We start from the raw sequence: 72,089 nt of genomic DNA on the forward strand, positions 1-72,089 counted from the left end.
TTGCATGTGAGATTTGGTTAATCAACATTTATCTGTTATATAACGTTTTTAATCAGTCAATTTCAAAGGCAGTAAGTGTCTCCATTTTATAGATGGGGATACTAAGGCATAGAGAGATGCAGAGACTTGCCTAAAGTTATCCAGGAGGGAAGTGGCAGAGAAGGCAATACAGCCCAGGTCTCCCAAGTCCCAAGCCAACATTCTATTAATTTGCCATACTGCTTCTTCTATAGAGAGTGAAGAAAGTTTTATATAAGGCCTTTAATAGAAGTGCACTCATGTAAGACCACGATACAAATATAATCCTTTTAGCAACTTGCATTTGCATGAACAGTGCTATACAAAATAAAGCTATATGCATTATACTTACCAAATTAATGGCTCTTGCACAGTCATATTTAAAAGCCAGAAATGAGCAGATCTGTATTTCTGCAATAGGATGAAAAATTATTTATGTTAACTAGAGATGGTTCAACAATGAGAAAATAATAAGCATTTACAAATCTGTTCAGGAATAAGAGGTCCACATTTGGTTCACTCTTATTTCAAGGGGTCATAATTTGTTATTGAAAGATATTACCGACCATTAGATAATCACAAAACTTTTTAAAATTGTTTTTTTTAAAGTGCAGCATTAAGTAGCACTTTCCTGTAAACAGCATACAAAAGTAAAAAGAGAAGTCAGGGAATCAGCAGAGATCACCATCTTTGAGAACTCCCATAATTTCCACTGCAACTTTAATATGAAATACTCAGAAGGCATAATTGAGATTTGACTAGGCCATTGACAAACAAACCCATTCTCAAGATGCAAACCTCCTTGAAAAAACATGATCAAAGGTCGCATTGTTGTGTTCAGGGAATCTCTTCAAAATATCCATTTGTTATTGATTGTTCTCCTGCTAAAGAGTTTCGTTCATCCAGTTAGGGACCAGAAATAAAGCCATATGGCTTTGGTAACCATTTATTAGAATGTCACCACTGGATACTTTCCCAAACTACCCATAGATTAATTTGACATTTGCTTGCTGTGGCAAGGTTCTGGCTGTGCCCCATGGGTCCTGCGCTTCTTAACCAGTTAGATGCCTCAGAGGCTTGCTGTGATCCTTCATGCTGCCTCTTATGTTTTTCTAGAGGTCAGGGTTGCAGCTTACGGAGCCATTTTCATCACTGGCAAAGTCAATGCTTTGGGAGAGGGAGATCCCTGCATAACCCTGGATCTCCTTTTCCAGAATCTGGTCTTTCTGTGTTGCGGGGAGGTTGAGGGGAACCTGGACCAGCCCACTACTCTGGGCTCCAGCCCAGAGACTCTAGGCAGTGGTCACTGCTTGGGTTTTTCCCTCTAACCCCAAGACTGTAGCCTTTTCCCTACGCCACTTCCCAAATGCTCTCCTAGGACCGTCTCTCTGCAAACATACTTCTTCTTCTTGGTCTGTCCCTCTTCTCCTTCCCCCTTCCTTACCTGATCCGGCCTAGCGACAGGGCTGCCCCACCCCTGCTGTCAGTTGGGCTGCCACGACCCCAGCTGTGCTGCCTGGTGGCATACAGACCCAGTCCTGCCGCCTGCAGCACGTGGCCCTAATCAGATTGCTGGGCTGCCTCTGGCAGGCTGCTGTGGCCCCATCTGCACTTCCTTTTCTGAGCTGCCATGGTACCAGCCCCACTACCAGCAAGCTGGCAGCTCTGGCTGGGCTGCCCTGGCTGGGTTGCCCCACCAACGTTGCTGCGGTTCCACCGTGTCCCAGGCTGCCATGGCCCCCCTGCCATCAGCCTTGTTGGACTGTGCCAGGATCCCAGCTGCTGGCCCTCCTGCACCAGGGCTCTCATCCAGGGACACCTGTGGTCATGTCAGACCACAGATGATGACGGACCAGAGAGTCCCGGTTGAGGGAGGTGCAACATATGTTAATTAAAATACAAAGTTCACACTATCTATGCAACACTGAGAGCTGTCTGGGGGAGGCTAGCCCCTTCTCTGCCCCTTCTGCCTGAGGCCCTGGCTCTTTCAGGGGCTTGGAGCTGCCTCCTCCTCCTTGCCCAAGGGCCCAGCAAGGCTATTGACCCCACTGCATTCTCATTAACCTTTGAGGATAGGACAAGCAGCCATGGGGCTTAAATTGCAACATCAATGGTTAGCTATGCTCTTGCTAATCTTTCTCGCAGATATTTTCCATCCATGTGTGGAACACATTTTTTTATGTGCATTAAGGCATGTGCAAATGTGCCCACCTCTAGAAACAAAAAACCTAGCTGTGGACATTCTGTTAATGGGCGGTACTGAATCTCTCCCGAGTGGTGGTACAAGTGCACAGCTTACAGGGAATGCTGGTGGTTAGGTTGAATATTAGGAAAAACTTCCTAATTTTTAGAGCCATTAAGCACTGGAATAAATTACATAGGGAAGTTGCGGAATCTCAGGCTGTTGAAGGTCTATCCCTGAAGGTTTTTAAGAGGGGGCTAAACAAACAGCTGTCAGGGATGAGCTAAATAATACTTTCATGATTGCAGGGGGCTGGACTAGATGATCTCCAAAAGGAACCTCAAGTCCTGTGATTTTATGATATCCATAAGATGAAGAGGTGTGACGTAGTGGGGGTACCTGGCTGGTTTCTATGCTGCTGGCTCTGGGGTAACCCCCACTGGCTGCCGTGGGTACCACGACCCAGCAAAACAGGATGAGTCACTATGCAAACCAGTGGCCAGACACCCCCCATGGAGAGGAACAAAGGAAGGTGGAATGCTGCCCTGGCTGGGGGGCAGGGCTGGAAGAGAGTTGGTTAGTTCCTGTCTGGAAAGCAGGGGAGAAGGAGCTGGGGAGGGAGGCTGGGACTCCCCTATCTCAAGGGGAGCACTGAGGCCTCTTAGCCCCAGTTCCTGTAACCAGATTACATCTGTGCTGTGCTGTATCCTGGAGGAGCAATAAACCACCCTCAATTCCACTGGCTGGTGGAGTCTGTTTGTGCCATTTCGGGGTGCAGGAGACGGGGGACCCCCAACGCGTCATCACAAGAGGCATCTAAGGACTACCTATGAAGGCACTGAGCCAACAAAGAATGACACAGCCAGTTTGAATCTAAGCAAGTCAGAAAGATACGTGTTTCCTATAACTTCATGGAAATAGTCAGGATAAAGGTATAAAAAAATCAAGTGAGCACCCTGCTATTCTACCTTGACAGAAAGCATACAACAATTCATCCATCTCTAGAATGAAGATGCCATAGACAGATAAGAAAAATAGAAAAAAGTCAAGAAATCAGCGTAAGAGACATCTCCACCTCCAATAAAAAAAAATTCAACACAAATCATTGAGAAAAGGCCAGAGGAGTGGATTTAAACAGTTGAAAAGGTTTTATTGGGTATGAACATGCTTATAACTTAAATGAACAGTTCTGCTGCTATCCATCAGATAATTAGCCCATATATTTCAGGAGAGGAGTCAGAGGCTAAACATTAATTAACAGAAACAGTGGGATTTAATTGGATTTAAGTGTTTTAACATTTACAACTGGCCTGTCTTAAGACAGCTCCTTAAATGACTTCTTCTAAGTAACTAATTTTCTTTGATTTAATAGGATTTGATTAGGATTAATTTGCCCAGTTAAACTCTTCAAGGGTATTATTAATAATTTGATAATGTCACAGGCTGATCTGCTCACCACTGGAGAGACTTCTGGCCACATCTGGGGATTAGCTCTGCCAGGCTGATTCCTGCAGTTGCACTTAGTCACTCTCTCTTGCTCTCTCAGGACTCAACTGCTCCCGTGTCATCGCTTGGCCCTTTGGCTGGATCACTATAGTCATCCTCTTCTGGGGTTTCAAAATCCGTCAGGGTCCATTGTCCCTAGGAATTAATGTGGATGTCTCTTCCCCACTGGCTGAGAACTTAGGCTCAACTTCTGCACTGAGATCAAGCCCAGGGATCTACAATAAGCAGGCAAGGTCTGCAGACCTACTGCTTACTGCCATTTATCAGGGCTACTGCTTACCTTGTCTTCTCTCACCTTAACAGTGACTACAGCCTCTGCCTCTCTCTGCAGCTTTTCTTCTATGCTCATGTCATGAACTGGAGAAGCACTGACTAGCACCCCGTGACTAAGGGGTTAACTCAGGTACGTAGCAAAGTATTGGCCAGGAGGCTGGGAGAATCAATTGAGATTGAGGGTTGACATTTGAATTGGATATAGGTGTACTGCCTGCTTGTGTGTGTGTGGGGGGGAGAGAGTTAAACCAGGAATTGAGAGACACAGAATGATTTAAACACAGGCAGGACTACCATGCCCTCCCATGGAATTCAAGGCATGGAAAAGGACTGAACAAAATGAAAACTAGAAGTGAGTACCAGGGAAATGTGAGTCCAGTCATGTTCAGAGTAATTATTCTTTAATTTGTAATTTGATTTGAACTGCTCTGTGTGAATCTATGCCTTCCCTCCCCATTTACTACCATCTAAACATTGTGATAAGACTTTTCTGTTTTTTAATTTGTTTTCCTTAGTTGCTCTGTACATCTAGCAACCAAGTATGCTTTATCAAGTTTCTTTTGTTTTGTAATAAAAATAATTTATTTTAAGGTGATGATTTGAATCTTGTGTCCTAGAAGGTCTGTCTGAGTGTATCAGTATGGTTCTGACTGAGGGGCCAGCTACCAGAGACTGCAGCTTTTTTTTCCTCTTTGCTTTATCAAGCTCTTTTGAGGCAAAAGAGCTTGGGGGTACCCCTGGGGGTGATTTCAAGTGTTCACCCCTGGGTTTTTTGTAGGGGATCAAAGCACTTGATGGTGGCTGCAAATTCCCCAAAATCTGTGTATTGGGATTCTGTGGGGAAGTTTTTGTAATCAGTGCCTGTAGAGGCAAGATTTTGAAGCTCTCGTGCAGGCTACTACCTTCTGCATTAGGAGCACCACAGTGGGGAACAGCCTTGACAGTTCATCTACTGCGATTTATACAAGCCCCTTCTGTTCCTGAGCCTCATCTCTAATTAGTCCTTGCTCCCTGGCTTTTCCTCCAGGAGCAGCTTAAGTAGCTAATTGGTCCACCTGGCCACCTTAGCTCCTTAAGATCTTGAGTAGGGTGGACACTCCATCACAAAGGGTCTTCACATGGCCTTAAATTATTCATGAAGCTGTGTCTACACTGGTGCGATCTTGCGCAAAAACTTGCTGCCTGTCTACATTGGCCATGTGTTCTTGCACAAGTAAACTGATGTTCTAATGTATGAAATCAGGCCTTCTTGTGCCAGAACTCTGACGCTCCCGCTCAGGAATAAGCCCTTTTACGCAACTGTTCTTGCACAAGAGGCCAGTGTAGACAGGCAACATTAATTTCTTGTGCAAAAAAGACCTATGGTTAAAATGGCCATCAGAGCTTTCTTGCACAAGAGAGCATCTACACTGGCAAGGATGCTCTTGCACAAAAGCATATGCTAGTGTAGATGCTGTCTTGTGCAACTACTTTAATGCAAGAACTCTTGCGCTAAAGAGTTTTTGCGCAAGATCACGCCAGTGTAGACATAGCCAAACAGTTATAAGTTTCTCAAAAGTTACTAAAATGGAATTTACAATAATTTTGGGAACTAATATAGTTTGGTCTTAAGACAAAAGTATCCCTAGGCTACGTCTACATTGGCATGAATTTCCGAAAATGCTTTTAAAGGAAAAGTTTTCTGTTAAAAGCATTTTCGGAAAAGCGTGTCTAGATTGGCAGGATGCTTTTCCGCAAAAGCACTTTTTGTGGAAAAGCATCCGTGGCCAATCTAGACGTGGTTTTCCGCAAAAAAGCCCCAATTGCCATTTTCGCGATCAGGTCTTTTTTGCGGAAAACAGTACTATGCTGTCTACACTGGCCCTTTTGGGCAAAAGACTTTTGCTCGAACGGGAGCAGCATAGTTTTTCCAGAAAAGCACTGATGATTTTACATGAGATCGTCAGTGCTTTTCCGGAAATTCAAGTGGCCAGTGTAGACAGCTGGCAAGTTTTTCCAGAAAAGCTGCTGATTTTCCGGAAAAACTTGCCAGTCTAGTCACAGCCCTAGTGTTCATTCACTCTCAAGAGTGCAATATTGGTTAAAAAGCTCTCTACAGAGAAACATCCAAAAGAAACTTTAATGGAAGCTACCAGTTTATTGTTTCTATTTGGCCACTTGTGTTTCATTTTCATATTTTCTTTTCCCTTCCTTAATAGTAAAAACCATGGTTAATAATTGTGATTATTTTGCTTGGTCTTGATCATGATGGCTCTCTAAAGTAGGTTCTCCTGTTCCTCATAAGGAGTAAGGGAAGCCAACAGGAGAGTTTGTTCCTGTTGACCTCCCGCTGTGTGGACAGCCGGCAATGATGTAATTTACATAGCTTGAGTTTCGTATCTTACTTCAGCCTTACCATCTAGTGTAGATCAGGCCTATAAGAACACCTTTAACTAAATACTGTCAAATCAGGGGTGTGAGTTCCACTAAGAGAAACAGTTAGTAGAGCTGGCCTCCATTTCTTGTTTCTCCGAACTAAATATTTTTAGCCTTTTTAAAAATAAAATTACTTGGCATCCAACAATTTAAAACTATCCCTTTCGGTACAATATTTTCATGTAATGATGTTGTTGAATCTGATCTGGATCTTGGCTGGACACTGAGTTCTGCCTGTATGTGCTGAACTTGGTACTTCTGATTTTATAGGTGAGTTTTACAGAAATTTTACTGCAAAAATGGAGGTACCAAGTGAGTTTTAAGAACCTACTACAGGATTAAGTAGCAGTGGTGTGAGGTTTTTTTTGGATCACACTGAGGCCTAAAAACAAGATTTAGATGTCTACATTTGGGGCTAGCAGTTTAAGTACTATTGTGGATCCAGGCCAAAATTTTCTTTTTTCCTCTCCCTGATAATTTATTTCTCCCTCTGCTTAGCTTTCCCCACAGTTTTTTATACTTAGGAACATTATTGGTTTTCAATAATGACACCCCTTTCCTACTCCTCAGTTTGATTAATTTCTGCAACATATACATTACCATGCCAGTTAAGGCCAACTGTCCTTCTGTTCTGCTGTTTCACATGTGAGTGGCCTGGTGTAGGATAAAGAGCTCATAATGGTCAATGCAATAGCAGGCTTATGGGTAAGTTCTTTATAACTTTGGGCAGTTGGTTCACATAATTGTTCCTGGAACTCCTGGCTGTCTTAAGGCATGTTCAGTTTATGTGCTGAAGATTAGTCACTGATGCCTCTTTTGATCAAAAATCAGTTAGTATCATCATCTGTTAAAAATGTCAACTTTTCGGTTTTAAAAAAATCAAACCCCATCTCCAGTCTAAAACAAACAAACAAAAATTGATTTGGAACAGCTACCATGGGGCTGCATGGGAATTGTAGTTCAGGTTTCTTATACTGCATTCCTTGTCTATGGGCTGGGCTTCCTGTCTGGTTATATTTCCCATGAGGCACATGCTCTCATCTCTTGCTCAACCACTGTGGTGCCCCAAGGGAAAGCCTTACCTAATTTCAATTTCCATGAGGCAGTCTACAACTCTCTTGAGGTGCTATAGAAATATTTCCAAATTGAAATTCTTGGGCATTTTTTTTGGACAAAAAAGTCTGCTTTCCCCCAAAAAATGAAACTTCTTATGAAAAATGCTGCCTTATCAAATACCCAATTTTCCAGTGAAAAATATTTTTGACAGAATTGTTCAATTATCTATAGTCTCTAATATATTTTGATGACAGATAATGTAACTGTGGACAATATTCTGATTTTATATAAAAGCATAATTCTTTTTTTCAGTGTTATTAAGGTCCATCAAAATGTGGCTATGAGTTTCATAAATTAATAATATATCATGTAAAGTAGTATTTTCCTTCATCAATTTTAAATTAATTACTTTTTTAATTTGTGTGCCTACAGTTAATCTTTCTAAATTAATCTTTTTTAACCTTTCCAGGCTTTTAGTCATTTTTGTTTTTCACTGAAATCACTGTTTCTGCTATAACTTTGTGAGTGAGTACCTGAATTTCACCAGTTATTATGTAAACTTCAAAGAAATGTGCGAACAGATGCAGCAGCAGAATTCCCATTAAGTAAAATCTGTGAGTACGTTTCATTTATGCTATTATTAATCATCATGTCAAATATGAATAATATTAAGTCATATTTTCAGTCATGCAAATGGGCATTCTTATATTGTCTCTTTGTTGACAACTTGTTTTGAATTTTGATGTAGTTTGACTCTGGTTTGAAAAGGTTGTTGACTCCTGATCTATCTTATGTGGCCCCCTCACCTGGTCATCTAGGATGGACACACTCAGGAAATGTACAATACAGACGGTCCCCAACTTACAGCCACCTCAACTTATGATCATCCTCACTTACGACCAAAGCGGTCATAAATGCAGGCTCCGGGTTACGAAAGTGATCCGCGCTTACGAACAGCACAGTCGCAATGTAACTCAATGGGTTCTGAGTTACGACCATTCCGAGTTACGGCCAAGTGTTTGGTCTGTAACGCGTTTGTAACTCAGGGACCGGCTGTATAGCTTATTCACAGTAGCAACTTAGATAATACTAAGTAGACTGTTTATGAAGACTTTTAGACACTATATATTATACAAGCCATTTCTTTGGCATTAATGTGATTTCTCCCCTCTATTTTTAATACATCTGGTACTACTCATAAAATGCCTATAGTCCTGGAATGCTTGAAAATTTCATGCAGGATGTTCTAGTGAGGTGGAAAGGCCCTTAAGGGAAGGTAGTTGAAGGAAGTATGTCTGGAATCCTCTCTGCTTCAAAGTCTTGGACAAGAGTTCCTTTGCTTTAAAATGCATTGCTGTAAGGGCAATGTTCCCTTGAATGAATGAATTTTGCTGTGTGCACCGAGGCTTGTGTGGATGTGAACCATTGGGTCTGGACCTTCAGATGCACAGGAAATGCTTAATGACCACATATGAGACCCAGAGATATAAGCTAAGAGTTTCGTAATGTTAGACAATTATGAGAGCAATCAGTTGTTGCATTTCAGGATATTATCCAATCAGTGAAAAGCAAGTACAATGTAGGGAAACCATCGTAGATTAAAAGCAATAAGCAGTTCACCTGTCTGTGAACCTCACAGGAATGTAAAGAAACATTGTAATGAGCAAACTAATTAACTTGTAAAATATAATTGGATTGTTAAATTTGGCTATATCCTGTTGCTTATTTCCTATTCTTCATGCTCTATAGTAAATCAGAAGAAATACTAATGTTATTGTATCCATTTGTCCCATGAACTAGTTGGTTTCTAATTTTATTGTATCAGCTTGTTAGATCAGAACAAAGGGAGATGTTGACATAGTAAGGTTTATATTTGCACTACAATTACCTGCTATTGCTGTCTGTATATTTAAATAATCCGAGAAGAATGAAGTGTGTTAGTGTTTAGTTGTGAATTCATTTGATGTGTAAAACTGCATGTAAATAAAATGGTTTTGGCTATTACATTGCTCCCATTTATCTGCACCCATTTGTATAAGGCCTGATCTACACTGGGAGTTTAGGTCAAACTTAGCTGTATTAGGTTAAATTTCTAAACAATGAGTCCACATCACCAAGCCCATGCCATTGATTTTAAAGGCAATTAAAGTCAATTTTGTTACTCCTGTTTTTCACAAGGAGTAACCACTACATTTGATCTTGTATGGTTGACTTTTTTCTCTGAGGTCTAACCTAGTCAGTAGACTGTGAAACCTTCTCTTTAAATGCCCAGAAGCACATTTTGCCACCATTTTTGACTTGCTCAGCCTGTAGCCGAACTGTTCAGACTGCCCATGTATGGTTTCATAAGCCATGGGAGCAAGGGGTGGGTTGGATCTCCAAAGATCACTATTGGCATTTCAATGCCTCTCATGGTAATTTTCTGGTTTGGAAAGAAAGTTCCAGGTTGCAGCTTTCTAAACAGGCAGTAATTTCTAAAAATGTGCACACTATGCATACTTCCCAACCATCCCATATGATGTGGGCAAAAGAGCGCCCTTGTGATCCACCAGTGCCTATGGCACCTACTTCTCAATGGTGCTGTAGATGTTGATGGATCTCAAGGGCTATTTTCCCTTGTTGTTTATGTACTCTCCGGCAAAGTGGTCAGATGCCAAGACAGGGTTGTGCATTCCATCTATTGTCCTACCACAGTTAGGGAATCCCATCACGGCAAAGCCCTTCACTATGTCCTCCACATTTGCCAGAGTCACTACCCTGTGTAGCAGAAGGTGCTTTGGTTACTTGCATCGCTGTAGATTTCCCCACTCTAAGTTGATTACAAAGTGACTGGTAGCTGTTTGGAGTTGCAAGCTTCAATAGAGCAATTGCCACTCACTTCTCCCCTGTCAGAGTCGGTCTCGTTCTGGTATTCTTGCACTTCATGGCGGGGTGTGCATGTGTGTGTAAACCAGTTCGCAAACTTCCATGAAATGGCTATATGCATACAAAAGATTTGGTGATCATCTCATTCCTGCATCATTAAATCACTGCTTTTATTTTAAACCTATAAACTAACTCACCAGTAATGTATTTTATTTGCTTTATCCTTGCTGTAACTCTGTATTTTTTTCATTTACTAAAGGATTGGTTACGGCATTGTCTTTGGTGGGACCTGGAGCATATTTTGACTTGGGTTAAGTGACTGGCCTTATGTGACTGGCAGTAACATAATGTGTGGCAAATATTGGTTTTAGTCATAAAGTCCAGTCTGTCTGGTTAGTAAGGATGGGGCTGGAGAGACTGAAGGTCTGTTGTACCTAAAACTAATATAGGGATGCAGGAGGGTGCTTCCATTACTGGCCTGTGAAAGCTAATGATAAAATATGCCTCTGACCAGTCTGGGGTGACTGCCCTGATTTCTCACAGCTTGACCTGAGTTTGGTGCTCTGAGCTATGAGCCATTCTAGTACTGTCACCGAGGAATGAGTTTTTCCATCACACATAACACTGCTTAGATGTTTCATGCCTAATCCAACTTCCATGGACTTCAGCAGCAGTTGGATCGAGCTGATGAGAGGTTCATACCATAAATAGAGCAACAGTATGTTGTTTGGAGGCTCACTCTTTTGAAAACTTTCAACAGTTCTTTTTTGTCTTTTTTCCCATGTAACTCTTGTGTTTATACTGGAAAAATAGGTGCATTTTTGACACTGTACCCAAGTACAGTAAATTTAACTTCTTTGTGCTCAGCACATCAAAAACCTAAAAAAGGACAGTGTCAGCTGAAGACATAACAGTGTCTAATTCTTATGAAAATAACACATTGTACCCAGCCTATTTTGGGACAATTTTTTAAACGGATTTCTGTCGACACACTGGCATGTTTCTGAATCAGTAAATAATTATATGATTAGTGACAGCATTAATGGATTCTCTATAGTCACTGAGTTTGTCTACACTAGCCACCCTAGTTCAAACTAGGGTGGCTAATATAGTCATTCAAACTTGCAAATGAAGCCAGGGATTAAAATATCCCAGGCTTTTTTTGCATGTCCCCGGGCGCCGCCATTTTTAAATGCCCAGTAGTTCGAACTCCGTGCAGGCGGCTCTATGCAGCATGGGCTAGGTAGTTTGAACTAAATCCCCTAATTCAGACTACCGTTACTCCTCCTGCAATGAGCAATAATCGTAGTCCAAATTAGGGGCTTTAGTTCGAACTACCTAGCCTGTGATGTGTGTAGCCATAGGCACGGAGTTCGAACTACCGGGCATTTAAAAATGGCGGCGCCCGGGGACATGCAAATAAAGCCCGGGATATTTTAATCCCAGGCTTCATTTGCAAGATTGAATGACTACATTAGCCACCCTAGTTTGAACTAGGGTGGCTAGTGTAGACATACCCTGAGTTACTTAAAGGTATCCTAAAAATGGCTCATGTAAATAATAAACAATAAATCTGTATTGTCATACGGAAATTGATAGCAATTTGTTCTTTGAGCCACTTTTGACCCTCTTTGTGGTATTTTGTAATCCATGCACTCTATTATTGTGTTACAAAATACTGTCAAGTCATATTCAGCAGAAATAAGTCTTTGACAGCTAGCCCATGGGAACCTGTCAGATCCTCTATTTAGCTGTAAGGACAAAGACATCTTCCTGACAAACAGCTACCTATTTTGAGGGATTATCTTCATTAGCTGCTATGCTTTGCCAATTTTGGCATGATCATATTATCACTCAAATGTAGGGCTGGAAGAGATCTCAAGAAGTCATCATGTCTAGTCCCCTGTAATGTGCAGGACCAAGTGAACTACACCATGACAGGTGTTTTTCCAACCTGTTTTTAAAAAACTGCAAAAATGGGGACTTTAAAATCTCCCTTGGAAGCCTATGCCAGAGCTTAATCCCCTTATAGCTAGAAAAGTTTTCCTGATATTTAATCTAAATCTTCCTCGCTATATATTAGGCCCATTACTTTTTAACTTATATTCAGTGAATATGGAGACCAATTGATCACCATCCTCTTTACAACAGCCTTTAATGTATTTGAAGACTTATCCAATAAGTTCCTCCTCAGTCTCTCAAGACTAACTATGCCAAGTTTTTTTTAACCTTTCTTCATTGGTTAGATTTCTAACCCCCCCCCCCTTAAAAATATTTTTATTGTTCTCCTCTGGATTCTTTCCAGTTTGTTGACATCTTTCTCCTAAAGAGAGGTACCCAGAACTGAGGCCTCACCAGTGCTGAATACAGCAGAACAGTTAACTCCTGTGTCTTTCAAATTAGCTTTTCACAGCTATGTCACATTGTTGACTCATTCAATTTGTGATCCACAATAATCCCCACATCCTTTTAGCAGTACTGTACTATCATCCAGCCAGTTTTCCCATTTTACAGTTTTTTCCTTTAATATTTCCTTCCTAAGTGAAGTATCCTTTTCACTCTTTACTGAATTATATCTTGTTGAATTCAGACAAATTATTCAATTTGTCAAAGTAAGTTTGAATTCTAATTCTGTCCTCCTAAGTGCTTAGAAACCCTCCCAGTTGGTGTCATATGCAAATTTTATAAGCATGCTTTCCACTTCATTATCCAAATAATTTCTGAAAATCTTGAATAGTATTGGATCTAGGACTGATCCCTGAGGTGCCCCACTAGACATGCCCTTCCAGATGGACAGCGAACCATTGATATCAATTCTTTGAATAAGGGCTTTCAACTAGTTGTGCACACACCTTATAGTAATTCCATCAAGGACACATTGGTTTAATTTGTGTATGAGAACGTCACATGGGACTGTGTTAAAAGCCTTATTAAAATCATGATATATCACATCTACTGCTTTCCCTCTATCCTGTAGGTAAGCAACACTGTCAAAGAAAAAAATTGTTCTTGAAAAATCCACGGTATTTAGCCCTTATATCCAGTTACTTACAAATTGATTGTTGAATAATTTGTTCCAGTATCTTTCCAGGTATTGAAGTTAGGCTGACTGGTCTATAATTCCCTGGGACATCTTTGCCCTCTTTTAAAATATATATACTAGTATTGCCTTTCTCCAGTCATCTGGAACCTCACCGATCTTCCTAGAATTTTGAAAGAGCATTGGTAATGGTTACTCCAGCTAATGATTACTTCAGCCTGATGCTTAAGTACCTTACAGTGAATTTCATCAAACCTTGCTGATTTGAGTACATCTAAATATTGTTTAACTAAGCTCTTTACCTATCTTAATTTACATTCTTTCTCCCTTACTATTATTTGTGTTGAGTAATTGGTCAACATTGACCTTTTTATGTGATGGTTTGAAGGCTAGCACAATTGCCAAATATGGAAATTTGATTAGATGGGCTGGCATTAGGGAATACTCCGAGCATGGTCATTTGAGTTCCATAATTCTGCCCTTACATGGAGAATACTTTCTCAGTTGACATTCAGTTAGTCAGAAAAGCATATAGTTTGAAAATGACTATTTGGCAAACATTAATCAGGGAGATCATTCTTAGAGGAAGAAAGTCCCATTTAACTGAAGACTAAGGATTTTCATTTCCCAATTCAGGATTCCCCATAAATTAAATTGTGTGTTTGGGGGTTACTTGCTGTGTACTGAGCTTGTGTTTGTCTGTTTGTTTTGTTTGTTTGAAGGAGCGTATGCTGTGGCTGGCAGTTGGAAGTTGTGAGCTTCTAAAGGTTTGAAATCTAGAAGTCTCTGTTAATTGGCTGAGCCTCAGTCAGGGGGTGGGGCTATCAGGAAGGCCAGGGTTTTATAAAGCAGTGAGTCAGAGACCAGGGAGCTTTGTGAACAGGGAGTTGGGAAGGGGAGTGGGAAGGGACCAAGGTACACTTGCCATTCTTTATAGTTTAGTTTAAAGGTTTTAATCAAAACTTGCTGATTTAACTAAAAACCCTATCAATAACCTAGGTAGCTGTAGGAGAGAATGCAGGCAGAAGCCCAGCAGCAAAGTGGGAGCTATCCTGTTTATTGAACTCAGTGTAGCATATATGCTACCTGCCCTATGGGTGCGTGGCATATGTGTGCATTCGGTGCAAGAAGCTCCTGGCCCTCAGAGACCGTGTCCGGGCTTTGGAGGCCAGGGTAGTTGAACTGGAGGAGCTGAGGTAGGCAGAGAGGTACGTAGATGAGGCTTTCCAGGATACTGTAGAATTGTCCCACCTCTGGTCAGATAGGCCCTGCACTGTTAAGGAAGATGAAAGGCTCAGGGACGGGGAGCAGTCAACGGGAGCAGAGGGAAACCTTCCCACAGTTGGGACCCTCCTTCCAGATGTTGGGGTATCCTCTTTCATTGAGGTTACCTCTCCGGGGAGGGAATTCCAGTCAGTAGGAAAAGGCAGGTGTTAGTAATGGGAGATTCGATCATTAGAACTGTAGATAGCTGGGTTTGCGATGAATGGGAGAACCGTATGGTGACTTTCCTGCCTGGTGTGAAGGTTGTGGATCTCTCAAGGCATCTAGATAGACTTATGTGTAGTGCTGGGGAGAAGCTGGTGGTCGTGGTACATGTAGGTACCAATGACATAGGAAAGGATAGCAGAGATGTCCTGGAGGCCCAATTTAGGCTGCTAGGAAAGAGACTGAAATCCAGGACCTCTATGGTAGCATTCTCAGAAATGATTCCAGTTCCATGCGCAGGCCAGGTAGGCAGGCAGAGCTTCAGAGTCTCAATGCGTGGATGAGATGATTGTGTAGGGAGGAGGGATTTAGCTTTATAAGGAGCTGCGGAAACTTTTTGGATAGGGAGAGCCTGTACAGGAAGGATGGGCTCCACCTGAACCAAAGTGGATCCAGACTTCTGGCACTTAACGTTAAAAACATCGCAGAGCAGTTTTTAAACTAAGAGATGGGGGAAAGCTGATGGGTGCAGAGGAGCACGTGGATCGGACAGAGATGTCTTTTAGAGGAGAGTCTATTGATAGAGATTCTCTAGGTTTTAGTCAGGAGGAGAGGATGGAAGAGGATAAAGTATGGGCCAGATTAGATGAAAAACATTAACATGAAAAAGAATCTGACACATCAGAAAAGGGCAGACACATAAACCGTGACAAGTTTTTAAAGTGCTTGTACACAAATGCTAGAAGTCTAAAAAATAAGGTGGGTGAACTAGAATGCTTCGTGTTAAAGGAGGATACTGATATAATAGGCAACACAGAAACTTGGTGGAGTGAGGACAATCAATGGGACACAATCATTGTGGGGTTCAAAATATATCGGAAGGACAGAACAGGTCATGTGGGTGGGGGAGTGGCACTATATGTTAAAGAGAATTTAGAATCAAATTAAGAAAAATCTTAAATGAATCAACATGTTCCATAGAGTCGCTATGGATAATAATTCCCTGTTCTAATAAGAATATAACAGTAGGGATCTATTATCGACCACCTGACCAGAACCGTAATAGTGACTATGAAATGCTAAGGGAGATTAGCGAGGCTATCAAAATAAAGAACTCAATAATAGTGGGGGATTTCAACTATCCCCATATTGACTGGGTATATGTCACTTCAGGACGAGATGCAGAGACAATTTCTTGATACCTTAAATGACTGCTTCTTGGAGCAGCTGGTACAGGAACCCATAAGGGGAGAGGCAATTCTTGATTTAGTCCTGAGAGGTGCGCTGGATCTGGTCCAAGAGGTAATACAACAGGACCGCTTGGAAATAGTGACCATAATATAATAACATTTAACATTCCTGTGGTGGGAAGAACACTTCAGTAGCCCAACACTGTGGCATTTAATTAAAAAAGGGGAACTATGCAAAAGTGAGGAGCTTAATTAAACAAAAATTAAAAGATACAGTGACTAAAGTAAAATCCCAGCAAGCTTCATGGACACTTTTCAAAGACACCATCATAGAGGCCCAACTTAAACGTATACCCCAAATTAAAAAAAACATAGTAGAAGAACAAAAAAAGAGCTACCATGGCTTAACAACCATGTAAAAGAAGCAATAAGAGATAAAAAGACATCTTTTAAAAATGGAAGTCAAATTCTAGTGAGGTAAATTGAAAGGAGCATAAACACTGCCAAATTAAGTGTAAAAATGTAATAAGAAAAGCCAAAAAGGAGTTTGAAGAACAGCTAGCGAAAAACTCAAAAGGAAGCCAGTTAAACAACCAGGGTGTGTCTAGACTACAGAGGTTTGTCGACAAAAGTGGACTTTTGTCGACAAAACTATACCTGCGTCTACACTACCGCTGAGTTCTGTCGACATAACGTCAACAGAACTCAGCAGTTTTGTCGACGCTGGTAAACCTCATTTTACGAGGCATAACGCCTTCTGTCGACAGAGTTTCTGTCGACAGAAGGTGTTATTGCATGTAAACTGTCCTTTGCGTCTACACTACCATGTCGACAAAGCAGCTTGCTTTGTCGACAGAACTGAATGTAGTGTAGACGCTCTTTGTCAACAGAAGTTTTGTCGACAGTATCTGTCGACAAAACTTCTGTCGACAAAAGCCTGTAGTCTAGACGTACCCCCAGTGGAGCCCCTGGATAATCGAGATACAAAAGGAGCACTTAAAGACAATAAAGTCATCAGGGCTTGACAGACCCCGGCAAGAGCCACTCGCCAGCCCCGCACTGCGCATGTGCCTGATTGGTACTGGGCATGCGCGAAGCGCTGGTGAATGGGATGCATGGAGCGACTGGCTGATTCAGGAGTTTGTCGAGCCCTGAAAGTCATTGTGGAGAAACTAAATGAATTATTTGCTCCAGTCTTCACGGCTGAGGATTGTAGGGAGATTCCCAAACCTGACCCGTCCTTTGTAGGTGACAAATCTGAGGACTTGTCACAGATTGAAGTGTCATTAGAAGAGGTTTTGGAATTAATTGATAAACTTAACAGTAACAAGTCACCGGACCAGATGGCATTCACCCAAGAGTTCTGAAAGAACTCAAATGTGAAATTGTGAAACTATTAACTATGGTTTGTAACCTATCCTTTAAATCTGCTTCTGTACTCAATGACTAGAAGATAGCTACATAACACCAATATTTAAAAACGGCTCTACAGTGATCCCAGCAATTACAGACCTGTAAGTCTAATGTCAGTACGGGCAAATTAGTTGAAACAATAGTAAAGAATAAAATTGTCAGACACATAGAAGAACGTAATTTGTTGGGCAAAAGTCAACATGGTTTCTGTAAAGGGAAATCATGTCTTACTAATCTATTTGAGTTCTTTGAAGAGGTCAACAAACATGTGGACAAGGGGGAACCAGTAGATATAGTGTACCTAGATTTCCAGAAAGCCTTTGACAAGGTCCCTCACCAAAGGCTCTTATGTAAATTAAGTTGTCATGGGATAAAAGGGAAGATCCTTTCATGGACTGAGAACTGGTTAAAAGACAGGAAACAAAAGGTAGGACTAAATGGTAAATTTTCAGAATGGAGAGGGGTAACTAGTGGTGTTTTCCAAGGGTAGGTCCAAGGACCAATCCTATTTCACTTATTCATAAATGATCTGGAGAAAGGGGTAAACAGTGAGGTGGTAAAGTTTGCAGACGATACTAAACTGCTCAAGGTAGGTAAGACCAAAGCAGACTGTGAAGAACTTAAAAAAGATCTCACAAAACTAAGTGATTGGGCAACAAAATGGCAAATGAAATTTAATGTGGATAAATGTAAAGTAATGCATATTGGGAAAAACAACCCTAACTATACATATAATATGATGGGAGCTAATTTAGCTACAACTAATCAGGAAAAAGATCTTGGCGTCATCATGGATAATTCTCTGAAGACGTCCACGCAGTGTGCAGCAGCAGTCTAAAAAGCAAACAGGATGTTACGAATCATTAGAAAAGGGATAGAGAATATCTTATTGCCCTTATATAAATCCATGGTATGCCCACATCTTGAATACTGCATACAGATGTGGTCTCCTCATCTCAAAAAAGATATACTGGCATTAGAAAAGGTTCAGAGAAATAAAATGATTAGGGGTTTGGAATGGGTCCCATATGAGGAGAGATTAAAGAGACTGGGACTTTTCAGCTTGGAAAAGAGGAGACTAAGTGGGGATATGATAGAGGTATTTAAAATCATGAGTGGTGTGGAGAAAGTGAATAAGGAAAAGTTATTTACTTGTTCTCATAATACAAGAACTAGGGGCCACCAAATGAAACTAATGGGCCACAGGTTTAAAAGAAATAAAAGGAAGAAGTTCTTCACACAGCGCATAGTCAATCTGTGGAACTCCTTGCCTGAGGAGGTTGTGAAGGTTAGGACTATAACAGGGTTTAAAAGAGAACTAGATACATTCATGGGGGTTAAGTATATTAATGACTATTAGCCAGTATGGGTAAGGAATGGTGTCCCTAGCCTCTGTTTGTCAGAGGGTGGAGATGGATGGGAGGAGAGAGATTACTTGATTATTACCTGTTCGATTCACTCCCTCTGGGATACCTGGCATTGGCCACTGTCGGCAGACAGGGTACTGGGCTGGATGAACTTTTGATGTGACCCAGTATGGCCATTTTTAAGTTCTTATATTCTTAAATACTAATCAAGGGGCAATACTTTTCAATGATCATAGAGATGTAAGTTCCCTATAAGTAGTGCAACTGTGCTGCCATGCAGTAAACTATTAAGCACCATGCTTGTGCTCAGGGAATGCACCTCACCTGGGCTTGCCGTGGGCAGGTGATGACTTATCTTACTCAAGCCCAAGCCCAGGCCAAGCATGGACTGTGGGATGAGAGAGCTGGGGAGTCTTCTCTGCCGTTCATAGCCCCAAGGTAGCCTGCACTCCAAACTCCTCATCTCTGGCCCTACCTCAGAATATGCATCCCCAGATAGAGTCCTCACAACTCTGCACCCTAAATCTCAATCCCAGTGTGAACCCCTTTTCACACTCTGTACTCCTTAGCCTCACCCCACCACATGAATTTTCTTTGTACATAGGGTTCAGAAAAGGGCAACAAAAATGATTAGGGGTTTGGAATGGATGCCATATGAAGAAAGCTTAAAAATACTGGGACTTTTCAGATGAGAAAAGAGGAGACTAAAGGGGGTATGGTAGAGGTCTATAAAATCATGACAGGTATTGAGAAAGTGAATAGGGAAAAGTTATTTGCATGTTCCCCTAACAACTAGAGGTCACCAAATGAAATTAATAGGTAGCAGGTTTAAAACACACAAAAGGAAATTTTTCTTCACACAGTACATAGTCTGCCTGTGGAACTCCTTGCCAGAGGCTATTGTGACGATCAGGACTTTAACAGGGTTCGAAAAAGAACTAGATAAATTCATGGAGATTAGGTCCATCAATACTTATTAGCCAATATGGGTAGGAATGGTGTCCCTAGCCTCTGTTTGCCAAAGGCTGGAAATGGATGACAGGAGAGGGATCACTTGATGATTACCAAGTTCTGTTCACTCCCCCTGGGGCATCTAGTATTGGCTACTGTTAGAAGACAGGATACTGGAGTAGATGGACCTTTGGTCTGACCCAGTATAGCCTTTCTTATGTTCTTATGGAAGCGATGTGTCACATAACCTCCATATTGGTGCACATAACAAAACTCATTCTGCGCATGTGTGGGGAAAATGAGGGAACATTGCAAGAGACCCCTTCTACAACTATGGTGCCACTCAGGAGATTCATATATTGCCCGCATCTCTCTCACCTCCTGTCTGTTTTATAGATTATCCAAAGGTAATTGTTAATATTCTCCAAACTAGTATGTACCCCAGAGTTGTGGGTTTTGATACTTCACAAGGTGGAAGAGGGATCTGTTCACCATAAAGACTTCCAAGGCAGAGTGCGTGTGAAGTATTCCATCTTCCCATCATGCCTGGTTTAGGGCACATCCACATAGCAGGGCTAAAGCCTAAGTAAGCTATGCAATTTGAGTTACGTCAATTGAGTAACTTAAGTTGAAATAGCTTATTTCATCTTTTGGCGCTGTCTATGCAGCAGAAAGTCCGAGGAATAGTACTCTTTGAGTGCGTCTACACTGCAGGACTCAACTTGAAGGAAGTTACACAAATTGAGCTATGTCAATGGCATATCTTATTTTGAAATAGAGCATTCTGCCTCCGACTTCCCTTATTCTTCGTACAATGAAGGTTACAAGAGTCGGCGTAAGAAGTTTTCCAGTTTGACAGTATTTTGACACTGTTTTGAAATAACTGCCTGCTGCATAGACACAGACTAAGGGTATGTCTACACTACAACGTTAATTCGAACTAACTTAGTTCGAATTAGTTAATTCGAACTAAGCTAATTTGAACTAACGCATCTAGAACTAAAAACTAGTTAGAATTAGCATTTTGCTAATTCGAACTAGCGCGTCCACATTAAGTGGACCCTGAACAGGGCTTAAGGATGGCCGGAAGCAGTGCCGGCAGGGCAGCAGAGGAGGACTTAGAGCGTGGAGATGCTGTCTCAGGCAAGCCGAGGGCTGTGCTTAAAGGGTCCCGACCCCACCCTGGACAGACAGTTCTCAGGGGTACCCCGCTTGCAAAGCAGTCCTGGCTTGGATTGCCGGGACTACCCACACTGGGCACATCACAGCACTCAGCCATCAACCCAGCTGCACTTGCTGCAGGCTGCCATCTGGGGAAAGGGGGCAATTGGGGGGCTGCAGGAGAGCTTCCACCCCCAGAAGCCCGCAGAGCCAGCCCAGTCCTCCCCATCGGGGGCTCGTGCCCCATTCCTCCCTCACCTCCTTCCACTTACACTTCCCTAGCCCCTCTCTTGATGTACAAAATAAAGGACAATTGTGTTCCAAAATGGAATCTGTCTTTATTGAACAAAACTGGGGGAGACTGGGAAAAGGAGGTAGGAGAGGGGAAGAGAGAGGCTGGGAGAGGAGAGGCAACTAAAATGATCAGGGGTTGGGAACAGGTCCCATATGAAGAGAGGCTAAAGAGACTGGGACTTTTCAGCTTAGAAAAGAGGAGACGGAGGGGGGACAGGATAGAGGTCTCTAAAAGCAGGAGTGGGGTGGAGAGGGTGCATACAGAAAAGTTCTTCATTAGTTCCCATAAAGAAGGACTAGAGGACACCAAAGGAAAGGAATGGGTAGCAGGCTTCAAAGTAGTAACAGAAAGTTGTTCTTCACAAAGCAAAGAGTCAACCTGTGGAACTCCTTGCTGCAGGAGGCTGTGAAGGCTACAACTAGAACAGAGTTTAAAGGGAAGTGAGATCAAGTCATGGAGGTTGGGTCCATGGAGTGGTATTAGCCAGGGGGTAGGAGTGGTGTCCCTGCCCACGGTTTGTGGAAGGCTGGAGAGGGATGGCACGAGACAAATGGCTTGGTCACTGTCTTCGGTCCATCCCCTCCAGGGTCCCTAGTGTTGGCCGCTGTCGGCAGACAGGCTACTGGGCTAGATGGACCTTTGGTCTGACCCAGGACGGCCATTGTAAGCTCAGGGTCGGGGGTCTCACTGGACCCCCTTGATTCTCTTGCACACCTACTCCTGGGTGGCCAGGCTGGCAGCTCTCCTGCCCTAGCCAGCCACTTTCCTGTGCCTAGTGCGGAGATCATGGACGAGGTCCACTATGTCTGCACTAGCCCAGGTGGGTGCCCGCCTCTCGTGGTCCCGGGCAAGCTCCCGGGAGCCGCCAGCCTGGTCCCGGGAAGAGGGGCAGGGCTGGGGGGCATCGGGTGGGTGGCTCGATTTGTGCCAGGTGCAGGGTCTGCCTGCTGGGTGCTGGCAGGCTTGCACCTGGCACGGGCACCATAGCCAGCCCGTGCCCCTTTAAGAGGTCCGGGGCCGGGAGGGGGGCAGAAGAGTTTCCCTGGTGTTGGCCAGAGTGGCCACCAGGGAAACCTGGGGAGGGCTAGCCTCCCACTAGTTCGAATTAAGGGGCTACACACCCCTTACTTAGAACTAGCTAGTTCGAACTAGTCTTAATCCTCGTAAAATGAGGTTTTCCTAGTTCGAACTAAGCGCTCCGTTAGTTCGAATTTAATTCGAACTAATGGAGTGCTAGTGTAGTGCCTATGAAAGTTAGTGTAGACATACCCTAAGTTATTTTGGAATAGGGCTAGTTATTTCGAAATAGTGTTGCAGCGTAGACGTACCCTATCTCTGACTTCTCTTATTCCTCATAAAATGAGGGTTATAAGAGTCGGAATAGGAAGTCCTCCAGTTTGACGTTATTTTGATATTATGCCAAAATAATGGCTTGCTGTGTAGATGGTGGACTATGTTATTTCAGAGTAACTTCAGTTATTCTGAAATAACTCTGTTGTATAGACATATCCTTAGAGGGGCTTTGCCTATTGTATGGAAGGCTGGCTGTTCTGAAAAGGTCCACTTGATGTAGAGATGATATCCGTGCTTTTCCTGCCATTCTATGTCACAAAAGTTTGAGGATATTGCTTGATGGGTTGATATGTTCATGTGAAATTTGCAAACTTTTTAATAAAGTGCTAATCAGCTCCCTTCCCTTTCAAATCTAAAACATAATGTATATTTGTTTGCTCAAAATATTTGTAGTCTTTTCATTTAAAAATGCAGCCATTCAAGTGCTCATATATCTTTAATTACATTTACTCTAAGAGATGACAACTTGACAATAATTATTTAATGTTCTTGTTATGAAATCACAAACAAGTAAGTAATCTTCATGTCTGATCCATTTCAAAATTTTATTTCATTCACGAAGTTCTGGCATTTTGCTTTAAATGAATGAATCATGGAAGATTAGGGTTGCAAGAGACTTAAGGAGGTCATCTAGTTTAACTCTCTGCTCAAAGCAGGACCAACCCCAACTAAATCATCTTAGCCAAGGCTTTGTTAATCCTGGCTCTAAAAAAGAAAGAGCCAAAGATGGCTGAAAGCCAGCTTGATTCATAGCAAGTGTGTGGCTCTGAGGAAGTTGTTCTTAACCTGCAAATCACAAACTGCTTGCGGCCCAGTCAGCACACATCTGCAGCGCACATAACATTCTCAGGGCCATATGGGTTTTTGTGTGTGTGTGTGTGTGTGTGTGTGTCCCACATAACACATAAAAAGCTGTGTATGTGGCTCACAATGGTACATAGGTTGAGAACCACTGCTCTTCTGCAATGTTGTTGTATCTATTCAACAGGATCATCACTCAGGTACTATGAATTCAAGTGTTACTGTAAGTAGAAATCTGAATTAAAAAGGTATGTTCTTGCAGTCCTCTGCTAAGGGGTTTTGTATTTTGGGGAAATGTAATCTAAGTACTGCAGAATATTCAGAAAGCCCTAAAACATTTTTTTAAAAGAAATTACCCATGTAAACACTTGGTAGTCCCCTTACTAAAGGTGCCTCTGCTTATTCTCTGGGAAGATCCTGTGTACTTCAATCTAGCCCCAGAGACTACAATTCCCATGAGCCCTGGAGTAAACCAGGAAGGAAGTGACTTTTGTGTGGGAGATCTGGGTCTCTCCGTGTGTATGGAGGAAGACTCAGCAGTCTGTGGACTCTTCCCTCTGTTTTTGGAGTAGAAAGGGAGCCAGGCTGCTGTGGAGGAGTTTGATCCAATTCAGGAGCTGCTACGTTGCAGTAACAGACTGGGATAGCCAGCCTTTGGAACTGGGATCTAGCAGGCTGCTTCTGATTGATTGCCCTAGAAGGGAGGCCCTTTGGCTATACTTGTGGCTAGCAGCTACTCTGCATCCAGCACACAGACTGAGTAAATGGGCATCTTTGGGAAATGCTGCCTGGGACAAACCTCAGTGATATAGACTAACTCTGGGTTCAAAAAGAGGCAGAGAGGCCAACCCGGTGACCCAGAGCTCCTTCATAGCTTGGACCCACATACACCCTTCCTACAGAGAATCTCCATTACAGCTGCAGTTCTTCAAGCGCACCCATGCAAGCAAGAGTCTGGGACTTTGAGTCCAGGGCCGTGCACACTGGGGTGGGATAAATATTGGCAGATAGATAAGTTCCTGTTACTTCTGTGTACTTCGTTAATTGATGTTATTCACTGTTAATGTGTTAAATCCTGTTTCTTTAAGTTAAGTAAAGGTTGTTATTCTAATGCAATCTATTAGATGTATATTATTTATAATTTGTAATTGTTGTTTTGGAGTTAGATCCAGTTTATTGCTGGAATAAGTTTATTCCTGGAGGCTCCCAAGGCACAACAGTGTGTACAGGGCCAGCCAGGTGGAGGTACTGCCATTGTACATTCTTTATGAGCAAGGGACTGCAGCAAGGGGGTGGATAGGTTTTCCCCAACCAAACAACATCACCACTGGGGCACTCAGGATCTCCTTTTATGTCAAGACCATCAGGTGCCCAGGAAAACCTGTGAGTGTGACCTGCTCCTGAGTAACACAGGGAGGAAAAAGGGAGTTACACTAGGATGGGAGAGGAAGTTTATAAGTGTACAGGCAGTCCCCGAGTTTTCGCACTTACGAACGGGGCTTTTCTCGCCCCGGAACTCGCAGGCGGCGGGACCATCCAGACGTGCAGTGGTCCCGCCACTGCATCCTCCAGGGTGAGAAAAGCTGCTCCGGGTGTCCCTGGTCTGCTGGGGGGATCCCCGGCAGACCAGGGACACCCCGAGCAAAGCCTTGGAGGCGGCGGGGTCCCACCGCCTCTGCGGCTTTGCTCCGGATCTCCCTGGTCTGCTGGCGGGGGGCGCAGCTAGTGCGTCCCCCCCCCCCCAGCAGACCAGGCTTTTGTTGTGGATGCCTGGGGTAGAGCAGCTGGGGTGCTGCCGGGTTGGTCCTGGGGGGACCTACCCGGCAGCGCTCCAGCTGTTCTGTCCCAGGCTCCAGATTCAGCCGCTGTTGAAACTGATCAGTGGCTGATTCCAGGAAGCTGGGGGCAGAGCAACTCTGCCTCGGGCTTCCTGTAGTCAGCCCCTGGTCAGTTTCAGCAGCAGCGGCTGAATCTGGAGCCAGTTCCGAGTTACGTACAAATTCAACTTAAGAACAAACCTATAGTCCCTATCTTGTACGTAACCCGGGGACTGCCTGTACTCTGTATGGGTATGTCGACACTACCCCGCTAGTTCGAACTAGCGGGGTAATGTAGGCATACCGCACTTGCAAATGAAGCCCGGGATTTGAATTTCCCGGGCTTCATTTGCATAAGCTGGGTGCCGCCATTTTTAAATCCTGGCTAGTTCGAACCCCGTGCCGCGTGTAGCTACACGCGGCACGGGGTTCGAACTAGCCGGGATTTAAAAATGGCGGCACCCAGCTTATGCAAATGAAGCCCGGGAAATTCAAATCCCGGGCTTCATTTGCAAGTGCGGTATGCCTACATTACCCTCCTAGTTCGAATTAGGAGGGTAGTGTAGACATACCCTAAGCTATTATCTAAATTATTGATGAAGATATTGTACGGAGCTGGTCTCAGAATTGATCCCAGCATAATCCCACTCATTATGCCCTTTCAGCATGACTGTGAACTCTTAATAACTATTGTGTTGGAACAGTTATTCCACCAATTATGCACCCACCTTTTAGTAGGTCCAGTCACATTGTTAATGAGAAGGTCTAGATATATCACATCTACTGCTTGTCCCCTATCCATAAGGCTTATTATGCTGTGAAAGAAAAGCATGAGAGTAGCTTGACATGATTTGTTCTTGACAAATCCATGCTGACTGTTACTTATCACCTTATTATCTTCTAGAGGTTTGAAAATGGATTCCTTAATTATTTATTCCATTATTTTTCCTGGCACAGAAGCTAAGCTGACTGGTTTATGATTCCCTGGGTTGTCCTTATTTCCCTTTTTATAGATGGGTACTGCATTTGCCCTTTTCCAGTCTTCCAGAATCTCTCCCAAATTCCATGACTTTTCAAAGATAACAGCTAGTGTCTTAGATATCTCTTCAGACAGTTCTTTGAATATTCTAGGATGGATTTAATCAGGTGGTTTGAAGACATCTAACTTATCTAAGTAATTTTTAACTTGTTCTTTCTCTGTTCATTGCCATATACTGTGTTAGGTATCGAATCACCACTACCCTTCTTGATGAAAATGGAAACAAAAGTCATTAAGTACCTCAGCCATTTCTACATTTTCTACTATTGTTTTTTATTAATATTCAAATGAAATCTTCAGAGAGGACCCTGAAGCATTATCACATGGAAAAGACTGCATTGAGATGATGAGAAATTGAGATATACCACTCATTCCCGTAGCATCTGAGAGCCTCTCATTTTAATTAAAATGACAAAACCAGATCCTTAACAGACTCGGTGACATCTTCTATTCTTCTCCCTCTGCTTGTTAGAGTTCTTTGAGTATTTTCTTTGCCTTTGTTTTTTCAAGTTTTTTTTCTTTTCTTTTCGTAACTATGACAGCTGATTAAACTAATTAAAACATGATTTAACATGAATGCTAAAGCTGAGATGTTAAAAACTGAACAAAGGAGTGATTGATTAGCTGTTTCATGTAGAAGTATCACTTTTTGGTAAAGTATTACTTTTTCACAAAGTTTTTGACGTCTAGGTAGGGTACACTCTCTAGTCAGCCCACACACAACTGTTGTATAGGCTTGGACTATCTCAAATTAATCAATACCATAGAATAAAAAGATGCCAGTTATATCTGTTCACATGCGTATCCTGGCTTCTACAATTAATGCATGTGGATGAAATATCCTAAAGTAGATAAAACCACCTTAGCAAACTGTTTGTGACATTAGCAAGGCCCCCATAGACAGTCAGTGGCAGCTTCACACCCCACCTTGCTGCTAAGATAATGGTCATTTAGATGGGCCCTTAGAAAACCGAACTGAGTGCAATAATTTAAAGGAGCCATACATTGAATGAGGTTATTTGCTGCAACTTCTGCATTGTAATTTGCATAGCTGAGAGAGTGGGACTGGAACTGCACATACCTATCCCACTATAATCCAATCACAATGCAGGTGATTCAGCAATGAAATTCTGAATAGCATTTATTGAATCCTCACACATCAATATCAAGGTTAGGTTCTATCATTATCGTGTATGGTGTCCTGTGTTGTGGTGACACATGGGACAATTGCTTTGAATTGCTTAGCTGTTTTAAATAGAATTAGGCACATTATATTTTTCAATATAAAATTTCTAACTATTAATTACCATAAGAGACTAAGAAGAAACCCATTTTATAAAAATGATGGCAGAAAGGATGTCTCATATTAGCAATGTATGCAGACACCGTAAAAGACTGTTATATATGGCACAAGAGAGTAAATGTAACTTGTGTCCTCTGGAAATGCTAAGTGCTCTGTGCAAAGAACACTGTTTTTGTGAAATATGCCAGACTAGATTAAAAAAATATCCATTAGATCAGCCCGAGGACATGTTACTAAGGAAAACATTTGCCTAATCATCCTGCAAATGATTTTTTTCTGGTTCCAACAGGGCCATAGGAAGTAATAAAAGTTAATTAAGACTAATATGCAAGGGACATAGAAATCCAAGTTTTATCAGTTTGGGTGACAAATAAACCAGAATATTAGTAGGCTAGAGCTCTATTAAGCCACTCCGTTGCTATGCTTATGGTTTAATTTTTTTGTTGCCTAAGTGATCATTAGTTTTGGGTTGCTAATGTCCATAATATTTATCTATGACGATAATTTAATCATGTGCTTTCAACTACTATAGGGAAAGACTTTTTTCATGTCACTGTCGCAAGTTTCTGTCTCTTTGCACATTTTATATCTTGTATCTCTACTGCCTCTAGAATGATATATTTGGGATACTACATATTGGGATACTACATATTACTGTAAGCATAGAAAAGAAAATCACACATGGAAAAAGAATCGTGATAGAGATGCAGCCGTGTTAGTCTGGTGTAGCTGAAACAAAAGACAGGACTATGTAGCACTTTAAAGACTAACAAGATGGTTTATTAGGTGATAAGCTTTCGTGGGCCAGACCCACTTACAAAAAAATCAAGGCCACTTGATGTGAAAAATTGTATGTTAACTGGACAAGTGTCAAAATTATGACTATACAAGAGTCTGACAGCAAAATACTTGAACAGGAGCTGGCTATTTAGTTAGGCTGCTTAAAACGTGGACCTGATTCTATATTGTCATGTGCCTTGTGCAGTTATTTACACTAGTTCAAAAGTAAATGTAACACATTCTCAGTTCCAAATGATAGCATTTTATATCCATAGATTCCAACTCTTACAATGTTATCATGGGTCATTTTTGGTATTTGTCTTAAAGTCTCAGCTTCTGGAGTCATGTGAGACTCTTAACTCTAATTTTTTTTTTTTTAAAGTTGAAATGTCTAATTGTTGTGATTGTAGATGAGAGCTTCAGAAAGTCATCTTCAGAAAGTCATCTAACTGTGCCATAAGGGTTAAACAGGTACATTTAAAAATTAAATATATTTATATATTTTCTATATATTTTAGACTGTGTGTCTATCTGTGAGTCCATGCATCCATCCGTGAGTCTGTTTGTTCAAGAACTCCTCCTAAATGGTAAGAGGTAGGACCACAAAGTTTAGTATGTCAGTTCCTTTTATCCTAACTTAGAGCAAAGTCAGGGTTTTTTTGTGTCAGGAAAATGCCTGGAATGGGACTGTTTTTTCCATAACATGGAAAGGAAGGGGGCTGATTGGAGGATAGCTATACTGCAGAGTGACCCCTGGGGGAAGCTGCCCCAGCAGGAGAATGGCCAGCTGGGGACAAGGATCCACATATCTGGCCACCAGATTGGATAAATGGCCCCTCTGCGCCCAATAGTGCTGGAAAGGTTGGGGGGGGAAACTCCCCCGGGCCCTATCAGGGCCCCCTCCCAGGACCACCCTGAGAATTGAGCAGTGTAGCCTGCTCCCCACCCAGGAAAGGCTCCCCCAAAGAGAATCTAGAGCTAAGAACTGTGACCCAAGCCCCACCCCCAAGGAGAGTCCCCCTCTGAGGAGAGGCCTCCCCTAAGGAGACACTGAAGCTGAGTATTGCACCCTGGCTCTGAACCAGCTGGCCAGGGGAGGGCAGCTGCAGGCCAGGCCCAGGCCCAGAGTGTGGCCTCACTCCAGATAAGCAGGAGGCCTGGGGGCAGCTGAAGGCTGGGTCTGGCTCAGAGTCTCAATCCCCTGCACAGATTGGAGGCCGGGGCGGGGAGGAGGGGGAGGGAGAGGCAGATGGAGGCTTAAGCGCGCTCCTGCAGTCCATCCCCTGAGAGGAGCTATTGCCAGAGCAGCACCACCCTTGCTGCCATGGGTTGCCCCAGTAAGCTCCCCTCGGCCTCCCAGTCCCCTGCCCTGAGTCCTGCACCTTCCACTCCCTGCCTTGACTGCTGTACCTCATCTTCTGTCCTGAGCCTTTTCACTTCCCTCCCCATACCCTGAACCTCCAACTCCTGCCCTGAGAACCCCACATTGAATCCTGAACCTCTACCCCCAGCCCTCATTCCAGGACCCTACACCCTTTGCACTGAGCCCCCAACCTGCTACCCTCACTCCTTCACCCCCTTACTCGGAGTCCCCACCCTCTGCCCTGACTCCAGCCCCTGCCATACCCAAACCCCTGAGCCCTCACCCCTTGCCCTTCCTGCAATACCCTCCACCCCTGCCCTGAGCCCCCCTCACAACCAAACCCCTGCCCAGACTTCACATAGTGCACAGTCAACCTCTGGAACTCCTTGCCAGAGGATGTTGTGAAGACCAGGACTTTAACAGGGTTCAAAAAAGAACCAGATAAATTCATGGAGGTTAGGTCCATCAATGACTATAGTCAAGATGAGTAGGAATGGTGGCCCTAGCCCATATCAGAGGCTGGAAATGGATGTCAGGAGATTACCTGTTCTGTTCACTTCTTCTAGGGCATCTGGTATTGGCCACTGTTGAAGGACCTTTGGTCTGACCCAGTATGGCTGTTTTTATGTACCTCTTACGTACTATGAGTCCTGTTTTTTGGAAATGGGAGGTTGAAGGGAGTGTATTGCTTCTGATTTCAGAAGACTTGAGCTTGGCAATACTGTATTTACTGTAAGTCTGGGAGAATCTGCAAGATTAATTGACTCAAGTTTGGGTAGAAAGTGTTCAAAAATCAGAAGAAAGGTAAAAGACAATATTCATTTATTTAGTTAAATCATATTTTTTTGGCCCAACTCATGATTTTTTTGGATCCTGATTCATGATTTTTAACTATGGGGTAGGCAGTACTGGTCACATTTTATAAATGACCACACCAGAGGCAACACAACAGAGAATTAAGCCTTTTTTATTGTTGCTTGAATATGTTTACACCTTTTTAATTTCATTGCCAAAGAATACTTGGGAAAAGCTGGCTTCATGCCTTTATTCCGTCAATAAAATCATTAAGAATCACATTACACATCTCTGAGACCACAAAAGAATCCTTCAGCAACACAAGGAAAGAACAAATATGGCACCCCTGGTATTTCTAAAGTTTAAAAACCAAAATCAGCAAAGCTAGTCAAGAATGGTTGTAACCTTAAATCATATTTTTTTAAAGAGAATCATTTTAACATTTTAAGAAATGTTAAGATATTAATTTCTTCATCTAACTCACTTCATTATTTTTACATTCTCTGCCTCCTTATGGATCTGTATATGCTGTCCCTTGCCTTTTAGGTAACTTTGACCTAAGTCCTTAATCATGCAAAACTGACATTGACTTTAAAAATTCATTGGATTTGTCCACTAACACATGCTTAAAATTTGATAAAAGGTGGTGTTGGACTAAGGCTAAAATATGGCCGAGTTCCACCAAAATTCTAGGACCTGACAAATAAAACTCTTCAACCCTGCCTTCTTTCTCCATATTCTTCCTCTGAGTCCTCACAGCGGATTGTCCTTCCATGCAGGAGACCTTAAATCTTCTTCCTAAAGCAGGGTGGGAAATTTCAGGCCCAGGGGCCAGATGCGGACCCCAGCTCGCCTGGATCGGCCCCTGAGGCTCAGCATTGGGTAGCCCATGTTCCTGCTCCAGTCCCCTGCCACCTACTCGCAGGGCTGGAGCATACAATATCTACTAGCCTGCCCCCAGCCTCCTGTGCTCTGATGTGCAAGGAGAATGTGTGGAGTGTCTTCCTCCTTCTCAGTAAGGGGCTTCTCATTTTGCTTCTCACTTGTGAGTGGCCCCTGACTGATTTTTCTGTGGGTCAGTGACCCCTGACCCAAAAAAGTTTCTCCACCCCTGTCCTAAAGGAAAGAATTCATCCAACCCCATCCCATTCCAGAAGTACAGGTGACCTTAACATCCAGCTCCCAGGAAAAAAAAATCTGGCATCAGATTTTAAGTTCCTAATTTTCAGCAAAAAATATTAGGAAAAAGGAAGTGATAACATACAATTTTTCAAGGTGATTTTCCAGCTTAAACAAAATACAGGTCTATGTAGCACTTTAAAGACTAACAAGATGGTTTATTAGATGATGAGCTTTCGTGGGCCAGACCCACTTCCTCAGATCAAATAATGGAAGAAAATAGTCACAACCATATATACCAAAGGATACCATTTAAAAAAAATGAACACACATGAAAAGGACAAATCACATAAGGACAAGGACATATGTGATTTGTCCTTTTCATGTGTGTTCATTTTTTTAAATGGTATCCTTTGGTATATATGGTTGTGACTATTTTCTTCCATTATTTGATCTGAGGAAGTGGGTCTGGCCCACGAAAGCTCATCATCTAATAAACCATCTTGTTAGTCTTTAAAGTGCTACATAGACCTGTATTTTGTTTCAGCTACACCAGACTAACACGGCTACATTTCTACCACTAATTTCCAGCTTAGTGATAGTTGATGCCAGATGCTCCCTCTGAGCAAGTGGTTGGTTTTCTAATGGCAGAGAGGTTGCATTTTCCTTTTTTTTTCTTCTGTGGAAGAACTCTTTAATCTTACCTCCTTGTTGCCTAGTATCCAATTGTGCTTTGTACAACAAAGGGACCTAGCTGCTGAATTGCATCTGGACTGAATTGCTTGCCTAATGCATCGTTTAGCATTAATAGATTCAGGTTTGTTGGGTTTTTTTTTTAGAGAAATTTGTTATATTAAATATAGAACATGCTGTTGATAAAGTCACCATGAAGATGTTTGTTAGGGATAGCTGATTCTCTAAAAAAGAGCTTAACTAGAGTTTCTCAATATTTTTCAGTAGAGTTCACCACTTATTCAGAATCTCTGTCATATCATACAAAGACCATAATAGACATATTCTTTCACTTTCAAATCCATATTTCACTAGGATCTTTCTCAGAGATTGTTTTAGATTCTCTTCAGAAGTGTCAATCTCATAATTCATTAGAAATCAACAAAATAAATAAATGTGTGTTTACTTGTCCACATCTCATAAGAATGACCATGAAAAACATCTGGCTCCCTCTGGGACTGACTCTTTATCTTGAGGAAAGGGCACTGTTTATATAAATCCCAGTGTTTGACATCATGCCTTGCTGGAAACGAAGAGTTTTAATATGGTTGTTGTCATGGGTGGATGTTTGCCATGCTTTTCTGGTTGTCACAAAGAAAATAACTGCAACCATCACATCTTGAAAAGAAAGGGCAATTCTAGGTTACCTGCTTATGGAACTCTGTCCTAAAGCAAGAGTCTGTTCATAAATGTCCAAGTGTTTGTGCACCCACAAATATCTCAAAAGCAACCCTACTGTTCTCTGAACAAATTACAGTCTCTAGCAGTGGTGGGCAACATGCGGCCCACTGGGGCTCTACCTGCAGCACACAGACACCTTGTATGACTCCCAGAAACCTCTTGCTCACTGGGAAACTGGACCCCTGCACTTCCTGCGCCTCCACATCCCTCCCTCAACTTTTGGAGTGTGCGAATTGCCTGATTCGTGCTCCATTCCTGCTCCTCCCTCTCCCTCCCACAGCTTGAATCAGCTGATTTGCGTGCTTTGAAAGTTCTGGGAGGGAGAGCAGTAGGGATCTGTTGCCCCAGGGATCTGTTGCCCCAGGGCACAAGAGGTTGCGGGGGGGCACACAGGAGGGCCACAGACCGCTGTGGAACCCCACTTGTTATGCCCTTCCAGCATGATTGTGAACCATTAATAACTACTTTCTGAGACTGGTTATCCAGCAAGTTATGCACCCGCCTTATAGTAGCCCCATCTAGATTGTATTTCCCTAGTTTACTGATAAAGTCAATTGTGACAATATCAAATACTTTACTAAAGTCTAAGTATACCACAGCCACCGCTTCTTCCTTATCCACAGGGCTTGATATCCTATCAAAAAAAGATATCAGATTGGTTTGACATGATTTGTTCTTTACAAATCCATGCTGGCTGATACCTATTACCTTACTATCTTCCAGATATTTGCAGATTATTTCCTTAATTATTTGTTCCATTATCTTTCCTGGCACAGAAGTTAAACTGACTGGTCTGTAGTTTCCTGGGTTGTTCTTATTTCCCTTTTTATAGATGGGCATTATATTTGCCCTTTTCCAGTCTCTGGAATCTTTCCCATCTTCCATGATTTTTCAAAGGTGATGGCTAAAGGTTCAGATACCTCCTCTATCAGTTCCTTGAGTATTCTAGGATGCATTTCATCAGGCCCTGGTGACTTGAGGACATCTAGCTTTTTCATGTAAGTTTTGAGTTGTTCTTTTTTAAATTTTAACTTATTTTAAACCTACCCCATTTCCACTAGTATTCACTATCTTAGGCATCCTGTCACCATCAAACTTCTTGGTGAAAACTGAAACAAAGAAGTCATTAAGCACCTCTGCCATTTCCAAGTTTCTTGGTATTGTTTCTTCTTCTTCACTGAACAATGGGCCTAACATGTCCTTGGCTTCCTCTTGCTTCTGTGACAGGGCAGGTTAAAGGGCTTGATAGAAGGGGAGAAAGGTACCGCTGGGAAAAAGGAAACCCAGCAATGGCCCTTGTTAATTAGGAGCAGTTGAGGCAGGGCAGCTAGACATCAATTATGGGCCAGATCTGACCTCAGGCTGCCACGGGACCTCTTTAAAAAGGTTCCCAGTGGGGGAGGGCGAGAGAGAATGGAGAAGGAGTTTGGAGAGTGGAGGTGGAGAGGACCTAACTATTGATAAGGAGAATCAGGAGCTGAGCAGAACAACATCAGCACTGCCAAAGGCTGCAGGGGGAGTTGAAGGGCTCCAACAGGGAGTGTTTTGGAGACTCCTTTCCCCACAGGTGGCCAGAAACTTCAGCTGGTGTCTGAGGAAGACTGTTTACGCAGCCTCAACAGGACAGGGGGCATCGGCCCTCACACTCCTTTGTTTTGGCAAGAAACAGAAGGCCAAATGCCAAGAAAAGGCAAGTGGACTTGTACTGTAGCCCCTAAACTGCGGGATAGTGGGAGGAACAGGGGTCTGAGATCCAGGAGTGGGACTGACCGTGCCACATTTCTAATATATTTGAAGAATGTCTCCTTGTTTCCCTTTATGTCTCTAGCTCAGGGGTGTCCAAACTTTTTTCAAAGAGGGCCAGATTTGATGAAGTGAACATGCGTGAGGGCCGACCATTTTGCCTGACATTCTTTGAACCATTAAAATTAAATGCAAATTAACTATTTTATGCAAAGTTTATTGCAAACGGCATACTTTTCATTTCGTCACATGGATGACAAATCTAAACAGGTGTTAAATCACTCTGCCTTTCATATCTGAAGGCCAGATGAAAAAAAAATCCAGGAAGCTGAAATATGTCAGGAACATTGTAAAGTACATTACATATTATTGGTAATAAAGGTTGTCTGTCAATTTTTAAGTTCAAAAAATATGAACAGGAACATAACACCAAGTATACATGTTGTGTCCAAATATATTTATAACTGATTTAGACCAACTGACATTAACTGAGATTTTACAATGTATTCATCTCAATACATATGGATTCGTTGGTAGATATTGCCAAATTACCTGTGGGGCCGTATTAAACCGGAACACGGGCCGCAATTGGCCCGCGGGCCGGACTTTGGACATGCCTGCTCTAGCTAGATTGAGTTCATTTTGTGCCTTTGCCTTTCTAATCTTGCTCCGCATACTTGAGTGGTTTGCTTATATTCATCCTTTGTAATTTGACCTAGTTTCCACTCTTTATACAATTCCTTTTTGATTTTTAGATCATGTAAGATCTCCTGGTTAAGCCAAAGTGGTTTCTTACCATACTTTCTATCTTTCCTATGCAATGGCATAGTTTGCTTTTGGATCCTTAATAATGTGCCTTTGAAAAAACTGCCAACTCTCTTCAGTTGTTTTTCCTCTTAGTCTTGCTTTCCATGGGACCTTACCTACCAGCTCTCTGAGTTTTCTTAAAATCTGCCTTCCTGAAATCCATTGTCTCTAATTTTGCTGTTCTCCCTTCTACCATTCTATGATTCCATGGTCACTTTCACCCAAACTGCTTTCCGTTCTCAGATTTTCAACCTGTTCCCCCAATTTGTTAAAATCAAATCTAGAACAGCTTCCCCCTCTAGTAGCTTTCTCAGTCTTCTGAAATAAAAAATTGTCTCCAATGTAGTCCAATAATTTATTGGATAATCTGTGTCCTTCTGTATTAATTTCTCAACATATGTCTGGATAGTTGAAGTTCCATCCCTGCCAAATCCTGTGCTTTGGATGATTGTGTTAGGGGTTTTTTTTTTTTTTTTTTAAAGCCTTTTCTGCCTGGGTAGGTGGTCTGCCCTAGCATGGCATCACCCTTATTTTTTACCTCTTTAACTTAGCCCAGAGACTTTCAGCAAGTCTGTCTCTTAGGTCCATCTCCACTTGAGTACATGTATAAACATTTTTAATATATAAGGCAACACCTCTAGTATTCACTCTTTTTCCCTGTCTATCCTTCTTGTTTAAGCAGTACCCTTCTATACCAGTATTACAGTTGTGTGTATTACACCACCAGGTCTCTGTGATACCAACTATGTCATAGTTGTGTTTGTTTATTAACACTTCAAGTTCTTCCTGTTTATTTCCCATACTTCTTGCATTTGTATACAGGCATCTAAGATACTGATTTGATTTTGCTCCCCTGTTCTGCCTTGTTCCTCCTTTATCTCTGCTGCTGTAGCCCATGCTCCCTCCCATTTCTGACCTGTCTCTCAGGTCTCCATATTTTTCACTTACTTGTGGGCTTTGGTCACCTGCCCCCATTGAACCTAGTTTAAAGCCCTTCTCACTGGGTTAACAAGTCTGTGGCTCCACCCCTTGTTCCGCTCCACCCTGCTTCCCTCTCTTAGCCCGCTGCACTCCATTTCACTCAGCGTGAGAGGGTACCTTGACTTGAACTGGAAGGAGGGCCTAGTCCAGATTGGAGCTAGAACTTTCTTGTTAAGATTCTTGGCTTTGAAAGTCTAGCCCAGAAGACCTGCACTACCTTAACTGTTTTTACACCCTCATCAAGTAGTCCCGTTATCATCTTAATGTGAAACACATGCTTTGGCATTTTGTTGGATCAGGGTCTTAGAAAAAATGCTAGGTATGTACATTTTTATCCCTTTTTTTTTAATCCCTTTCTTTGTTCTCATTTCCCCAGCCTAACTGCTTCCTTATTTTATGTATCATGTGGAAATGGTCCTTTTTGGAGTAATTTTTCCAGTACGTCCTCCCATTGGTTCTAAAGGCTATTCCACTTTGGCTGGTCAGACGATTATTTTTTATTCTAATATTTAACTTGATTATACTGTATGATTTCCTGACTAATAATTCAGGCACATAATACATGTATTAAAGGAATATAGATGTACTATAAATGTATTGAATAAATAGATATAAGCTCATTACACATATTAAATAAAGATAATTAAGTCACTAGACTTTTAAAATTAAGGGTTATTTTAACTTGAAATGCTAGGATAGCTGAAGTGTGCAAACAGTAATGGAAGCAGTAAAATAAACACAGGGATTCTTAATGGCATTACTGAACACTCAAATTCAATCCCTCATAAATCACCATGTTTTGACTTTAACTTGGGATAAATACATTACAAAATTGTATTTAGGAGCACAAAGCCTCCCAAACAAATGCCAAAGCAATTGTTAATCACAGTACTTTCAAAATCACCAGCCAGTGCAAAAAAGCATGAATCTATCTCACTTTTGGAAGAGAAGGCATCCACAGATGTAAGACCAATCAATACTTTTCAAGCACAGATTTTGGAAAAGAAAACTTCTTTACATGTTTCTTGGGGGGTGGAGGAGAGCTTTGGGGGAAAAAACACACGTGAAGAGCTGCTCAGATCTGCACAGATTTTGAGATGTTGGCACATGTGCAGTATAATACTAATAAATGTGTTCCCATAGCTAGCTGTGAAAAATACAGCCAAATCATTATCTTACTTTGATAAAATATCAATAACACTCAAATTTTTGTTGGCCTTTATGAAGTTTTTTGCTTGCTTTAGTCAATTATTTCATTCCTTTCTTCTATTTATAGGATTTTCCCTGATCAATTCAGATTGAAATGTACTTTCATACCTGGGTGGGTCAGTGGAACATCTCAGGGAGAGGCATGCAGTTCCAGGGAGGCAGAAGGATCCAGGGCAAATTCACAGTCCCAGTTGCTTGGCAACTGAGAGGGAGAGTGGGGAGAAATCATTTTGAGTGGCATGGCCACCAATGCCTTGGGACTTATATCAGGTGCACCTGGAAGACTGCAGTGCCTTGGCTCGTAAAGAGAAACACGTCTGAGAGAAAAGCAAGGGTGGAGAGGGAACACAGGGTTCAAATGATTGACAAAAGAGGCCAAACTGGACAGTCTCTATGACAAAGGATTAATGGACACAAATCAGACATTTGAAATGGACACACACAGATACCTGTTGGGGAACATTTTAACTGGCCCGGGCACTCACTAATGTATCTAAAAGTGACTATACTATTACAAAGCAATTTCAGAAACCAGCTAGAGAGAGAAGCTGCCTTCATTTGCAACTTTGGCACCTTTAATCAAGGTTTGAACAAAAAACTGAACTGGATAGGCTGCTACATTCAGTACCCTAATGACATCAAAAGCTAAATATCAGTGTAAGTGTAAAGTAATGCACAACGGGAAAAATAACCCCAACTATACGTACAGTATGATGGGGGCTAATTTGGCTACGACAAATCAGGAAAGAGATCTTGCAGTTATCGTGGACAGTTCTCTGAAAACTTCCACACAGCGTGCAGTGGCGGTCAAAAAGGCAAATAGGATGCTAGGAATTATTAATAAAGGAATAGAAAATAAGACCCAGAATATCTTACTGCCACTGTATAAAATTATGGTATGTCCACATCTTGAATACTGTGTACAGATGTTGTCTCCTCACCACAAAAAAGATATTTTGGCCTTGGAAAGGGTTCAGAAAAGGGCAACTAAAATGATTAGGGGTTTGGAACGGGTCCCATATGAGGAGAGGTTAAAGAGACTGGGACTTTTCAGTTTAGAAAAGAGGAGACTGAGGGGGGATATGATAGAGGTCTATAAAATCATGAGTGGTGTGGAGAGGGTCAATAAAGAAAAGTTATTTATTAGTTCCCTAAATAGAAGAACTAGAGGACACCAAATGAAATTAATGGGTAGCAGGTTTAAAACTAATAAAAGAAAATTCTTCTTCACACAGCGTGTAGTCAACCTGTGGAACTCCTTGCCAGAGGAGGCTGTGAAGGCTAGGACTATAATAGAGTTTAAAGAGAAGCTAGATAATTTCATGGAGGTTAGGTTCATAAAAGGCTATTGGCCAGGGGATAAAATGGTGTCCTTGGCCTCTGTTTGTCAGAGGCTGGAGAGGGATGGCAGGAAACAAATCACTTGATCATTGTCTTCGGTCCACCCTCTCTGGGGCACCTGGTGCTGGCCACTGTCAGCAGACAGGATACTGGGCTAGATGAACCTTTGGTCTGACCCAGTACGGCCGTTCTTATGTTCTTATCAGGCACTTATAGCCCACTCTGTTAGCCTCATTTATCACAGACACTCTAATTGACAAGATTTTTTTTCTTCTTTCTCTCCCCATCCTCTCTTTTTTTCTGCTATTTATTTTTACCGATGGACCCCTTGCTCCATTCATCTGAAGAAGTGGGTTGTACCCACGAAAGCTCATGCTGCCTTTTATGTTATTTTGTTAGTTTCTAAGGTACTGCAGCACTATTTGTCGTTTTTTAAGTTTTTCCAAAAAGTAGAGCGCCTCAGTATAAGGAAGATCCTGAGTGAGATGCCCTCACCTAGTGTACTGTGACACAAGAGAAACCACAGTGGGAGAATTTGAAGTCACTGAAAGGGTAGGACTTGCTTTCTGTTGGTGAGTTTATGAGCTTTAGGCTTGTAAGCACTGGCCCATGAGAACTGACCCATGAGAAAAAACCTCTACTTTGTCTATACTATGGCTTTTGCCAGAAGAGGCAATATAAGTGAAGTGCTGATTAGCATTCTGTAATGCTTCATTTGCATAATCCATTCCGAGCTGGTTTTGTGCAAGGGGTTTTTGCACAAAAAAAAGGAGTGTATCTGTGGCCGTTTTGCACAAAAATCCCTTTTTGCGCAAGATCCTTATGCCTCCCTGAGGCATAATTATCAGCTACTCTGCATTTGCTGAAGGGTCCCTGAGGGAGGCATAAGGATCTTGCACAGAAAGGGTTTTTTGTGCAAAAAGGAAATGTCCACACTGCATGTTTTTCTGGCAAAAGCCCTAATGTAGACAAAGCCTAAATGTATTCCTTTGCCTGTTTAAGATGACTCCTGGCTTATAGATTTTTGTTGATAAAGCCCCCCATCCCATCAGGCTGAGTTAGTCCTTCAGCTACCTATAGAAGCTGGCTACTGCAGGGCAGTACTATGCTTGCTGCTACTTCAGGGTTGCACATCTTCTGAGATTGTCTTTGATCTCTAGGATAGGAGATTAAAGGAAATTAAGCGTCAGGATTTTTAGGGTACTTATTAAAATTTGCACCTGATCTCTACATCCCTCTATGGTGAGGGGTAATCGTGGGAACAGAAGCAGTCTGATCCCTGTATAAAGGGGATGCTGCCTTCTGCAATTATCAGCTACTCTGCATTTGCTGAGGGGTCTAGTCCAGCTCTGAACCTGAGGATCATTTGCAAAGTTGTGAGCACACCAGCATTTAGTTAAATAGTCAAGAAAACTTCTTTGGAGACACCCTGTTACCCAAATTGTGTCCTCAACTGTGGGATAAGGTTTGAGGATTTATTACCTACTGTCTAAAACTGGTGTGGAGAGACTTATCTTATCCCAGGAGAGAGTCTTTTGGGCTGGACTTTATCAAGTCAGCCAAACTGCTTATTGCTTCTATATAGAAGATATTGGTTTCATTGATCAATAAGTTCCTCCATGAGGTACATGTACCAACAGGTGTGCTAAGCTCACCCCCACCCTGCAGCCCAAGGACACATGAATGACAGCTGCCTTGCCACTGGAGAAGCATGTGGCAATTGCACTGTGGAATCTGGCTATTCCAGACAGCTTTTGCTCAGTCACCAATCAGTTTGGTGTGGGAAAGTCAACCATTGGACTTGTGGTGATAGAAGTGTGCAAGGCCCTCAGTCACACCCTGATCTGAAAGACCATGACTCTGGGCAATGTGCATGAAATTGTGGACGGCTTTGCATGGATTGGCTTCCCAAACTGCAGTGGGGCAATAAATGGCACACACATTCCAATTCTGGCACCAGGCAATCTAGTCTCTGATCCCATTAACCACGGTTTTGCAGGTGCTTGTGGATCACCGTGGGCATTTCACAGACGTTAATGGTGGCTGGTCTGGAAAGATGCATGATTCTCGCATCTTTCGGGACACTAACCTATTCAGGAAGCTGCAAGTGGGGACTTTGTTTTCAGACCAGAAGATCATTGTGGGGTAAGTAGAAATTCCCATTCTGATCCTCGGATACCCTATCTACCCTTTAATGTCATGGCTCCTGAAGCCATATATGGGGAGTCTTGACAGCAGCAAGGAGTGGTTCAATAACAGGCTGAGCAGATGCAGAAGGAGTATTCTTTCAGCTCTTTGAAAGCTTACTGGCATTGTGTTTTCAGGAAGCTGGAACTGGCTGATGATAACATCACTATGGTTATTGCCACATGATGTACCCTCCATAATACTTGCAAAGGGAGGGATGAAAACTTCACTCAGGGCTGAAAGCCAAGTTTGAACAGCTGAGACCAGGGCTATTAAGAGGAGCACAGTGCTGGGCAGTAAGAATCAGGGATGCCTTGAAACAACAATTTGATGTGGAAAGTCAGTAAAACTTGTTGCCATGCATGGGAGTGCAGTGGCTGCATTGCTAGGGGGTGACTCTGATTGATTGGTGCACTACAGTGACCATAGGTTTGCTAAGAGTACACTTGCTCGTTTTCATGTAATGGAATAAAGATTGCTTTGAAACACATTAATTTTATTTATTAAACACAGTAAATGTAGGACACTGGGCGGGAGATGGGGTGTGGAAGAGGCAGGAGGTGAGGCAGCCCCGAAGTTTTCACAGGTTTGTATATGTCCAAGATTAATATGTAGCCCTACTGCCTGACGTGCTGTACAAGGGGGACTGCAGTTCATCAGAGCTAAACTGCATGCAGGTGGGTGTCAAGTGCATGGGGAGTGTGCATGGGTGGAGGTTGATTGGGCAGATGTGGAATGTGGTGGGTGGCATGTGGGGACAGGGTGGTATCTAAATTGCATTGGTGGTGATGTGGGGAGGGTCTATGGAAAACAGTTCTGGGACACTGGCTGCAGTTGGGGCTGGTCATGCAGTTACTCCATTTGCAATGCTAGCAGAGCCTACAGCATGTCTGCTTGCCACTCTAAAGTGTTTAGGAGCCATTTTGTGCTCTCTTTACGTGCCTCCTGTCACTGTCCCTCCACTCCTTCAATTCTTTGTGTTCAGAGGCAGCATGACTCAGGACATCACACAAAAACTCCTCTTTAGTCCTTTGGGGGCACTTCTTGGCCTTTTTCAGCTCCGATAGACACTAGAACCTCAGGGTGGCATTCTGAGTTCAGTTCTATCAAGGCCCAATTACAACATGTTACCGAGGGTCCATTGTTAATCCTAGTCATAGCAGAGATTCTCATTTGTGTTGGGGAGCTGGAGTTTATATTCACGCATAGCCATGATGTACTGTGGGTAGGTGTAACTTGGGAGAGCACTGCCTGGGTCCCTGATAGTTAGTAATGGCCACTTATTTCCACAGGCTGTGTTGATCCTGGAAGACATGACACTGTTTGGGATGAGCAGGGAAGCAAAGGAAGGTCTTTTACTAGAATGTGGGTTTCATGGGGGAACATACATGGCTTGTCTTTGAGCAGCGATGGTCCCCTTCCCATAGCTGATAGCACAGTGGTGTGGGAATGTCAGCCTAAATGAGACAAAGACCGCATTTACTTTGCCAGCAAAATTGTGGAGACATGTGGCAGAGCAGCTGCATGGCACTTGAGGTGAGATCTGGGAGGCAGATTATCATGAGATAAGAGATTGCCTCAGTGGTCTGTTCACAGTTGGAAGTGTCCCTGTGCTGGTAGCAACAACGGAACGAAGTCTCCTTTCTGTAACCCTCCTTCTCTTGGCAACTCATTTGAGAGCTTCCCTCTCCGAGGGCTGTGACTGGTTTGCTGCATCCGAGGTACAAAATCATTTCTGTCTGCAAGCCTCTGTGGATGCCAAATCCTCCTCAGGCTCAGGACTCTCCTGTCCCTCAGTACACTTGTCCATGACTTCTTCCTCCTGTCTCAGTCTGCTGTCAGATGGCCCCTGAGCCCCCGAATTATCCACAGCAGTCTCCAGAGTAGAGGTGGGGTCACCTCCAAGTATATCATCCAACTTTCTATAGAACCTGCTGGTAGTGGCTGTGGCACTGGGTTGGCAGTTTGCTTCCCGCACCTTGTGTTAGGCACTTCTCAGCTCCTTCACATTGACTTTGCACTGCAGCATGTCCTGGTGATGACTCCTTTTGATCATGCATCATGAGATCTGCTCATAGGTATCATAGTTCCTAGGTCTGAAGCACAGCTGTGATTTGACTGCCTTCTCTCCCCAAACACTGATGAGGTCCAGCACCACGGCATGGCTCCAAACAGGAGATCTCCTGGTGCATGGAGCAGGCATGGCCAGCTGGAAAGATGTGCTGAAACACACTACATGCTACTGAGAAAACAGGAAAGAGACTTTCAAATTTCAAAAAGAAGGCAAAGGGAGTGTCTGAGGGCTGGTCACCTGAGAGCAGGGTACTAGAGTTCAAACTAGGGATGCTAATTGGCACTTAATCAGCTAATTAAGTAGTCGATAGAATTTTCACCAACTACTCCATTAGTCGATAAGGGGGGAAACTACAGAACCACAGCAGGGTTAGCTCCTGGTCCTGGGAGCTAACCCCTCTGTAGCTCTGTCATTTAAATGTATTAAGAGCCTAGTCTTCCCCCCTCCCCCCCGTACTGGCTCCTGCTCCCCCCTCCCCCACAGTTTCTCTGATAGAGGCAGCAATGGGTGGGGAAGCAACTAGTCACGTCACTACTTGACTACCTGATAAGCATATGCTTATTAGGTAATCGACTAGTCGACTCTTCACTTACATCCCTAGTTGAAACAGGTGACCAGAGAGGCATGAACAGGCCTGCTTGTGGGAAAGGTGTCAGAGGGAAGTCATGATGCAGTGCGACACGACAGTGTATTCAGAGTGCAGCAAGCACTATGCTTCTCAGTCAGGTGGTTTACCAAGAGTGCACTAAGTGCCTTACCTTTGTAAAGAATTATTTGCATCCAGGGCTGGCGACAGACATCACTGGGTCCTGGGAAATGTGGGGAGGAGCTTGGCTCTGTGTCCCCCGGAAGCGGTGGGATCTTGGGTAGAAGGGATGGGGCGAGGGCTGCACCTCTTGCACCCAGCCCTCAGCTTCACCCAGACAGTGCTTGTGAGACTCCAGAGGTGATTTAAAGGGTCCAGAATTCCAGCCACCTTGGTAATGGTAGTAGCGGCAGCGGCCTAGAGCCCTGGGCTCTTTTAAATCGCAGACCCTAGGGCAATTGCCTCCCTTTTGTCCCCCTCCATGGGCATCCCAATTTGCATAATTATTATTTAAAGTGTATTTCATTTTAATAATTACTACATAAACATTTCTAATTGATACATACCTATATGTCAATACATATAAATTCTATGTCCAATTATATTCCAGAATAGGCATCTAATGGAAAAAAATTAATTGTATTATTTTCTCAATTGTTTTATAGATACCTTAAGCTGGTAACCTGAGGCATTTTTGTCCTGAAAAGGAAAAACACTTTTAAAACAAATATTTAGAGTAATGATATGTGAAAAATTATAGATATGTAGAGAAAACATCTCTGAGTTGTAAAATATGGCTATGATCTGTCTTTAAAAGCATTCATTGCTGAAAAATTCTGCTCTATATTGACTGCATGCATCTGCTATTTCTCACTAATCTAGTGATATCCTTTGTCTGCTGAGACTATTCAGTGGCAGGGTTTAGAGAAAGTCACATTTCTCAGCATTTGATTGCTAGACAAACTGAAGTGTTTTTGTGAATCTCTTAGTAAAAGCAATGTTTCTAATGGGTGGCCAATTATGGTTTTGTTTATCTGTTTGTTTGCTAATCAGGTATTCAAAAGGGAGTTTCATATATGAATTTAATAAAATGTTTGCTGTCTTTTGTCTCTCTAAGCCACTAAAAGGTACCATTACTTTGCAAATCCTTTTACTTTGCAAATCCTTATATTTATATATTTTTTCCTCGACTTCTAATTAACTGGAAAATGAGGCATGTTTCCTCAAAGAAACACCAGAGGGAATTTTATACTTTGTGTTTTGATTCACATTTTTATGTTTTTGTGGGAATAGATTTTATTTCCCTGGGGATTTGTTTAAAGCTTGATTCATCCAGAGGGGCATTTTTCTATTGGCATTCCACTGTGATTAGTTTTTTTCTATTATTGATACAGCTAACTATTTTAACAGGGAGTCCCACAATTAAATCTGTTGTTTAGGAAAGTGAAGGGGCATAGTGTTTTGTGTCTTTTTTTTTTAAGCTTCTCACATGAATTTTATAAAACTTATATTTCAGGAATTTTAAATTGGAAGTTTTATATTGACTGGAAACTAGAGTTGAGCAAATAACTTATAATATATAATAGTATTGAATAATTTATTTTATTTATTTAGGTTCCTTTTCCTGCTCAAAGAACAGATTGTGATTTTCCTGAAAGTTTGTTACAGGAAAAATTCATCCTTATATATAGGTCTTTTACTGGACCCTTGCATGAGGGTGAATTTCACCACAGCAGCATTTATTGAATAATTTTTGGAGGGGGATTCTTTTAAATGTATGACTGTTAATGAACAATTGAGTAGCATTTGAAAATTCATATTAATTACTCCTCCTTTGGTTGGGTAATTGTGAATGGTCATCTAGGTCACATGCATTTTTGTTTCCAGTTCTCTGTCCAAGTGAGTACAGCCCTTCTCTGTACAAATATATGACATGTTTTGTTGTTGCAAACTCTAGTATATGACACTGCAATTCACTTTTCACAGAGAATGATGTCAACAAAGTGTGTACCCGGAGTATTTCCTAGAAAGTAAATATATAAAATGTGGAAACAAATGTCATTTAAAAATTGAGTGAATATTCATGAAACATTTTTATAGAGTAAACCCAACTCTAGGTACAACACTCATTTATAAAACTCAAAGCAAAGGGAAGATTTTGCTGTCGGCAAGGTCAATGCTAATATTGTGATCTAATGGAAAAATACTGAGTTTAAACATTTTCCAAGTATTTAGAAACATTAGTTTGTCATTCTTTCAAATTCAAGTCAATGGGAGTTTAAGTCAATAAGGCCTATTCTAAAAGATAATCATGGCTTCCAAGGTATAGAGAACTTTTGTTCCAATTTACTTCCCCATTTTATGTATCATGGATATAGAGCCTAAATAAATATCTATTCCAGTGTGCTAGTTGTTTTCCAGAGTTCTACTAACAGTACATCAATAAATATCATGGATAATATTTCTAAAATTTAGAGTTGAAAACACATTGCCTCACTTGATTAAATTATGCAGTTAGAGCAGTATCTCTTGTGTTATTTACTGGGATTAAATATGCAATTGTTTTATACTGGCCCTAAAAGATTTGCTTTTCAATGTACAGGCAGTCCCCGGGTTACGTACAAGATAGGGACTGTAGGTTTGTTCTTAAGTTGAATCTGTATGTAAGTCGGAACTGGCATCCAGATTCAGCCACTAAATCTGGACCCCAGTTCTGACTTACATACAGATTCAACTTAAGAACCCCAGGCGTCCCCAAGTCAGCCGCTGCTGAAACTGATCAGCAGCTGATTCCAGGAAGCCTGGGGCAGAGCAACTCTGCCTCGGGCTCCCTGTAGTCAGCCGCTGGTCAGTTTCAGCAGCGGCTAACTTGGGGACGCCTGGGGTAGAGCAGCTCGGGTGCTGCTGGGTTGGTCCAGTAGCGCGGCCGCTCCTCGGCGCTACTGGACCAACCCAGCAGCACCCCAGCTGCTCTGCCCCAGGTGTCCTAATTCAGCCACTGCTGAAACTGATCAGCAGCGGCTGAATCAGGACTCCTGGGGCAGAGCAGCTGGGGTGCTGCCAGGTTGGTCCAGTAGCGCTAAGGAGCGGTGCTGCGGGACCAACCGGCAGCGCCCCACCTGCTCTACCACAGGCCCCGGGCTTTGCTCCACATCTCCCTGGTCTTCTGGGGGGGGGGCACTAGCTGCGTCCCCCCCCCAGCAGACCAGGGAGACGCGAAGCAAAGCGGCGGAGGACCCGGGCCAGACCGCGGCGCTTCCAGATCAGCGGCCGCGGGTCCGGCCGCGGGTCCTGCGCCGCTTTGCTCAGCGTCTCCCTGGTCTGCTGCCTCCCGCAGCAGACCAGGGAGACGGGGAGCAGCTTTTCTCACCCCGGAGGAGGCGGGCGGCGGGACCAGGCGTCCTGCCGCTCGAGTCCTCCGGGGCAAGAAAATCCCCGTTCGAAACTGCGGATCAGACGTAAGTCGGCTCCGCATAACTCTGGGACTACCTGTACTGCAAACCTTTTGCATTATAATACATAGTTGAAATTGAGATGGAGGAAGCTGGAGGTTTGTACTAAGGTTCAGGACAACTGGGATGTTTGGAACCTCAGAAGGCTCCAGAAAGCGGGTTGGGATTTTAGCACCAAAAAGGTGGCAGAAGCTTTTGCTAGACTGCATCTCCTTTGCACCACTGTGATTACTGGCAGAGGTAACTTAAATTCCCCACCCTGACAGCAATCTCTCAGTTCTTGCCACTGCATATCTTTTTGTCACTGATTATTATTTGTATTCCTGTAGCATCTAGGGACCCCAACTGAGATTGTACTTTGCCCAAATAATGAATAAGAATGTACCTGCCCCAAAGAGCTTACAGTCAAATTAGACAAGAATAAAGAAATGGGGGAGGGAGGAAAAGAGAGAGAGTCTATGAGGTGTAGTTCTTTTATCACATTTTCTAGCTATTTGAAAGAACAAATGTATCCATCTGGCTTATTAAGCATTGAAAGAAGACTCAGATCACAAAGTAACATTTTAAAATAATAAATAGGGCAATGCTCTTAATTTCATTTTTTTTTAGTTTCTCTGCCATCAGTAGCTCTGTACAAAGAAACCTGATCTCCAGATGAAGAAAGCTAGATAAGGCTGTCTTTTTGGAGTTTGTCAGAATTATCTCCTTCAGCTAGCTAGAAGGGAAGCATCAGTCAGGAAGAGTGATATGAAGTGTAACATCTCTTTGGCACTAAAAATACCACTTCCAACAATCACTCAGCCTTTTTTATCCTGTAGGTGGAAAAAAAGAAATCAATCGTAAGAAATATGTCATTCATATTTTTTCTTGTACCATTAATTATCTCCTACTTCTAAAGTTCTGTCTCAAATATAATACTGTAAAACTTGTCTTAAGTGACTAGTTAAGAGATTGGCCTATTTTTGGCAGTCTTTGTAGGTGGGATTTTAAATAAGTAGAAATGTAATTGGAACATGGAAGAACAAATTGAAGGTGTCTCTTAAGGTAGGATTTTGGGTATTCAGGTTGTCAGAGATGGTAGGCCAGGGGTTTCTTCTATAGATGTCAATGTGGTAATAATAAAATTGTATACTTTTATGTGGTGTCTTTTCTATGCTCTACAAACACAATTAATGTAATCGCACAACTCACACTGCGGTAAATAGGTATTATCTCTATTTTACATATGAAGAAAGAGAAGAACTTCTAATATCTCTTATAGCTAGAGCTGGTTGAAACATTTAGAGCAGAAAGGTTTCCTGTACTTAGCCTCCCACTTTCACTGAAATTGAATTTTTTTGATGGGGAAAATGTCAATTCCAAAGGAAAAAAATTTGCCCCTTACCCTGGAAAGTTTTAAAAAAACATTTTGAAAAGCAGGGCTGATTTTCATTTCAATTAAAATAATTGTATTTTAGTTTTCAATTTAAATGAGTGAAACGGAATGACAGGTTAAAATTACAATTCAAAACAAAATCTTTCATTTAAAAAAAATTGAAATTAAGATTTTGTTTGGAATTTCAATAAACACTTGGGTTTTCTGACCAGCTCTGTTTACTACAGGCTATACATATTGGCTAAATTATTTCTATTCCAGTGTGCAAGTTTTTTTCCCACAGTTCTACTAACACAGTACATACTCACACTGGATATGTTCCTTTTGAGACTTGCCTTAATCAGATGTTGTTAACTTAAACCAAAAGAAACAAATCTCATTCTAAGCTTTCTCCTGAGCTTGGTTTCTCTGAAGATTTCTCTTCCTCCACAGTAGTCATTTGTACCTTACCCTAGTTTTCTCAGTCTGAGTTTTCACTTTCTGTCCTGGAATTAATGGCACTCAGTCTGGCTGCCAGTGACTTAATACCAGGAGATATAATTTTGCATTTCTATACAGGATCTTAGGACTTCATACTTATATGAGCTATTTGCTCAAACCTGAGGGAAGGAAGAAAAGGGTGGAAAAGCAAACAACTTCACTATTTTTATGCAGATTCAGAAACTATTCTGCATACTATTCAGAACTATTCAGAAACTATTCATCACTGTTATGAAAGTTTTATGCCTGTGTAACTCAGTTCCAATGGAGTGACACTAGTATAAAACCGGCTAAATGAGGAATCAGATTTGTGAAGTTTTAAAAGATGGTGCCAAATTAATTTTCACATGTATTTCTTATTTTATTGATGTACAGCAATATTTCTCTTTTAGATCCTGATCTGAGGGAAATGGTTAACATTTTCCATTATATTGTGAACAAAACAGAAGAAAAATCAGACTTGTTACAGGTTAAATTATATGTATGTCTCCTTCTACTCCAACTCTTTGTTTATGGGCACAGCATCCTCCCTGGAGTATGAAAAATCCATATAATGTTCCTAAGTGCTGCATTTTGCATTTAAATTTCAGACATAGCTCATGTCAATGAAAGAACACACTACAAACACACAGCTTCAGACAATGCCCTTGTGACTACTGTGGCATAGATAAATTATGTTCAAAAGATTTTCTTCAGACTCAACTATTTCTATTGGTTTAATGTAGCTCATAAGCAGATCTTTGGTGATATGAGTGCAACTTACACTCTTGGGGAACATTAAAAATTCTGCACACTATTTTAAAATTCTGCATATTTATTTGTAAAATGTATCAGATATAATCATTCCAATTTCAATTATTTTTGATCATTTATTTCAAATGACATGTCAGCAAGTATGTCTGTAACAATACAGATAAGAGATTCAGGAATTTTTGACAAATAGATTTCTTACTAAGCATCTGAATAATAGTTAATTTAAACAACGATACAGAACTGTATTTCCTGTTATGACCCATCTGATCTTTCTTATGACCCTGGGCATAAAGGGAATGAGAAGGAAGGAGTAAAGATGTTGGCTTCTGTCCTGCAGACATGCACCCAAGAGAAAGCTTTTGTCTGTGCTCTTGTGAAATCTTCTTGGCATGTGCTGTGTTGTTTAGATGCAGGGATCTATCATCAAGTGATCCTACCTATAAAGCAATTCACTGGCCACCACAGGTTTAATGAACCACTCACTGTGATCCTGAGACCTCCTGTTGAGCATATCTGCCTGTATGTTCTGCTCCTCAGCCAAATAAAAAGTTACTGTGGTTCTGTTTGCACCATATCCATAGTTTTCTTACTGTTACAGGTAAGAGTTAGGAATGTATTCTTCTCTGCATGCAGGTTTAGTACATGGCCAGGGTACTGTCTGCAAGTACAGGTACTACATGATGCCGCAGTGATGAGCAAAAGGCCTTGAGGTCATATGGAATCTGGACTCCCAGCTGAGCTCCGCAGACCTGCGAGTTGCAGTGAACTAGTCTGGACCACCAGAACCCCAGTGGGATGAACTGGCACTGGACTCCGTGAGCACCCAGCCAGAAAGTCAGGTACCAGCTGAGGGGGAGATGGGAAGTGGCCCAGGAGTTAGTGGGGGCTGGTAAAGGCCCCAAGGCCAGCGAGTTTCGGGCTGGAGCCCCTTGCTGAGCCCATAGCAGCCTGCACTGCTGCTCCTAGGGCCATGGGCTGGGGTGCAGTGGAGTGGGTGGGCCTGCGCCCCCCCCGCTACTCACCTACAGGATGGCAGTCTCCTGCCTCACCTCTGCCACAGGCGATTAGCTTGCAGCCCCCCGAACCAAGGGCTTGGCCCACTTATAAACTGACTGTTTGGTTGTTGCCACGCCCTGAACAAAGGGCCTGGCCTGGATATCAACTGATTGTGTCCATTTGCTGACACGCCCCGATCCAGGTCCTGGTCTGCCTGTAAAACTGACTCTGAGTTGCCTGTGGCCATGCTCTGAAACTGGGCTTGGCATATCCCCAGACAGGAGCTTTGTGGACTTGCACCCACCCTGAATCAGGGCTGGGCCTGGATAGATACAAAGACTTGGTTGAGGGCTGCCCGCCTGAAGGAAGTTCAGGCATAGACTGGTGACACGGGAGCTTGGCGTAAAGGGGACCATACAGTGGGGCAGAGTGGCTGCCCACTGACACGGAGGTGGAGGAACCTCTCCGGGAAGCCAAGCCAACTACACTTGGGCAAATGCTCAATAGCTTTCAGTGCTAAAGAAGGCTATCAACCAGGCTATACAGTACTAGACATGCTGGGCTACAAAAAAAAGATAGTGAGGTGGTCTTGGCTGCATTTCATTAAACTTGTTGACTCTGAAATCCTTGACTTTCTTCCACCACAATTGAATGAGGCAGCCTCTTCTCTCCTACTGCCTGACTTAATGTAGGTACAGTTGAGAATAGATCTGTTGAACCTCAGAAGAGGCAATGTAAAGTCATCTTCACTTTCCTTCCTGAATAGCAAATCAGTTGATTGTGTAATGCTCACGTATTTTCCTTGGGTGGAGCTTTTTGTTTTGAGAGAGTTTGATATTGATCAATTTATGTCATGTCACTAAGTATCTCTTTATTATGGTACAGTCTGAGTATTTGCTTTAGGTCTATATTATAAACGTAAAATACATTAAGTATAAAAATAAATTTCCCATTCACTTTGATTTAGAAGCTGGTATTTGTCAATTCTACTTGGATCACATGGGGCCTTTAGACAATTACATTTTGGTGTCTGGAAGGTTATTTCTTCAGTCTTGCCATTTGAGACCTAGCATGAGTAAAGGTACATAGATTTTTTCGGACATAAAATTTCACTAAGGTGACCTTTACAATAGTATTTTAATGTCAGGAGCATACGAATCTCACTAAATGTGACATTTAAAATCTCCAAACGTAAATTTAGCTAGGAAGGATTATTTATCCAGGATTTGGTACTGCTCAATTTCAATTCTATTTTTCATTAAAATCTTTCCTTTCAATAATTATTTACATATACACCTATTTCTGATCTTCAGACCTTATACTTTCAAATAGTGGCTTAAAAACATTCATATAAAACCAACCATGAATGTATTTTTCCTAATGATGTGTCTTAATCAAACTTTAATTTGATTATTGCCTTCAGCTTTACAATGAGGTGTAAAAGGTGTGAACTGATTTTGCTACCCTGTTCACCTCCATGAACCCATCCAATCCTATTATTCATTTTTACATACATGTTTTAAAATGGTTGAGAGCTAGTTGTAGCTAAATGGAGTTTAATATGATATGGCCTGTGGGTCATGGCTCTTCTTACATACCATTGTCCCCTCCACATGGGCTGTACAGAGGTGATAGTACACCAGTTCAGCTACAATCAAGTTTGTTTAAAATATCTCTAAAAATATCTCCCTCATTTCCTCCATCTACCAAGAAACAAATGAAAGGGGGGGGGGGGGGGAGGCAGCAAATCCTAGGGACCTGAGCCTGCAAAGGGATTCATGATAGCAGAACCTTATCCCCATCCACAATCCCATAGATTTCCAAGGGATCCTGTGCAGCTGTAAGTATCTGGCCACCCATGTTATTAATGGTTCCATCCAGGGGTGCACAAGCCTTAGTGAGAATTGTGTGACATTAGCTTTAACCTTGTTCTATGTAACCAATGATTTGTGTCCACACAAAAAGTTAACCAAATCACTTAAAAGAAATCACACCTTTCATTAAATCAGGACAACTTCGTGTGTGGATCAGGGCTTAGAACAATTCTGATTTCTTCCTTCAGACGAGACTAGTGGCAGATAGCCAGCTCTTCCTTCTTTGCAAGTTGTAAAGAGCACCAAAAAGTTGGAGGTGTATCTAGACTACAGGGTTTTGTCAACAGAAGTGGGCTTCTCAACAAAACTATACCTGCTTCCACACTTCCGCTGTGTTCTGTCGACAGAACGCGGCAGTTGTCGTCGATGGCGGTAAACCTCATTCTGCGAGGGATAACGCCTTTTTTCGATAGTACTCCGTTGAAAAAAGGCACTATTGCATGCAAACTGTGCTTTTTCAAAATAGAGCATCTAGACTCTTTCAACAAAGCCTCTGTCGAAAAAAGGCGTGCAGTCAAGACGTACCCTTGGTGTTAGGGTTCTAGTCCATGTATCATAAAGGCATGTGGGGAACAGTCCAGTAGCTATTGACTGTATTAATAAAAAAACAAAAAAACAGATTTTGTATTAATAGGATTTTTCAAAGTTACAGATTTGTATTTTAAAATAAACTTATTTAAAATTAAATTTGAATGACAGCCTATGTTAAAATCTAAACATACTTTAATCTATTAAAAATCATTTAATTAAAAATTATGTAGTATGTTTGCTGCCCAAGTTTTAAAGAAAGTCTGAGTGCTTAAAGCTGCTAGCCAATAGCTAAGCACCAGAATTTCTTGAAGCAGAAACAGTAGCCTCTATGGCAAGTGCACATAGAATATTTTATACCTTTCAGTTTATGTAACTAATTCAGTCCAATAAGTAGTTCATTAAAAAAACCTTGGCTTTCTCTTCAATCTAAAAAAGCCTCCCTTTAAAATGCTAGTTGTTTATATTCCTATCCAAGTAGGGCTTGACACAAATCCTAAGTAAAAAATTAATCTAGTAAGAAATGTGGTGTTCACCATTTTCTAACACAATAAAATATAAAAATTAAGAATCTGAAGAGATGTAAGTTGACTATATAATTGCTTAAATAAATGTGTGTAAGTATAGTGTCTCCTCCAGGTTAGCAAAAAAGAAGCTTCAAAAATAGCATGAAGACTATGTTTAGTTGCAAATTCGCATGCTTTAATAGTTAGCAACCAATTAGCTAAAAAGTAAAAATGCAAAACATGTTTAAAATTGATTATTTAAATCAAGCTTTCCTGCTTGCTGAATTAAATCATGGATTAAAATGATGTTTAAAATTTTTTTGATTTAAATGAATCCATCGTAATGATTAATATAGCTGAAACAGTAAGCAAGATTACTATAAAATCTGTTTCAGATATTTATCAGTTAATGAGGGAGCGCTGCTATTATTAAAACTGACTAATTTGCATATGTAGACTATTTACTTACTAATGACTAGTGTTTCAATCACAGCATGTTGCAGTGATGCCTTTCTTGTACCACCTTGCGATAAGGAACACTGTGTTTATTGATGAACCCAGGCAGAATGAGAGAATTACAGACCAAGCATCCTCATTTTAATACTAAAACTAATTAGAGTCTTAATTGTCTGATTAAGGATTAGACAGTGGGCTAAGTAAAACCTGATAAGTCAAAGTCAATAAGGTTTCTTTCTGCAAAGGAAATTTATACCTCTAAAGTTAGTTATTTGAAAAAGTTAATACTTTACTTGGTAAAGGTGATAAGTTTACCTTTTTAAATTAAAAAACCTACCATTGATAATGTCACTCAGAAAAGACTATTAAGGACAATAAATAACCACAATCTAAGGGTCAAAGTGCTGTCATTGATTAAAAACATACTAAGAAATATGCAACAAAAAGTTATAAAAGAATCTCTGTTCCTCCGAGCAGAGAAAAAGTTAATAAAACTCCAATAGTCCGGCATCCAATAGTCCGGCACGCCTGATAGTCCGGCATCAAAATGGCAAGAGCCTAGTGAGTGAGCTTCGGCAAAAAATGAGTCACAAGGTAACAGCGGCAGCAGCTGAACTGAGCAAAAAGGGTAAAAAAAGGCTTAAAAAACTAAAACATTATAGTATACTATATACAGTATGTACAATAAAAAGGGTTTAGCACACTTTATATACAGTATATATAACCATCTTATAGTACCTCCTGATAGTCCGGCATATCTGATAAACCGGCATCACCCAAGACCCATAGGTTCCGGATTATCGGAAGTCTACTGTAGTTGGGACTTGAGGTATTGTTGCAATACTCCTGTGATAAAGTAAAAAACCTGCAGGCTGAATAAAGGAAGTTCAAACTTCTAATAAAAGGTTAGTAGCACACCACTCCTGACTAATTCAAACAAAGTAAACTAACATAAGTAAAGGTATGTTCATGTTTCTAAAAGGAATAAGGGGGATTTCCAAAAAAGTCTGGGAAACAAAAATCCTTAGAGTAACGAAAAATGTATTTCCTCTAATGTATTGCTTCACTTAAGGCAGCAGATTTAGATGTTTAAAATTGCAATATAGAAAAAGGAATATGTTGCATAGCTATACAGATAGCTAGCCCCATAATCAAGTAGCATAAGGAATACTGTAGTTGCTCTTGGAGTCTGCAGAATGGCTTTTTACTGACTTAGAATGATCGGATTCAGTGTGTTCCAATTTGGGAGACATGCCAGAAATGCCCCCTCCCTCCAATTTGATTTACCTTGTAAAATATACAGCATTTCAAAATCTTCAAAAATAGAGGCTTATGTTTGTTTGTGCTCTGGTATACCAAATTGGATCACATCTTAGATGCAGTCCAAATTATTATTGTTCTGGGTCCCATACACAAGGCTGGTAGACCAAAAATCTCTCAAAGAATAAGAGAAAACTTGAGGGGATGAATCAGCAAATTGCTAATGGGAATTCAGTTAACTCATATGAATGTTTTCTTAGTACTGAAGACAAATGGGCATCTTTCACAAGGAAAAACCTCCATGCATACTGTGATATGGATCAAAGAGCTATCATCATTATTCTCTTTGGCATCACAAGTATCTCAGTAGATACTTGAAGATTAAACTATACATTAAGATTCAAATTGATGCATTATCAGGGTTGTGCAAAGTGTCTTTGTACAATTGGTAAACATTCGTTTCCTCTGCTGAGAATAATTTTGCTTTGAACATGGGATAAGAAAATAGTTAATTTGAAAATTAGATCCTTTTCCCCATTTCCATTGTCCTCTCAAGCTTGATTAAAAATGGATTTGTGTTAGTCCTATTGAAGGATGGACTGGGAGTGCCACTTATTATTAAGCTTCCTGACACATCCCATTATGTTTAGTCGCTTATAGCGTTGTCAAATATTAATGGTTCAGACTGGAACTATCCATGACAAGTGCCTGCCTCAGACTGATTTAAAAATAATTCAGCCAAAATGGTTCAGCCATTATAGAGGAGTCGAGAGAAAATATATTTTACAGCCCATATTAAAAATCCTGGCAACCTTTCCTTAACACAGATTTAGAACCTCCATGTATTGTAGCAGAGACTTAAAATTTGGGAGAGGCTAGTCTTTTGGGAGCATCCATTTTGCTATCTCAGGAAAAATCTGCCCAAATTTAGCCAACAAGCCTTTGCATAATCCCAATGTGCATGTGCACAAGATAGTCCTTTTATGTTAGTAGCTAAATAGCTGAAGAACCCTTACTCAGTGAGCATGCTCAAGAATCTCATGCTGGGTCTGAATGGCCAAAGAGGTTGGGATAAGGAATAGACTATGCATGTGCTAGTTCCCCTCTCCTCCCCAAAACAAATGCTCCATTTTCTCATAATACTTTGTGACGGGACTGCACATGCACCATCCCCACAGGACATGCTTAATCACTTCACAGCTACTACCGCTAACCAAAGTGTGCCTACTCCATTGCCAGAGTGACTATGCACTAACTTGGCTACTGGGCCAAAGTTGGACTCTCTTTAATGGCCACTCCAGCTTTCCGTGAGGTTGAGCACCAGAAATGAGAGCAGGGAGCATATCTCTCTTGTGTTAAAGACTCCACCACTGGCACCCAGGCAGAGTAGAGAAGAAACCCATTTGTTTCAAATACAGAAGGGGCAAAATCTGAGTTGGTGAGAGACAAAAGTGTAGACTAGTACAAAGTCTCTGGTGACAGAGTAGAGGAAGTGTTGGGGGTGAAAGTGGGAGGCACTGTCTGGTCAAGGACACTGATTGTAAGCTAGAGGCAGGGCAAAGAATGCTGAGAGTCAGTGAGGCAAATGTGTGCATGCGCACATGTGGACCAGTGAGAAAGACCCTGGTAGCCATTTGTCTAGTGGGAAATGCTGAGATAAGAAACTGTTGGGAAACTAACAATGGATGGAAAAGGTAACTTGGACTAGGACCCACTGGGGGGTAGGTTGGAGAAGTTGAGACAAGATGAGGCATGCTGAGCCTGAGTGGCCAGAGAGACTGGGATGAGGTCATGACAAGTATAAACACCCCTGAAATCAAGGCTGGGCAAAATATGGCCTGGGGGCTGGATCTGGCCCTCCAAGCCACTGGATTGGCCCATGGATGCAGTGGGGAGCCTCAGGCAGACTCCCTCCTTGCCCTGGTCCCCACATGCTGCTCAGGAAAGTGGCTGCTGTAGCTGTTTCTTTTTCAGATGTGAGCCCGGGGAGGAGGAGTGGTGCTTCACACACTGCTCCACCCTTCACACAATCCCATTAGTCAATTTCTGGCCAAATGGAGCTGCCTATTTGAAGAATAGGCTGGGTAGAAAGCACCACTCTCCTCCCCACCCCTCACCCAGGGTCTTATTCGCCAAAGCTCATGGCCCCTGTAGCCTGTGTAGGGGTGGGATAGGTAGCAAGCTGCCTGAGAACTCTGCTGGGCTCCTGGCTGAGTCACCCAGGTAAGTTTCCCAGCCACAGCGTGCCTCTGGCACTCCAGTTCCCTTAATTAAGACAGAGGTGAACAGCTATTGGGATAAAATACAACATGGTTTTACAAAAGGCAGGCCGTGCCACACCAACCTTCTCTCTCCCTCTCTTTTTTTTTTTTTTGAGAAGATAACTGAATTTTTAGAGAAAAGAAATGCAGTAGATCTAATTGGATCCTATTAGTGTTTGGTACAGAACCACATGGGAAACTATTTGTTAAATTGGAGAAGATGGGTTTTAATATGAGGATTGAAAGGTGGGTAAGGGACTGGTTAAAAGGAAGACTATAATGGGCCATAATGAGTGGAGAACTCTCAGGCCAGAGGGAGGTTACTAGTGGGTATCCCGAGGGACTAGTCTTAGAGCTAGTCTTATTTAACATCTTCATTAATGACCTTAGCCTATAAGGTAGAAAATATCATAATTAAGTTTGGACTTGCAGTCTGGTCAGCATTATAGGAGCTGTAAGAGGCTCAAGCATTCTCAAGAAAGACAGACTGGAGATTTTAGCTGTTAAAAGACTCTACTGGCACAACCTAATCTAGAGTGCAACAAAAAATATAAATTCAGAGGTATTTGCTCTTGCCAACTTTTGTGGCAATATTAGTTTTAGCTCCCATTATTATTATTTAAAATTTAAACATGTTCAGTATTGCATGAGTTATGATTAGTACATAATTAGTCCTTTTTTAGTCTAGACATTTACTAAGCAGTGGTCTGGAAATGTCAAATGGATCTACAATTTGTCTCTGAATTGAGTCACTGTGTATTGTGGAGCTTTCACATTGTTAAGTGTAATTATTAACAATTATTAAATGTGCCACATATACAGATTATACTTGTCTTCATATATTAGTCATTCTGTTTTTAAAATTTTTAATATATCAACCGGGCATAGTAATTCTTATGCAGTGAAGACCAGTACATTTTATTCTAAAATGAAGTAGGTTTTTACTTAACAGCAAAAATCAATCCAAGACTGGAAATATTTCTACAGCTATTTCTCTTGATACAAGGGCAAGTATTTCATTCTCTGAGAAAACATAAAAAGGAAACACATTATTTATAGGGAAGGTAAAAGTATATTTCATAAAAAATTACCATTTTTTAATTCAGTGTTTTTTCACCTTTTCCATGAAAACACTGTGGGTGATTTGTCCACATCCTTTTCCCTGTCCAGTTTATGTTACTGTTGTAATTATGATTAGCAGACTCTCTGGAATCGGAAACTCCTTGGTTTAAAAGAAAGGTAGGGGATTTTCTTTGATGGAACTTATATTTAGTTCACTCTCTTATCTGTTCAATAATAGCTCAGATCGCTGGAACTTTGGGATATGCTTCACGTCTCATCTGTTTCATAGGCTGGGTGCACTGAGAAGTGGGTTCTATCTGCTGGTAGCTGCTATTTGAAACTGGAGTGGATTTATTTTTCTTTTAGCAGTTCTAGGGAGGAAGTTGAGTTCACTTTTTTGTTCTAGAATTACTCATTTTAAAATACAATGTAGACACCCATCGCCTCAGTGTTAATTCATTCAGTAAATTGAAATAGATACATTAATTGAAATCTAGCTCCTATAAAGTATCATTTTATGCCAACCCCTCATCTCTAACTTCACTCACCAGGTTACATCACATACTGCTGACATTGCATCTGATGAAGTGGGTTTTACCCACGAAAGCTTATGTCCAAATAAATCTGTTAGTCTTTTAAGGTGCCACAGGACTCCTCATTGTTTTTGCAGATACGGACTAACACTGCTATGCCTCTGAGGCTGCTGAAATTATCATTTTGTTATTATACTGTAAAGAATAGGAGCAAAGTTCTATTTACCTTTCTTCATTCTCATTGACTTTAATGGCACTGATAGCATTGACAAAATGAATGGGGTTTGGTTCCACTCCTGTAGTATAATAGCAAGAGAAAATAGAAAACACTGAATTTAATAAAACAATGGTAATTTTTCATGAAATATACTTTTACCTTTCCTATAAATAATGTTTCCTTATTCTGTTATGCATCAGCTCATCAGTTTCCCTATTTGTAAAATTAGGATGATGATGCTTAACCTCATTTTTAAAGTGCCTTGTGATCTACCAATGAAGAACACTATATTAGAGATAGTACTAGTCCTTTTTGGAGAAGGGTCAGGACAAAGCTCAGATCCCATCACCCTCTCCCTGAAACTTTGGATTTAGAATCATACTGTTCAGGTTGGTATCAACTCATTGCTTCTTTCACAGTGAACATTAATTGCATAGACTTTATCCTTTCAGCTTCCTCTCTAGGTAAGAGTCCTATTTCTTTCAGTGCGACTGCAACTGTTCAGTGGTATCACTCTCAGAAGTGGTTTTTAGTTTCAGCCATGCAGATAAAGCAACAGAGTAATTTGAATGGAACCTTTTCAATAGGAAAGTGCATTAAAATAGTTTATTCCATTATCTAATTCTCATCCTCTCTCCATCCTATTATCCCATTTTGTTCTTTTGTCTTCTGCACTAGTCTTTTTTTCAGCTTTTGTTAAATTTATTTTTTATATATATATAATTTTTAACCCACTCCTCAACCTGACCTCCCACTACCGCTTATTCTTCCCAGTATAAAATAAAGGCTTTCAAACTTTGAGATGGAAGTGTCCTTTACATAAAAATATAAAAATAATTAGCATCCCATCCACTTTTTCCCCTACTTACTTTTAAACACCAGGACTGTACATTAAAAGTTAAACAGGAAATTACAATCCTGGGTTAGATTCTGCTTCCATTTACACCATTTAACTGAGAACAGAATCTAGCCCTAAGCAGTGTGACTACTTATTGTACTCTCATCACAAAGATCTCCCCTTTTAACACATTTAGTTCTTATACATAACAGGGGGAGAAAGGTCTGCTGACCTTATTCTGAAATAACATAGTCTGCATCTACAGAGCAAGCAGTTATTTTGACATAATGTCGAATTAACATTGAGCCAGAGGGCTTCTTACTCCAACTCCTATAACCCTCATTTTATGAAAAGTAAGGGAAGGCAGAAGAAGAGTGCCCTTTCACAGACTTCCTGCTGTGTAGACAGCGCCAAAAGCCAAAATAAGCTATTTCGACTTAAGTTATGCAATTAACGTAGCTCAAATTGCATAGCTTATTTTGGCTTTGACCCTGCTGTGTCCCTTAGTGTAATGGGACTCTTTCTTCCTACATGGATCTTATCTGCATAGATAGAACCATCTCTTGTGATAAGATCTTTGCTCAAATGTTAATTCAAACATTATACAAACAGATCTATGTAACACCATAATGATAAATTCTGATTGTTAATTTAATTAGTTTTCTCCTATTTTTTAAACAGAGTCCTGGGGATAAATGTATCCCTCCTCAGTGAATTGTAGTATGATACTGAGGAGTATAATTTCATCCTGGGTGCATAACTGCCTGATTAAAAATGTTAAAGTAGGTAGTTCCGAGAGAACTGATGCTTTCTTGCCATTAATTTAGTTCAGGTTAGCGTGTAGGTTGGACCCTCTGTCATGATAAATAGTTATTATGTAAAATAGGTTAATAGATGGATGATGTTTAATGGTATTATGGGCTGTTTGGGTAAATATCAAAATGGAGTTGACTGACAAAATGGAGTTTGTAAGACATGTGACTTTGGGGAAGGGAGGGGTCATTCCTATGGAGTGGTAAACAAGAACCAGTGCAAACTGGATTTTCTCTCCTTTTTGTGGACTGGGGGCAAACCACCTCAGAGGGTTTCCCACCCAAAAGTTTATATAAGCTCAGACGCTGCCCAGGAGGGGCGCTGTCCACCCGAGAGACAGTGTTCGCGCAGGTATTGAGAGACCTGATCCAGCTGCAGACCAGTCTGGCGAGCAGGAGAGGAACCATCTATCACCTTCTATCCTGCAAATGCCACCTGCCTGCCTTCCTCTCCGGAGTTCTTTACCATCAGCGAGGGACTTCCCGGTGTAACTCCCTGAGGGCTCCCAACCAGCCTAAGAGTTGTAGGTCCCGAGCAATGCTCTCTGGATCCTGTCACTCCAGTTCAAGAAGAGCAAGTAGCCAACTTACCTGTGTATTGGCCCTGTCTATGGTTATATAGAGGGTTTTTACTGTTCACTTTCACAGTTTTGCTGATGATTATTAGTTTGCAGCGGGCTTCTTCCCCCATTCTTCCCTATTTTTGTACACAATCCCTAATACAGTTCCTTCTTGTTTTCACCTTTAATCAGTCTGATATTCTTTTCCTTTTGTTTTCTTACGGGCCTAATTCACAGGTAATAGATCCCGAGGAAGGGGGCAGATCTGTTTTCTTTTTGACTGGGGTTTTTACCAGCAGGTCATATTAGCATGTTATCTAGGCCCCAGGGATAACAAGTGGAGCAGACAAAATCTTCCTAACGGAAGTCCTCTCATTCACAGGGCAGGTATCAGTATGGCACAGTGATGAAGAAGCTTGCACTGACACTATCCATCTCCAAGCTCAGTCCAGGCTGACATCCTAACAGCTCTGAAGTTAATGGGAGTTTTGCCAAGATTTCAGTCAAATCCTTGTCATTGTTAATGATGCTGCCAGCAACCATGCACTTTAGATCTCCTGGTGTTTTTCTGTGCACAGAGCACCTGTCCGCTAGTGACTAGGATAAAACCACCTGCTAATTTCATGTGGGGTTCCAAATAACTCTCAGTTGTTTAAACTGTTCATTAGATACAGGGTTCAAACCAATGGTGATCAGAAATGAAAATCAATATATCCTTGTAGTAGTTTGTCAGCAGAGGCCATGCTGACTCCCAGTATTCCCCCATTGGGAGCCTTAAGGGCCTGCTGATCAGCCAATTAATGAGTCTAGGGACCTGCCCCGGTTCAGGGATGGGCGGTAACTAACAGATAGTAATCTGGTGGGCTACACAGCAGTTCGTGAGCCCCGGCCCTGGGTCAGGGCAAAACAATAAACAAGTCAAACGAGGAAAGTTCAGTGGTTCAGGCCTGTTTGCAGGCAGCACCAGGGGGTTGGGTCTCCTCACTAGCAGAGAGCCGACAAGCACAGGGGGTTTGCCCCACAAGGGGGAATCTACCACCCAAGGGAAAGGGTGGCAGGGGAGACGTGGGCCCTCCCTACTCCACCGCATCCCAGCCCAGGGCCCTAGTAGTGACTGCAAAGCTGCCACTGGATCAGCAGGGCTCCTGGCCATAATGCACCATCCTAGTCAGTGGGTCAGCAGGGCTCCCAACCAACCTCCATCTTGTCAGCCGCCCCAAGGTCAACTGTCCCTGGGCCACTTCTCAGTTCCCCCTCGGGGCCTACCTGGCTTGGAGGTCACTCATTGGTGTTGGGTAAGGTCAGTGACAGTGGTAGTGTGTCCACGGGCTCGAGATCTGGGTCTGCAACCAGTCCAGCCCATTCACCTGGGCCCGGCAGATGCTCATGAGGTCCGGGTTGGTGGGTGGGTACCAGCAGCAGCTCTAGCCAGCGTGTCTCAGGGTTCTGTTCCAGCTGTAGCTGGCATGGTCTAGGCCTCAGCTCAGGGCCTGGTAATGGCTCAGTTGGCCCAACCCAGTTGTCTGCTGGAAAGCAATGTAGCAAGGCCCTCCAATACTGAGTCCGGGTGTATGTGTGTGGGGGAGAGCCTCTGCCCTGCTCTGTGGCTGAGAGCCAACTGAGCTAGAAGCTGCCCTTATTATACTCCCAGCCCTGGCTTTCTGTTTCCTGTGGGCGGGGCTGGGTGCCTTTGGCACCGCCCACCAAGGGATTTTAAGGGAAGTGTCTTCCTCTGAGTCAGCAGGAGGTCATGATGACTCACTATAATCCTATTACTGATTAACTGAACCATACAATTCACTTTAAAAAAGAACAACCATAACTGGGTGGCCAAAATTGAAGCCAATCTTTTCATTAAGCCATGAGAAATATTTGTGGAAGGTTCCTGAGCCAGAATATTTTATCACTGACATAAAAATCTGAAAGCCTAATCCTTCATTTGAAACACTAATTTGTTTTAAATAAGATAGTTAAAAGTTAGGAAGAATATAATCTGAGTGTCTGTTCTCTTTATCCTGAAATAACTGAAAGGCTTTAAAGTTCCTGACATTGTTAAATATCTTTGTAGCTATTTCTAAATTGATTTAGTTCAGATAAGGTAATTTTTAGAAATGATTTTTCAGGACATAATACTAGGTGCAGCAAAGAGAATCTGAACTGCTTTGGACTTGACAAACAACACAATTGCATAACTGTTTGGAGCTGCTTCTAACTCTGGTTCATTTATTCTATACTTCTTGGTCTCGTTGATTACTTAGGAATGCAGATTTTGGTAAACTCAGAGAGCTGGTAGGTAAGGTCCCATGGGAAGCAAGACTAAGGGGAAAAACAACCAAAGAGAGTTGGAAGTTTTTCAAAGGGACATTATTAAGGGCCCAAAATAAAGCTATTCCGCTGCATAGGAAAGATAGAAAGTACAGCAAAAGACCACCTTGGCTTAACCAGGAGATCTTGCATGATCTAAAAATTAAAAAGGAGTCATATAAAAATGGAAACTAGGACAAATTACAAAGGATGAATATAAGCAAACAATACAGGTATGCAGGAGCAAGATTAGAGAGGCAAAGGCACAAAATGAGCTCAAACTAGTTAGAGACATAAAGGGAAACAAGAAGACAGTCTATAAATATATTAGAAGCAAGAGGAAGGCCAAGGACAGGGTAGGCCCACTGCTCAGTGAGGAGGGAGAAACAATAACAGGAAACTTGGAAATGGCAGAGGTGCTTAATGGCTTCTTTGTTTCGGTCTTCACCAAGAAGTCTGATGAAGGAATACCTATCATAGTGAATCCTAGTGGAAAGCTGGTAGGTTTAGAAGATAAAATAAAAAAAGAACAAGTTAAAAATCACTTAGAAAAGTTAGGTGTCTGCAAGTCACCAGGGCCTGATGAAATGCGTCCTAGAATACTCGAAGAACTGATAGAGGAGGTATCTGAGCCTTCAGCCATCATCTTTGAAATACTATGGAAGTTGGGAGAGATTCCAGAAGGGCAAATATAGTCCCCATCTATAAAAAAGGAAATAAGAACAACCCAGTAAACTACAGATCAGTCAGTTTACTTCTGTGTCCGGAAAGACAATGGAGCAAGCAACTAAGGAATTAATTTGCAAACATCTGGAAGATAATAAGGTGATAGGTAAAAGCCAGCTTGGATTTGTAAAGAACAAATCATGTCAGACCAAATGATAGCTTTCTTTGATAGGATAACAAGTCTTATGGATAAGGGAGAAGTGGTAGATATAGTATACATAGACTTTAGTAAGACATTTGATACGGTGTTGCACGATATTCTTATCAATAAACTTAAATGGGGCTACTATAAGGTGGGTGCATAACTGTCTGGATAACTGTTCTGAGTGAGTAGTTATTAACAGTTCACAATCCTGCTGAAAGGGCATAACAAGTGGGGTTCCACAGGGGTCTGTTTTGGGACAGGTTCTGTTTAATATCTTCATCAACAATTTAGATATTGGAATAGAGGATACGCTTATTAATTTTGCAGATAATTCGAAGCTGACTTGGTTGCAATGGCTTTGGAGGATAGAGTCATAATTCAAAATGATCTGGACAAACAGCAAAAATGATCTGAGGTAAGTTTAATAAGGACAAATGCACAATACTCCACTTAGGAAGGAACAATCCGTTTCACACATACAGAATGGGAAGTGACTGTCTGGGAAGAAGTACGGCAGAAAGGTATCTAGGGGTTATGGAGGACCACAAGCTAAATATGGATCAATAGTGTGACACTATTGCAAAAAAAGCAAACATGATTCTGGGATGCATTAACAGGAGTGTTGTGAGCAAGACACGAGAAGTCATTCTTCCCCTCTACTCTGCACTAATTAGGCCTCAGCTGGAGTATTGTGTCCAGTTCTGGGCACCATTTCAAGAAAGATGTGGAAAAATTAGAGAAGGTCCAGAGAAAAGTAACAAGAATGATCAAAGGTCTAGAGAACATGACCTATGAAGGAAGGTCATTAATGATGCCTCAAATTAGTACAAATGCTATAGTCGTGGGAATGCAAATAAAATGTATGCTAATAAAGAAAAGAGGAACAAAGCAAAAGCATTTAGTCATGGCTTGACAGGAGAGACAGGATTATAGAAATAAATGTACCAGAAGATTGGAAGCAGAATGTCTGTAGTAGCTAAGATAAAGGGGAACACCCAAGGAACAATTTACAATGTACAAGATGAACATGGATTAGAAGTCAAGAATTTAAAGATGAGAAAGAATAAGTCACACATGGACAGTATGCTCTGGGTGCCACTAGCCCAGGGATGGGCAAGAGACAGCCCAGGGGCCAGATCCAGTCCACCAAGCCTTTCAATCCAGTCTGCGGCCCACCCTGCTAGGCCCACAGGCAGAGAGTAGCCCCAGGGCTCAAAGAGGCTAGCTGTTCCATCTGCCTCTCTGTGCTGGGAATAAAGGAATGCTTTGTGAACTGTGAACCCCCTCCTTCACACAATCTTTCTTTCAGATACAACACCTTCTCTTGTACCCCCATCCCCTACCCCAAGCTCTCTTCTGCACCCAACCTCTGCTTCAACCCCTACATCCCATCCATAGAAAAGTGTGTCCCTTGACTATTTACCAAAATTTTGGAGTAGCCCCCCCATCAAAAATGATTACCCACCCTTGCCCTAGCCTTTGATAGCTAGAAGCTGGAACGGGATGACAAAGGGTAGATCACTTGATGATTCTGATTGTGATTGTGCTGTTCATTCTCTGTGAAGCACCTATATTGACCACTGTTGGAAGACAAGGTATTGTAGTAGACAGCCCTTTGATCTGACCCAGTGTGGACTGGGTTTTATATTCTTAAGATGGGTGCCACAATACTGTGCCTTCTCCTAAACTCTTGTTTAAGATCCAATTTTATGCCATCTCAAGTTGAAGTAGGAGGTTTTCATTCTTTCATACTGCAACTCCATATTCAGCCACTAAGGGTTAAACAACAGATCTCCTCAGATACAGCTTAGAATCTTTTGAACTACATCTTAAAACCAATGCATTAGGAACTGTCACAAGGCATACTGGCCTCATGAGAAACTAGCAGGTATTCAATTAATGTAGCCTTATTTCTTGTTTGTTGAAAATTTTCTGGCCCAGAAAAATACTGTTATTTTTTCACATGACTCTCCCCTCCATATCACATATGTATGTATATTTGCACATGTATGTAAAGTAACACATGCACATCAGTAGATAATACAAAACATGCCACTTCCAGTGAATTGTGAATGTGACAAAAAAGGGAGACCGAGTCAGTATTTTAATTGTTTATTTTAACATATTTGTAATTTGCACCTATTCTAATATATCCACTGCTTCTTTGTGTGGGTGGCTACATAATTTGTGCTTTGGTTCCTTTTATTTACTCTTCCATAGTATCTATCATAACTAATATGTTAGTAATGGTTCATAGCAGTGGTCCACAACATGGTGCCCATGGGTGCCATGGCGCCTGCTGGGCCATTTCTGTGCGCCCGCTGAGTGATCGGGGTCAGCCCTACCCATGGGCACGTGGCCCATGGGCGGTGCTGGCTCTGGGCGCATGGCATATGGGCGTCTCCGCCCCTGGGCACATGGCACAGGGGTGGTGCCAGCCCCGGGTGTGCAGCACATGGGTGGGCCCCCCCCCCCCCCGGCTGCGCGGTGCATGGCCTCGGGTGTGTGGGGTATGGGCGGTCCCGCTCCTGGGCACATGGCACAGGAGTGGTGCCGGCCCCGGGCGCGAGGCATATGGGTAGCCCCACCCCTGGGCGTGTGGCACAGGAGAGGTGCCGGCCCTTGGAGTGCGGCACCTGGGTGGCACCGGGCATGTGGCGTATGGGTGGCCCCACCCCCAAGTGTGTGCGCAGCCCTGCCCCCAGGTGCCGGTGTGTGAGTGGCCCCACCCCTGGGCACCCAACAGCCCCAAAAGGTTGGGGACCACTGGTTTATAGCATCAGCAAACATGTTACCAGCAATCGCAGTACATAGCAAATCAACCACAATAGTGACAGAAATATTTGTCTTTGTTTTCTGCCTGGCTTATTGTGATTGTTTGTCTACAATGTTTAAAAGTCATTCTAAGAGGTGGAAAATATTTGACTGTACTGGTTGTATGGGGTATACAAACCCCACACTGGGAAGCAAGGAATTATGAACTACTTTTGCATACACTAGCCCAGTCAAACCAAAAGAAAATGCACCAAGTGGAGGAGTTAAAAGGCAGGAGAGCAGCACATTTGGTGGCAGATTAGGGAAGAGAGCAGACCTGCAGCTTCAGCAGAGAAGAGCTGAGAGAAAGGCAACTGCCCAAAAGCCATTCCCTGTGGGAAGAGAGGACCTGCTACAGAGACAGCCTGGGAGGGAAATGTTCTTCTCTCCCTTTCACGTGAACTCTGGGCTTTGGTAACCCCCTTCACTTTGTTCTGGTCCTGGAGGGTGGGACATAACATGGGAGGAGACAGCTGCTACCCTAGAGAACTTGCATGCAGCGGCCACAAGGTGCCGTATGGTGAGCAGACACCCTTCACACTGCCTGAATGGTGACTTTGGTCCCAAATGGCGACTTTGGGACTGTGTGTGTGTGCACATGTGTGTGTAAGATAGCACGAGGTGCAGGTTGGGCAGGCATAAGGAGCACCATTAAAGAATCTGGGATCAAAGCCTGGATCAAAAGCCTGTCACAGTGGAAGGGCCTAGTCTCCCTACCAACTATCCCCTCCCCTTCAAGTCATAGGCCTAAGGCCTGACCACTTAGCCCAGGCTACCCTGCCAACCAACCCCTGAGTGAGGACTCTCACATTGAGCCTCAAGAAAAGTGCATAATCAATGTCTTTGTTCTGCACCTTCAAACAATCTGAGGTGTGACTATCTGATACAAACTTCAGGTATGAAGTGTGTATCTGAGCATATGGATAGGAAATGGACAACATCCCAAAATGGAGATATAACACTGAGCTGCCATACAGCACTTTTCTTCCATACATCTCAAAGATCTTTACAAAGGAACATCAGTAAAGATGGGTAAACTGAGGTGCTGTGAATTTCCTTCAGTTGCTATGAAGAGGCCATTGGGAGAGATGGGAAGAGAATTCCTGTCTCCTTCTTCCCAGTGTAGTGCCCCATTTGTTGGACCACACAGTATCCCAGAATTGGTGTAGATGTGTAAAAAAGGCGAAATCTGTACAAGTAGGACAGAAGCTCTGTTGATTTAGATTAATGGAAGTTAATTGTCAGAGTGTTTATATAGAAATTGGAGGAAACAAAATTACATATTCAAAATATCCCCTCTGAAATTACTTAGCATTTCTTATGTGCTGCTGATTCATTAAAGTAAAGCAATTTCTGGTATTCTTTTTCTTTGTAACAAGTATTTATTGAATAAAAAATTAACTTCAATTATTCCAAAAATATAAAAAATTAATAAAACAAGAATATTTAAGATACTGTGTCTAGTCCTAAAGAGGCAAATGGCTTTAGTATCTTTCTCTGTGAACAGATGTTTCATATTTTTATAATGCAGAAGTTACTGGTGCCATTGATCAAAATTTAGAAGTACAAATAATTCTGGCCAATGGCGGTCATATTAAGATAAGGAATAAAGTAGCCCTGATTCCATTACTGGTTTAGTGCTGGCAGACCACTATGTTTCATGTAGAGCTCCATTGCTTTCCATGGGGGCTTTACCAGGGCTGGGTGAGCATAACTGGTTGGGGGACCAAGCCCCAGGATCCTAACTTGGTTACAAAGGGCAAAGAAGCATCGTCTTACCTGAAGGATTTCCTTCTGATGAAATGATAGCACAGATATATTTTGATATACATAGTAGTTATTTGATGGGTGGTATTTTTAATTAGTTGTCATAACAGGTAGTGTCCTGGAAACCCCACAAAAGCCATTAAGGTAAGCCCCAATCCTTTGCTTCAAAGCCTAGACTTCATTGTGGAACTTTTGCCACATCGCCTGTCCTTGTACCACATCATGTAAGAAGGAGTGTTTGGTCCCACAGTGGGGTGAGGGGAATGAATAAATTATTTATATCAGCAGTCAGGGGAGGAGGATGGAGGTTTCTTGCATACACTCTGCATAGGGCTGTGATAAAGAATAGACACTGTGATAGTGAATGTTCAAATTATTACTAATACACAGTAGTTAGGGTAGAGTAGGTATTGGCTCATGCCCCAATCCCACTCTATACAGTTTTGTTTGCAGAAGGCAGTTTTTTCTGACAAAACAGTGAAGGTGTCCATGCTACAATGCTACTTTTGGCAGCAAATCTCTTCTATTTAGCCAAAAACAAAAACCACCCACCTCAGCTAGAGTCATATAACTTATTGTCACAGTTAAACTGACAAACCACCAGTGTAGACACTGCTGTTCAGAGTGTTACCATAACTGGCCTTCCCCAAATATCTCACAGGGCCCACTCTGCTCATTGTGTTATACTTGGCTTCCCTGCATATAGATACACTGGAATCTGTCCTTCCCCTTGCAAAGCTCCAGGAAGTTCTGACAGCTGAGCATGCTGCTGTGGCAGCAAACAGAAAATCATTAAGTTGGAATCCTGCTCTCCCTGACACTAGGAACACAGTGGAAGGCAGGCTGTATTCTTATGTCTGCAAAAGGTGCAAAATGTTCTTTTTCAGAAAAGAACACACGTTTTTTGGTGTGTAATTTGATCTTTTGGTTGGAGCAATGCATCAAAGGAGCAAAGAGATTATGTCTGAATATCTGTTGATACAGTTTTGATTTTTTTCCACTAAGATTTACAAAGCTAAACTTGAGTATGAAGGAGGAAGATGAAGGTCAGAGACTGACATAATTGTGGACAGCTAAATTAAATATTCTCTTGACACCACACAGTGTGATTATAAGTTATGGTGAAGTACAGTATCTCTACTACAACTCACTGCCAACTCAGCAGTAATGGAGGAAGTGACCTTCTTGTGTGCCCCTGCTCTATTTCCGAGAACCTTTCTTAAAACAGCCGGACAGCATTTTGTCAGAACATCACTGACTGAAATTTAAAAGCAACATTTTTAAAAAATGATAACAAAAAACAGGTTTTTTTTACCCAGCAAAAAGTCAACCTTTTTAATTCAGAGCCAGGTATGTGAAAGCAAGGAACTAAGCAGGAATTTAAAAATGATTAGACAAGAATGAGAACTTCTACAGTTACATCAGCCTTGGTGTATTTTTCTATGTAAGGCAGATAAATCTTAATGCTTCAGAGCTTAAGCCAAATAAACTAACTAGAAGAAAGGTTTTCCTAGAAGTAAGTTATTTAATAGTTGTTTTATTTTACTTTTTTTCCTGAACCATCTGCTACTGGCCACTGTCAGGATAGGATATTGGACTAAATGGACTTCTAGTTCAATGTATTATCCCTTATATTTTTATGAAGTTGAATGTCATTATACCCACCAACTCCAGAACTCAGTAGGACCCAGTGCCCTCCAGACACTGTGAACTTTATCCAAAGCTGATGCTAGTTGACAGACCATTGAAAGGCAATGCTATGGTTTAGTTTATATGATTAGGTATTTTTTATGTTCTTACCAGCAAATGTAACTAGAAAGTATTTTATAATGATATTAGATATTGATTTGTTACTGTGCACTTCAACTCATACTAGCAATGATATTTCTTAATCCTTAATGGGTGGACTGTTATACCATTGTGAGTTGTGATGCTCAGTGTGGGCACAGCAGTCTACCCATATGTAACAAAATACAATAAAAAGCCCATATTGGTATTTATGGGCATAAATGTATCTCTGAAGAACTCACCATAATATAGGATAAAAACCAAGAGGTAGTAAATCTTTGGCATCAAGGAAACGTAATTAGTTGATACAGCATTTTTTTGTGTTACTAATAATAGAGAAGTACCAGCTAGTTTATGGGGATTTGAGGTCTATATGTTTGGATCTACAATAGTTAAGAGTAGAATGCATTATATTTCTGTGCAATAATTCAATGTACATAGGAATTTTGAAGAGTTCTTACTAACTTTTTTCCAGGTAAACTTCAGCAATAATTTAAAAACAAACAATGGTCACTGTCTATATAAAATTCAGTCAGTATCTACATGGATTAATAATGAAGTGAAACAGAAAGGGTTGGATTTCTTTGTTAATTAAATAAATAAGACTTTAGTAAATGAGACAATTGCCAGTTCCCTCAACAAGCATATTTTTCTTTTATAATTTTAACAGCTCTCTCTCTCTCTTTAGAGAGAAAACGACCTCCTGCAATG

At 41.8% G+C, this 72,089-nt stretch overlaps 1 long non-coding RNA gene across 1 annotated transcript; it reads left to right on the top strand.

Annotated features, from left to right (window-relative positions):
- Positions 1-7,923: 7,923 nt before the first annotated feature.
- LOC142827143 (uncharacterized) lies at positions 7,924-27,864 on the top strand. Its single transcript, XR_016348612.1, has 3 exons — positions 7,924-8,064; positions 23,502-23,562; positions 26,355-27,864. It is a non-coding gene; the product is annotated as an uncharacterized LOC142827143 (long non-coding RNA).
- Positions 27,865-72,089: the final 44,225 nt, after the last annotated feature.

This window comes from Pelodiscus sinensis, chromosome 2 (assembly GCF_052426305.1).
Source record: "Pelodiscus sinensis isolate ZL-2025 chromosome 2, ASM5242630v1, whole genome shotgun sequence".
NCBI lineage: Eukaryota > Metazoa > Chordata > Testudines > Trionychidae > Pelodiscus > Pelodiscus sinensis.